General features: G+C 44.8%; 5 protein-coding genes across 7 annotated transcripts in view; 1 reads left to right on the forward strand and 4 right to left on the reverse strand.

Moving 5' to 3' along the window:
- Window positions 1-10828, forward strand: part of drd2a (dopamine receptor D2a) — a 25851-nt gene extending 15023 nt beyond the window's left edge. Inside the window, 8 exon segments of the mRNA XM_048982445.1 lie at window positions 2156-2454; window positions 5424-5533; window positions 6208-6344; window positions 6585-6766; window positions 8100-8186; window positions 8983-9132; window positions 9134-9341; window positions 9722-10828. Coding sequence (XP_048838402.1) covers window positions 2176-2454; window positions 5424-5533; window positions 6208-6344; window positions 6585-6766; window positions 8100-8186; window positions 8983-9132; window positions 9134-9341; window positions 9722-9918 — 1350 coding nt within the window. The 5' untranslated portion in view covers window positions 2156-2175 and the 3' untranslated portion in view covers window positions 9919-10828.
- A 9306-nt stretch (window positions 10829-20134) lies between these two features.
- ankk1 (ankyrin repeat and kinase domain containing 1) lies at window positions 20135-27285 on the reverse strand. The gene is made up of 8 exons (XM_048981275.1): window positions 26993-27285; window positions 26195-26477; window positions 25331-25482; window positions 25158-25207; window positions 24911-25069; window positions 24328-24449; window positions 23322-23352; window positions 20135-22983 (listed from the first exon to the last, which is right to left on the reverse strand). Exons 1-8 carry the CDS (start codon window positions 27178-27180, stop codon window positions 21719-21721), a joined length of 2250 nt encoding a protein of 749 aa, XP_048837232.1. The 5' UTR covers window positions 27181-27285; the 3' UTR covers window positions 20135-21718.
- A 2341-nt stretch (window positions 27286-29626) lies between these two features.
- Window positions 29627-33744, reverse strand: LOC125712226 (uncharacterized). Its single transcript, XM_048982028.1, has 5 exons — window positions 33185-33744; window positions 32686-32919; window positions 31273-31429; window positions 30617-30731; window positions 29627-30123 (listed from the first exon to the last, which is right to left on the reverse strand). The coding sequence occupies exons 2-5, from the start codon at window positions 32730-32732 to the stop codon at window positions 29951-29953; spliced, it is 492 nt and encodes a 163-aa protein (XP_048837985.1). The 5' UTR covers window positions 32733-32919; window positions 33185-33744; the 3' UTR covers window positions 29627-29950.
- LOC125712045 (mucin-5AC-like) lies at window positions 32991-35124 on the reverse strand. The gene is made up of 3 exons (XM_048981673.1): window positions 33751-35124; window positions 33302-33441; window positions 32991-32998 (listed from the first exon to the last, which is right to left on the reverse strand). Exons 1-3 carry the CDS (start codon window positions 35040-35042, stop codon window positions 32991-32993), a joined length of 1440 nt encoding a protein of 479 aa, XP_048837630.1. The 5' UTR covers window positions 35043-35124.
- A 2790-nt stretch (window positions 35125-37914) lies between these two features.
- On the reverse strand, window positions 37915-55395 carry ttc12 (tetratricopeptide repeat domain 12). 3 transcript variants are annotated; one of them, XM_048982030.1, is made up of 21 exons: window positions 55107-55395; window positions 54557-54723; window positions 54125-54146; window positions 53529-53606; window positions 53100-53221; window positions 51745-51804; window positions 51128-51199; window positions 50494-50554; window positions 49284-49472; window positions 45845-45914; window positions 44857-44945; window positions 44096-44264; window positions 43711-43803; window positions 43288-43351; window positions 43056-43190; window positions 42752-42844; window positions 42397-42465; window positions 40128-40229; window positions 39852-39957; window positions 39292-39517; window positions 37915-39106 (listed from the first exon to the last, which is right to left on the reverse strand). In XM_048982030.1, the coding sequence occupies exons 1-21, from the start codon at window positions 55192-55194 to the stop codon at window positions 39037-39039; spliced, it is 2145 nt and encodes a 714-aa protein (XP_048837987.1). In that variant the 5' UTR covers window positions 55195-55395; the 3' UTR covers window positions 37915-39036. The 3 variants fall into 3 exon arrangements, with proteins under 3 accessions (XP_048837987.1, XP_048837986.1, XP_048837988.1); XM_048982029.1 differs by having other exon boundaries at window positions 54536-54723; window positions 55107-55394; XM_048982031.1 differs by lacking the exon at window positions 43711-43803 and having other exon boundaries at window positions 54536-54723.
- Between the last annotated feature and the right edge of the window lie 5553 nt (window positions 55396-60948).

The following is a 60948-nucleotide window of genomic DNA, read 5'->3' on the forward strand; positions in this document are numbered from 1 at the left end:
TCTGGAGTCCTGAAGGTGTAAGATGCTGTAGTTTAAGCGACACCAGACAGCTGACACTTGACACACCAAACAGAGTCTCTTACAGTCCAAATGACTATTGGAATGTGTAGCACCTGTGGGAGAATCACCTGTTAGACCTTAAGGGCAGTGTCCCCCGCCCAGGTGACCCAGCTCTTTGGCTCTTGTACCATTCAAATAAATAACACTGGTTTCTCTGCACACTGCTTGTTTGGCGAAGACGTGCAGGACATTCACCTGCTGAAGGCCGCGGAACGTAGGCTGTGTCTCCACACGCCACTGCCCTTCTGTAAACAATACCTGTCATTATGACGCCTGTGTTTGTCTATAGTCACCACGCATGTAGCGTTTTTTTTCATGCTGAAAAGCCTTCTGTTTAGAGTGTCAGTGCCAGGATGGGTGTTAACGGCCGGGCTGAAAGCGGGATCAGATGGTAATTAGCAAAAAGCTGCACAGCATAGTAAACCACTGCTAAGCCTCGTGGAGCATGTGCGAAGATTAAAACCACCCGCAACGCGACCTGGATCTTGGTATTAACAGAGCTTTCCGCAGTGAAGCATATCTGAAAGCTGCTGTTGCTCTCTCACTAGCACCACCTGCAGGCAGGCGCGCGACATTGCTGCTCTCTGACCTGCTCTCTCCACTTCCAGCCCCCCAGGTAAGAGCAGAACAGATTTAGATCTTGTTTATCGTCAAATCCCTGGAGGCTCCGTGAGGAGTTTCGCACAGAGGCCCTATAGGGAATTCAAAGACTTTGAAGATTTTTCTCCTACCCTTCCTCTGTTTCTTTATTAGGAAACCACAGCCCTCTTTGACCTTTTCAGGCTGCTGCCCTGCACAAAGAGACAGTGCTGGCCCTTTTCCACAGCATCTATCCAGCTAAGCCTGCTCTCAGTAGCATTTCCAACAAAACCACCTCCCGGGGCCCTCCATAGCCTTTTATCGATGGGTTTAGCATTTTCCCCGCCACTTGCGGCTACCTCAGGCCAGTCCATGTCGAACCTGTACCATGGCGAGAGTGCCCACGGACGTGGGTATGCCTCCGGGTAAGGTACACGCATGGCGTTTATCAACGTGCACAGAAAAACCTCCAAAGCGAACATCAATGGGAAATTTCATTAGGCAGAGTGAGGGATCGTTTCGGTCTGCAGGGTCACAAGTTTATTGGAAAAGTAACATCAATCCGATGGGGAAGGGGCAGGGATTGACAGGAAGGGGCAGGGGAGAGGGGATCTGAGGTAATGGCGTGCAGATTAGCACTCTACGTCCTTTAAGGGTATGGTGGTAGACACCCCTCATCCCCCGAAAATCCAGGAATTGACAGCAGCTCCCTGACAAACATGCAATTTCCTGGGAATCTGTCGTTACATTATTGATCGGCGATACAATTAGCCAGCAAGAAGTTTTACCCCCACAGTCAGCACTAGAGCAGGGTTACCAACTGTCATACATCTGGCGTGACACTCGCGCTTCCTGACTCTCATTCTCACGCAAGAAATCTTTCGGCAAATCTATGTGATTCCATTTTAAACCTAAAATTAACTACACCAAAAGCGTTGGGCCAGTTTGCAAACCCTACAGACAATTCATAAGGTAATAAAACTGTTACATACATGTGAATGTGTGTGCAGACTTGTCTCCAATTGAAAATTTGATTCCTGCTAGACGACCAAAGTTCTTAGACATGGGTGATATCTAGTTTTTAATGGATATATCATGGTATATGGTATTTTGATGGTATTTTAAAAAACAACATTGCCCCGACATTCCCCAATAAAATTCATCCTGGGGGCTATACTTTTGAACAAAAATGACTGTGGTATCCTGTACTGCAGTACCACCAACACCCCCTGCCCCGGTTCTCCCCCATCTGCCTCCCTGAAATCGTAATGCCTACGATGGCAAGTCTGACGTGGTTTGACTGCACAGCACAGCACTGCCGAACACCAGCAGTCTCTCCAGTGTTTAGAACAGAGAAAGGACAGCAGGCCAAGGTGAAGCTCGGTTTGTTTTTCAAGACTGTGGTCAGATCTCGTTTGAAGCATGGGGGTGTCTGGTCACTGTGGGGCGGTAACCACTTCCTGGTTTTGGTAGCTGTTGATGTTTAAGGAGGCCCCTGTCCCGTGCTTGTCCCCAGGCCTCTCCCACACGTCCCCCATGGATTTCCTCCCCGAGTACAACGACAGCGACGCTATCCATGGCAACGGGACTGGGCTCGCCAACACGACGGGTCGCGCCCCCAGACAGCCGTACAATTACTACGCCATGCTGCTCACTCTGCTCATCTGCGTGATCGTCTTCGGCAACGTGCTGGTGTGCATGGCGGTCTCCAGGGAGAAGGCCCTGCAGACCACCACCAACTACCTGATCGTCAGCCTGGCCGTGGCCGACCTGCTGGTGGCCACGCTGGTCATGCCCTGGGTGGTCTACCTGGAGGTGAGTGGGAGCCGGCGCGTCACGAACGGGCGCGGTTACGGTTCATCTCTCTTAGTGTGGCGAGTTCCGGGTTCAACTGAAATATAGGATTCCACTAAAAAATGACAGGACTTACAGTTAATGTGCAGGTGTCAGATGTAGCCTGAAGGGTTAAAACTTGGTTAGGTTTTCTTTGTACTTATCTGTAAAGTTTCATGCGTTCGGTGTTTCTTTCTCAGCTAACATATTAGTCAGCATTTATAGAATAATGTCGCTTTACGTGGGATCACCTATAGGAAGACAGTGCCCTGGGAAAATGGGAGACCTTAAAACGGAACAGCAGCGTATTTTACATGCTAATGTGACCTGGTGACCAGTGACATTTGTGAAAGGAAGCAGCGCAGTGCTGGGGGGGACAAGACCACTGGCCCCATTTTTGCAGGTCAGGTCGGTGGGGGGGGGGGGGGGGGGTTTGTAGACAGCAAAAGCACACATTGGGCTCCTGCAGTCACATGATTCCACAGGAATTGATCATTTCAGGCAGTGTTTGATTACGTGACTTTGTGCAGCTATCCGCACACTGCAGGATTAATGGTTATCACAGTGTTTTAAGTAGTTTAGCTGAACTGTAAAGTAAAACTGCAATTCTCAAATAAAACCTTTGCGCTTATCAGTTTCTCCTTCACTGCTCAAACCCCCGATGTCAGAAAGGCTAAACGTGTGCGCAAGAATCTCGCATGCTACGGCTTTACAGAAAATTGTCAAACTGAAGATTTAAAAGATAGTCTTGCAAAATGTATTACACCATCAGCAATGCGGCCTGTGCTTTGGAACTTAAAATGGCCGAGTTATGTACATCTTTAAGAGGATAGTCATCGTTTTATTAAGGATTCTGAATAAAAAGTCATTTATTTGTCCAATAAAGCTAAAATAAAAAGTAATGTCTCTAATAGAAGGCTTGTACATGAAATGTCAATATAAAGAGTAATTGCTGCTGTATGATTTCACTGACAAAAATGAGGAGCATTAAATTACAGTAGCACAGTCAGTACATCTGAGACAGCAATGAAAATACCGGTGGAGATGTGCGAAGATGTGGGCTCAGCTTCTGTTTGTTTTGCTCAGTTAGACCCCAGGCTGGTGAAAAATAATCCTGGTTTCAATACCAAGCAATAGTCTCTAGTTTCACCCTTGGAAAATTCTGTAACAGGTGCCATGATAGAAGCGGCACGATGCTTTAGCGTGAGTTTGCTTAGCTCATCACTCTTCTTCTGCCTGGCAGGCATTATGACAATCTGGTCTTGGCCTGATGCAGTCTGAGCTCCTCCGCGTTAATGTGGTCTCACGCTGGTCCGGGGTGCTCTTAGTGGAAGCCAGCAGTGATCTACACTGAGATAAGCATAGACTGATAGAAGGGGAATGTAATTAGACACATTTCTCTGCCTACTTGTATTTTCTGTATACATTCTCGAGGTGTGCAGCACTGCTTCCGGTAGCTCTTGGCAAACAGACCGCTGCACAGTAAATAAAACTGAGGAAAGCACTGTACATGACATGTGTCCTACAGTGTGGGAACATGCTAACGCTAAGTAGTGAGGCCACCTTGCATGCCCTGTTGCTATAATGTTAAGTGTCCTATACAGTATGTTGCCCCGGGGCCTTAGAGAAATGTTGTTTCATCACACTTTGTACATGTACATGAAGCTGCTGATGACACTAAAGTAACCTTGAACCTTGAAGAAAAGCAGCCAGTCAGGAGACTGAAACTGCTGATGGATGGAAATATGGGGCTCTCTGATGAACGTGAGGAAACATGGCTACAACATGAGAGATGTTCAGTAGATAAGTCTGGGGTGTAAAACAAAGGAATAGCCGAAAGGATCCGTTTCACCATTATGGCTCAAGAGACCCACCAATGTAGCTTTTCAGGGCCAGGTTTTATGACCAAATCTAAATCCCGTCCCACCGATTGAGTCTTAGTGTGACAGACTGCCAGGAATTGGCTGCAGATTGTCGAGAGACAGACCTTGGGAAATTCAGAGAAGAAAGTCACAGAAACGTCGGCGCACTGAAAAAGGCGAGGCAGCCAAAGGGAGGGAAGGGGGAGGCGGCCAAAGGGAGGGAAGGGGGAGGCGGCCAAAGGGAGGGAAGGGGGAGGCGGCCAAAGGGAGGGAAGGGGGAGGCAGCCAAAGGGAGGGAAGGGGGAGGCGGCCAAAGGGAGGGAAGGGGGAGGCGGCCAAAGGGAGGGAAGGGGGAGGCGGCCAAAGGGAGGGAAGGGGGAGGCGGCCAAAGGGAGGGAAGGGGGAGGCAGCCAAAGGGAGGGAAGGGGGAGGCGGCCAAAGGGAGGGAAGGGGGAGGCAGCCAAAGGGAGGGAAGGGGGAGGCGGCCAAAGGGAGGGAAGGGGGAGGCGGCCAAAGGGAGGGAAGGGGGAGGCAGCCAAAGGGAGGGAAGGGGGAGGCGGCCAAAGGGAGGGAAGGGGGAGGCCAAAGGGAGGGAAGGGGGAGGCGGCCAAAGGGAGGGAAGGGGGAGGCGGCCAAAGGGAGGGAAGGGGGAGGCCGTGGCACGACACGCTGCCAGTGTACAGGATTTCTCTGAAACTCAATTAAGTGCATCTTCATGTTTGGCAAGAAACTGCTCGTCATCCTTGAGGTGTCCTCTTGTGATGGCATGAAGCTGTAGAGGACTGGGTCGCCCTCTTGTGGCTAGGCAGACCTATAGGAGTGCAGCAACACTTCTCCAAAACAAATAAAAAAGACACAGTTGGGTAAATGAGGCTGACAGGAATCCAAAACGGTGATCTTCCACCAATCTTCGTTGCAATATTGTTTACATTGTTTATTAAAATAAGTGCTTTCCTATGAAATAAACACAGTTTTATTTTTGCAGAAATAACGGTTCCTCTACACAGACCCAGTGGTTGAATGTAGCAGGTCTTGCATTGCATGGAATGGGGTGTAGCTGCTTCTATTGCTCGTTTCCGGTTTGCTCAGGTGGTCGGTGAGTGGAGGTTCAGCAAGGTGCACTGCGACATCTTCGTGACCATGGACGTGATGATGTGCACAGCCAGCATCCTGAACCTTTGCGCCATCAGCATCGACAGGTGAGTGCACATGGTTCGCTCCCTCGGTGCCTGTGGACGTCTTGGGGTCTTTAATTGTTTTCAAGCATATATAATATTCAATACATTGACTATGCAGATGGACATCAGATGGACTACAATGCTCATTTGCGGACAGAGATCCCAAAATATGAAGCTCAACGTTAAATTATTATGTATAACTACTAAAATGTTTAAATTAGCAGCATGTTCACAATTGTCATAGCAATTTCAAAGAATTGTGTAATGTAAGTTTAAATCAAAGCCTTTTAACGTTCGTAAATAACAGTGTTCTCAGTGACCTAGATGTTGCTACAGAACCTTAAGCCTAAGCCTAGCCCGGTGTTCGAGCCTCTGCGGGTCCCAAGGTGCATACCAAGAGGATGATGAGATATAATGAACATCAAGTAGGTCAATAGCAGAGGGCAGATCAAACTGGCTGGCTAGTGTGAGGGATTGAGGGCAGGCCCAAGGCAGATCGATAGGCAGCCATTACAGGGACTAATGGGGAAACTCACGGCACACCTGCAGTCATAAATGTCACCATGCTGGACTGTATCTGCTGTGAGGGCACGCATGTTCATCAAGGAAATCAGATGTTTTAGTTTCATTACAGTTTCTCAACGTCTACTTTCCTGCCCCGCCATCCCATTACCCCTTCCCCCCTCCGCCCCCAGGTACACAGCTGTTGCCATGCCGATGCTGTACAACACGCGATACAGCTCCAAGAGGCGGGTCACCATCATGATCTCCGTGGTTTGGGTCCTATCTTTTGCGATATCCTGCCCCCTACTGTTTGGCTTAAATAACACAGGTAATTTTTTATTGATATTACACAGAAAAGCCCTAACTATTTACTCATCCACTCAGACAGATAATCAATCAAAAGTCATGATCCAAGCTAATTGAACCGGAATTTGTTGAGTTGAATTTTCCTGTGAAATTCCACCCAGCAGGCTGATGAAAGCAGAACTATGTGTCGTATTGAGTATTTCACTCACGACGGTGTTGGTGTCCCCAGTAACCGTGCACTATAAGCCGCATTCACTTTCAGCCACCCGCAGCGATGCCCTATGCGTGATCGCCAACCCCGCCTTCGTGGTCTACTCCTCCATCGTCTCCTTTTACGTGCCCTTTATCATCACCCTGCTGGTCTACGTGCAGATCTACGTGGTGCTACGAAAACGGCGCAAGCGCGTTAACACCAAACGCAGCTGTCCGGCGATGGACGCTCAGGTAGACGCCGTGGTCAAGGTGTCCTCCCTACAAGGCGGCTTGGTCCCTCTGCTCCAGCTAGGTGGCACTACAAATACCATTTAGCTGAATTAAAAGCATGAATCAAGCAAGATGAAAGAGCTGCAAATAAAATTGCTTCCTTTCATCACCGTTTACAAAATGTTTTCATGAAATTCAGGCACTGTTCTTATGAATTGTGTAAATTGCGCATGTGATGCTATAGCAGGAATTAAACTTACGCTATGTGTTAATATGTATACGGATGATGCACTGATGATGCTTCGGCAGATTGACGTTCGCCCTTATAGAATAATTATGAAGACGAGACCAGGAAAAAGAGTCAGTTTTTTGTTGATGTTCTGATTTAGCATGCAATTGAAGCATGGAAAGGGACAAGCGTAGTTGCAAAAAGATAAATCAATAGCAAGTCAACAAGATACAGAATAATAGGAGACAGGGAACAGAAAGGTTATCATGTGGGTGTTCAACAAAATGCATGTTTAACGGGTGCTTACACAAACACAGTCTGGCGTGAAAACGAAAATGTTTACCCAGGAAACTAGACATGATATTTCCAAGAGTGAGGTCATCGCGATACACATCTCTATGCACTGCCAACAATCTGATACATTAAAGATACATATGAAGCGACTACTAGTACGATACTATATGATTCACCCCAATTGTGATGCACGACTTGACACGACTTGATTCAACACAATGCAATTCAACGTGATACTGTCATGACCGAAGGGTCAGCAGGGGAATTACGGATCGGGGAATCAGGGTCGGGAAGCCAAAAGGTCAGGAATATGTGGTGTATTCCGCAGAAACATCAAGGCAGGTACAGAACGGTAAACAACGTCAATGACCGGAATGGGGAAACAGACTTGAATGCGGACTTAAATACACAGGACAAATCGAAATAACAGAAGACAGCTGATAGCAATCAGGAATTCACACGAGGTTAATGAAGGGGGCGTGGCACACAGGAGGATCGGATGATTGGTCGTGACAGATACCATGCGGCACATCATCAGACATGCTTCCAACTCTCATGAGACTTGACCGAGATTGGTCACTTATTGGTCAGACTTCTAAGTAACAAAGGCATGGAGCTTCTACTAATAATTATAAATTAATTAATCAGATTTTAGCGATGCACAGATGATAGAAATGATGCATCCCAAGGTCATTCCAAATTAAAAGTGGTGAACAATTTTTTAATCAGGGCAAGAACATCGTTAATTTTTATGCTGGTGAACCGTACCATCGCGACAAGAAGCTTGTTTCTCATAACAGTGGGGATCTCCCTTGTCGCCTTGCCCCCTAGGAGAAATGCACTCACCCTGAGGATGTCAAACTTTGCACCACAGTTGTGAAGTCCAATGGCAGTTTCCCCATCAGCAAGAAGAAAGTGGTACGTCAGACTAGTCTTTGCTGATGGCATATAATGACAAAGAGTGACATTACTACCAGCACAGTAAGTCAGACCTTTTCAGCGAAGCACTTTTATTTACAACATCGTTTAAGATTGCCTCCAGTTTCTATAGGGAGATGATAGTTTCTCTACTATCATGCTCAGCAGTAAACAGGCCATAACAGACTATGCTGGATTTATAAGTGCTTTTCCAGCACGTTCGGAGAATCGGATCTCTGGTGAAATCCAAACGCTGCAAAGGGATGTGTTTATAGAATGTTCTGATTGAACACTGATAGTTGGATAGACAGTAAAACTATGTTTTTTACTAACAACAACATGTATCGTTTCACTGCTCCCATTGGACGAGAACATGTCTCAGAAGAATTGTGACCAAAACAGAGAGACTCAGAAGGCCCTTCTATCCTCAGGCCATAAGACTTCTTAACCTGGACATACCACCACAGCCTTTATCATAATACAAATTGAACTCATAAACTCATAAATCTGCTGACACTAACTCACTAGCCTCAGAACTATGGTTCAGTCCACAACACAATTGCACATGGCACTTAACCATAGATGGATTGCTGTACTTAAAATACATGCACACTGTACAGTAAGATATACTATTACTTAAACATACTGTATGCACACTGTATACCTGCTATATTTTCTGCATTTATGCACAGTGTTCGGAGTGACTAGGCATACATTTCTCTATGTTATACTTTGTATATGACAAATTAAGGAATCTTGAAATTAAATGCTGAAATTACTTTTTTGCAATTGAAAGATTTTCCTCCAGGAGGCGCTGCAGCATGCAGATGGCACCGAGCTGGAGATGGCAGCCGAAGCTGGCAGCGTGGGGGAGAGGAGGCTGGGTCAGCCTGGGAGGCCCCTCCAGCTCGCCTCGAGCGCCGCCCCCGAAGCCTGCCAGAGCTCGGCCCCCGCCCTCGTCTGGGGACAGTCCGCACGCGGTGGCCAGGAACGGGCACGCCAGCGACGACCGCGCCCCCCCCCGGGTCACCAAGGCTTTCGAGACGCTAGCCTTGACCAACGGGAAAACTCGCACCACCGTCAAGAGCCTGAGCAAGAGGAAGATCTCCCAGCAGAAGGAGAAGAAAGCCACGCAGATGCTGGCCATCGTTCTGGGTAAGACACGCCCCCCCTTCTGGCACAAGACCAGGCACCAGAAACTAGTAACTTAAAGATCCAGCAGTTATACTCCTGAGGAACTTTGCTGTATCTCCATCCCACCATCCATTCATCCATCCATCCATTCACCAGTTTGCATTCACTTGTTGGATAAAGTGAACTGTAATCGCTGCAGTAAAATATCAATATGAATAATATAATAAGGTTTCAGACCATCATAAGGACATTCAAATACTGAAATTTTATGCATATGAATAAAATTCAACAATAAAACTCTAGATAATTATGATCTATAATGAAATGAGGGCAGAAAGGAAAGGATATGAGTTTCATATTCACTGTTAATGTCTCCCTCTCTCTCTTCCTCTATCTTTCAGGGGTGTTCATAATTTGCTGGCTGCCCTTCTTCATAACGCATATCCTGAACACTCACTGCACCACCTGCAAGGTCCCGGCAGGAATGTACAGCGCTTTCACATGGCTGGGCTACGTGAACAGTGCTGTCAACCCCATCATATACACCACCTTCAACGTGGAGTTCCGCAAGGCGTTCCTCAAGATCCTGCGCTGCTAGGGCCATGTTTGAGCAAGGGTCACAGGGCCCGGGAAGGGGAGAAAGACCTGCTCCTGCCAAGACCTGGGTCTGGCTCCAGACTGTGAAATGAAGGACCTGTTCATGGGGTCTCAGTATTAACAAGGATGTAAATAGAGAGACATCTTTGCATCACCATTTTAATTGATCGTCGTCTTTGACCAACGGAACCTCTCCACGTCACTGGTAGAACAAGGAGAAATACATTCAAGCCAGATCAGGAGATCTATTTCTGGGGGCCCAAGGATTTACTTGCTTTCTACTCGCTTTCTACTCGCTTTGACAGGACACTCAGATGTGCAAAGAACAATGAGAATAAAAGAAAGGGGGGAGGGGTGTTATTGAGGGTGTAAACTGATGGGCTGTTTCCAGAATCTCTTGTGTTTCCTGGAAAGCGGCTTCTGAACTCATGAATTCAGTATTAAACGAAATAACATTTACAACTGCAAGACGAACATCTATGAGCTTTAAACACTCTGAAAAACAAACCATGCTAACAAATCATTCGCCGCACGTGAAATATAAAGAAGCAGACCGTGTTGCCATTTGGCACAAATGTATTAGACGACCCCCGAGGGTGTGTGACATCTGCATTTGCCGCGAATACTGTCATCTTTTATAGACTGTTCGTGATGTTAAACCCACTGGCCAAAACGTAATGTATATAAGGAAATGGATCCAACGATGAAACGTTTTAAATGCATGTCCTGTTTTCTCTCAAATTCCTGTCTCACCTATGTTTTGTTTACCAAAAAAGCACAAGGGTCACAGGGCACATTAAAAGCTCATGAGAGTGTTTTCGTCTTGTATTTATGTTCTTGTTTGAAAGACGGAAATAAACTGGAAGTGGTGTGAATGCTGAATGTGAATAAAAACGATAAATGTATTAGGGAAAGAAAAGTGCTGTACTGCATTTCTTCATTTGGGGAGTTTAAGATTTGTTTAGGTTACATGCTGACTTGGCCAATCACAATGAAGGGGGGGGCAGAGATTGATTCTGAATCTGCAGGCAAATTGGGAGACTCCACGCTTTGCTTAACTGAGAATCATTTTAGTGCGGCTATCCTCACACAATATTAAGCGCATCAGTCATTTCATTTGTTTGCAATCAATTAATTGATGATCAATAAAGTTGGACTTGATGGATGCATACTTAGTAGGGCTATTAGGAGTGGGTCTGAAGCGCTTGTAAAATCACCCCGAACAGCAAAGCTGCATCTGAGCTTTAATTAGGACTGCTTTGCTGGAGAAGACATGCATATTTCAGAGGCATGAGCGGCTGAGCTTCAAGGGGTTGCCGCGTGAGCCCCACAGAAGGGGGGTGCAGGGGGGTTGGGGGGGCATCTCAGCCCTCATGAACACAGTCCTCCTAATAAAGTACGCTTGTCTGAAACATCAAGCGAATCTCGGTTTCTAACAAAATAGCCCCCAGAGTGTGGAACGAAAGGCGTTCCCCTAAGATGTGGATCAGCATCTCCCTCTGGTCCCCCCTCCCCCAGGACACGACACCATCACCTTCCCTGGGCCCAGTTGTGCCACTGCAGATTTTGGGCTCCAACAAAACATGATATTGGGCCCCCAATTCAGACCAATGCAATTATGTTCCAAAATTTTAGGACCCCTGCAATGGTCCTAATTTTTCCCCCCTTTACGACATCCCTGCAAGGTACAGTGAAGGTATAAATACATATAAATGGGCAGGGACGGGGGGGGGGGGGGGGCGCAGGGAGCTGGGGCATAGCCGCATAAAAACACTTACAGAGAGCCCAGCGTGTCTGCATGGAGCAGCACTTAAGCACTGCATAGCACTGCATAGCACTGTGTAGCACTGCATAGCACTGCGTATCACTGCATAGCACTGCGTAGCACTGCATAGTATGTATGCACTTAGGAAGGACAGGCAATAAGAAATGGACATGTTGTTTAAAGAACAGTTTTGGACTGGCTCACAAACTATCACAAGTACCATGAAATGCTTTATATATGTATACAGTGTGCTCAAAAAGTATTTGTACACTGCGAAAAAATGGTCAAAAATAGAAAACTCAACTATTCCTACAAATGCTTGTGTGGAGAATGACCCACCAAGGCTCCTGTAGAAACTAAGAACGCCCAGTTACCCGCTTATTTGGAACACCTGCCGTTATAGATGTGATGAAAGGCAATAAATTACATCATTTGGGGTGGCATGGTGGTACAGTGGTTAGGACTGTTGCCTCACACCACGTTCAAGTCTCCGCCTGGCTCACATGTGTGTGGAGTTTGCATGTTCTCCCCATGTCGTTGTGGGGTTTCCTCCGGGTACTCCGGTTTCCCCCCACAGTCCAAAAACATGCTGAGGCTAATTGGAGTGCCCATAGGTATGCATGTGTGAGTGAATTGTGTGTGAATGTGCCCTGCGAAGGGCTGGCCCCCCATCCTGGGTTGTTCCCTGCCTTGTGCCCATTGCTTCCAGGATAGGCTCCGGACCCCCCGCGACCCAGCAGGACAAGCGGTTTGGAAAATGGATGGATGGATGGATGGATGAAAACAATTCCAGAATATGATTTGAATTAAAGTTTATCTTCTTTCTTTACACACATAATTGTAACATTTAAGACAGCTTTTAAAGTTTGTCCTTCAATATCCTCGATATAATTTCCATTTTTCACCATGTTTTTACAGTGTACAGGCAAGTCTCCCTAAGCTCACTCCTCTACCGCTGTGTACGAGTCTGTCTCACTTCTGTATCACTCTGGACAAAAGAGTCTGCAAAACAATGAATGGAAATAGAAACTTCAGATATTACACTGTGGAAAAACGTTGCGAAGAGCAGAAATGAACATTCCAGTAAAAGGTGGTATTTCAAGGTTTTGAGGCCGAGAGACAGGAGCCTGGTATTAAGAGCAGGTTTGTATGACGCAGGTGACTGTTTGAATGACAGCGTGAGACGCACAGACAGTGTTGTCGCCTCCCACCCCACGCTGACTGTCTGCTGGAGTAATGATGTCATATATCCACTGGACAGGAGCCCATCACTCCGGGTCAGACATGTTGAATCCGAGGTCAGGCCAGGCAGGGGAAGTGGATCTCCAAATTCAATAATGCCGTGGTGTACGTGAGGTGCAGGGGGGCATCTGGGGGGCTTCCGGCGAAGGTCCCTGAGCGCTGAGAAGGTAATCACAAGCCCCCTCTCCAAGGTCAGTCCCCCTGTCTCCCCACTCTCAGAATATAAAATGCACCAGACTCCATATTTATTTCTATAATTTATTATTAAGGATGTGTCAGTGTCAACCCCCCCCCCCCCCCCCTACGAATAACAAATCTCAACAGACTCGATCCGAGGGTGAAATGGCACCACATTATATGGACAAAATATTGGGACACACCTCTTAATCATTACATTCAGGTGTTTCATTCAGAGCCATTGCTACAGGGGTATAAAATCAAGCACCAAGCCATGCAGTTTACAAACCTGTGAAAGAATGGGTGGCAGCTATTATACGCAACTCTACATCAACGCCTATGGATCAGAAAGGAGTGTCATAAAAGTTCCTGTAAGTGTAATGATCAGGTACCCCAATATTTATGTCCATATAGTGCTGTCTGAGCAACCCTCTCATGATTAAATATGGGTGTGCTTACGCAGGAAGGCTGGTTTCATCACCATGACGTATTTTATTATCATTTTATTAGCATCGGGGTCTGTTACTAATATTTCTTTGTCATTTTTATGTGAAACATATATACTTATTAGGCACATACAGTCACTCATAATTCTCGGTATTGTTTTTATTGATTTAATTGCTGTTATCTAGAGATAACGAGATTATTCGTTATCTCAATATAACAAATCTTGTTTTCTCCAGATAACAAGATAATTTTCTCTGAATAATTACAAGGATAAACATATTGTGACAGTCCAGGGCAGTCCTGCCATACACTGCGCTGCTCATGCATGTACTGTCAATGTCACTGGAGGTGTGCATCCGCATTGTGCTGCTCATGTATGTACTGTCAGTGTCACTGGAGGTGTGCATCCGCGTTGCGCTGCTCATGTATGTACTGTCAGTGTCACTGGAGGTGTGCATCCGCGTTGCGCTGCTCATGTATGTACTGTCAGTGTCACTGGAGGTGTGCATCCGCGTTGCGCTGCTCATGTATGTACTGTCAGTGTCACTGGAGGTGTGCATCCGCGTTGCGCTGCTCATGTATGTACTGTCAGTGTCACTGGAGGTGTGCATCCACGTTGCGCTGCTCATGTATGTACTGTCAGTGTCACTGGAGGTGTGCATCCGCGTTGTGCTGCTCATGTATGTACTGTCAGTGTCACTGGAGGTGTGCATCCGCGTTGTGCTGCTCATGTGTGTACTGTCAGTGTCACTGGAGGTGTGCATCCGCATTGTGCTGCTCATGTGTGTACTGTCAGTGTCACTGGAGGTGTGCATCCGCGTTGCGCTGCTCATGTATGTACTGTCAGTGTCACTGGAGGTGTGCATCCGTGTTGCGCTGCTCATGTATGTACTGTCAGTGTCACTGGAGGTGTGCATCCGCATTGTGCTGCTCATGTGTGTACTGTCAGTGTCACTGGAGGTGTGCATCTGCGTTGTGCTGCTCATGTGTGTACTGTCAGTGTCACTGGAGGTGTGCATCCGCGTTGCGCTGCTCATGTATGTACTGTACTGTCAGTGTCACTGGAGGTGTGCATCCGCGTTGCGCTGCTCATGTATGTACTGTCAGTGTCACTGGAGGTGTGCATCCGCGTTGTGCTGCTCATGTGTGTACTGTCAGTGTCACTGGAGGTGTGCATCCACGTTGTGCTGCTCATGTGTGTACTGTCAGTGTCACTGGAGGTGTGCATCCGCGTTGTGCTGCTCATGTGTGTACTGTCAGTGTCACTGGAGGTGTGCATCCGCGTTGCGCTGCTCATGTATGTACTGTACTGTCAGTGTCACTGGAGGTGTGCATCCGCATTGCGCTGCTCATGTATGTACTGTCAGTGTCACTGGAGGTGTGCATCCGCGTTGTGCTGCTCATGTATGTACTGTCAGTGTCACTGGAGGTGTGCATCCGCGTTGTGCTGCTCATGTATGTACTGTCAGTGTCACTGGAGGTGTGCATCCGTGTTGCGCTGCTCATGTATGTACTGTACTGTCAGTGTCACTGGAGGTGTGCATCCACGTTGTGCTGCTTATGTGTGTACTGTCAATGTCACTGGAGGTGTGCATCCGCGTTGTGCTGCTCATGTGTGTACTGTCAGTGTCACTGGAGGTGTGCATCCGCGTTGCGCTGCTCATGTATGTACTGTACTGTCAGTGTCACTGGAGGTGTGCATCCGCGTTGCGCTGCTCATGTATGTACTGTACTGTCAGTGTCACTGGAGGTGTGCATCCGCGTTGCGCTGCTCATGTATGTACTGTACTGTCAGTGTCACTGGAGGTGTGCATCCGCGTTGTGCTGCTCATGTATGTACTGTCAGTGTCACTGGAGGTGTGCATCCGCGTATTTAAGGTTAAAATTAAGTGTTGCAGTCTCATAGTATAGTATTCCTCTAAAAAAAATGTGCTGTGCTTGACACTGTTCCATCTACAGAATGGGAGGCATGCAGAGCAACCCCAACCTAAACTGCATGTAAGCTGCAAGTCCTTTGAAAACATGTAGCTGATGCTGCCACAATGATAAAAAAGTATCTCATCATTTCAGATTTCTCAGCTTTCTTATCTCAAGATGACAAGACAAATGATCTTGTTCTCTCGAGATGATGGCATTTAAGAAAATGATCTGTAAGCACAGCCATTTCCAGCTTCCGTTATTGTAAGCACAACTATTCCCGTCATTGTCTAGTTATTAATTTTTCTTCCACTCCGCACTGATTATTGTGTATGAAAGGCGCTATACAGAATGCATAGACTTGTATTGATTTACACCATTTTTTTCCAGTTTCCATTTTTTTCTCTGATTGGAGTTAGAATCAAGTACCTACAGTAGCAGGTTACACTATTATTTGAAACTTTCAAGAGCACCTCTTTGGAGGTCGTTCCTGACAGCTGGCTCCCCCTTGCCCACCGGCACGCCTCTGTCAGTGAGAATGCAGCTTCTTTCTATGCCGTACTTGTCACTAATTGAGCAGAGAGCAGGGGAATGAACAGCATGTAATGCTTTACTCTGTAAATAATGAGGGCCGTTCTAGATGAACTTCAACCTTTCAGATGCTGTTCCTATCATCTGAATAAATGCATTATTCTAACTAATAATGACAGTGTGTCTAAGGTATGTATTTACAGGCATTGACATTGAGCTTATATAAAATTCCTGTTTTCACTTGTTGTCGAAATGAAGCAGGTAATTTATCGTAAGGGTGAAAAAGTGCATCCATTTCCAAAGCGCTTTTCCAATGAACGATGGCAGCAAACCGCTGAGTCTGTCCCAGGACACAAGGCAAGGGCACCTTAGGCGGGATGCCAGGTCAACACAGGGCTCACACTAAGTGAAGGAGGGAGGGCCCCAGACTGCTAGGAGGAGAATCCAGGCCGAACCCACAGCCTGGGCTATCAGTCCTGGTGATACATTTATATTTAATTTATTTAGCAAATGCTTTTATCCAAACCACTATAGACTTTATGAAAGGAAGCAGAGCAACACAGTCCCTGGAGAAATTAAGAGTTAAGGGCCTTACTCAGGGACCCAAGGGAGAAATCACTCAGACAGCTCTGGGATTTGAACCAGTGACCTTCTGATTACGAATCCAGACCAGATTGTTTCAACCACTTAAAAAACATTTAAATCATTTTTAAAAAGAACATTCTGGCAATATGGTGGCTTAACATGTAACACTGTTGTCTCATGCCTGCTCTGCCTCAGGTTTGAACTGGCGTCACTGAACTTTCCATTTTGAGCAATCTAGTACTGGGTAAGCAGTTAGAGTACAGGTGAGTAAATACCTCCATGGCCGTACATGCACATGAGTTTTTTTCCCTTGGGTCATTAAAACCTCAGCCCAGAGTTTCCCTGTGGCCTCGTGTGACATCGGCCCATTTCGTTCCCTGCATCTCGCCCCATTTTGTCACCTTAGATTACTCTGAAGCCTGGCAGGGAGATCTTCACACGGTGTTTCGATGTGTGGATTCAGAGGTGGGAAGTTGCAGCAGCTTTAAATTTATGCTTGAGAAGTTCAGCCCAACTATCCAATGACAAGGTTTCCGTTTTTTTCCGGTACATAGAGACGCCTGAAATGTCAGACTGTAGCAGCCAATCAACCTCACTACTTACATATATGACACACATGTAAACAAAATCATTATTCATATCTTTCTTGTTTTTCAAACATATTGCGCATCTAAGAATTAAATAATTAGGAAAAATCCATTTGTTGCAGTTCTAAGCATCTCCAAACCATTCCATCCCACTATGAAAGTAGAAATTATGTTCTCTCTTTTGGGGGCAATCTTTTTTTGGGTTTTCAACCATAAATAAGAAGAAAGACAAATGGGATTGGGACCAGACATGCTGTAAAAATGACAATACAATGAATGATGGACATAGAAGGGATGGCCACGTAACAAAGCCATTCTAATGACATCACTCTGAGAGCGAATGGGCTTTACACTTGGTGGTCTTCCTGAGGGTGACTGATTCTTTATCCTGTTATTTTGTTCTCTTAAACACTGACTTCTAATACACAGCCTTCTTGACATGTGAGACAGGACAGATACTCACATTGCAGGTAAGAAATGAACTTTTACACTGGAAAACTGCCGGTCCCAGAAAGAGCTCTACTCTTGTACATACCCTTGGGGTAGGTACCAAACTTAGCTGTGAAAATAGCTGTATGCAACTGTATTAATAGATTTAAAGAATGTTAGACAAGAAAATAAAAATGTGCTTTGGGTTGACTATGATATCAGTTAAGATTAAATACTTCGATTTGACTTTGGTTCTGAAAAAAATGTCATGTTTACGGTGAAAGGGGTAATTCAGGAAGAAGAAGCCGTGCACAGCAGTGAAGAGGCTCAGCTGATACTATCTCACATGCACACTGTGGTGAGCTTGAGCCTCCGGTCAGGCCTGCAGAGCTGGGATTTATTTCACGCCCGCAGTGCTCGCCGACGGAGGACAGCAGTGAGATGCGCATTCCTTACATATTTAAAATAACACATGATGCAGCATGACTCCTGAGATCAATTCTTTCTATAGAAATGCACCCTGCCGGTGTGTTCTGAAATGTAGAAGGTCATTTCAGGGTTACTCAGGAAAGCACACGGAGCTGAGAGATCTGAAGCAATAGACTGGGTCTTCCTTACAGTTCACATTGGCTGTTCATCAATATGCATACTTGATCGTATCTGTGTTCTCACGTACCCGTTTTACATCATCCTCCATTTCCAAAATACAATTCCAAAAGTCGAGGACAGGAGAAATACTCCGGATGTCATTCTTGCCCTGTTCCAAATATCAAGAATGCATTGGTTGCGTCCTTGCTAACAGGAACAATCCCATGATTCATTGCGCCACAAGTTCATTTTTGGGAGGCAAGTTAGCAAGACTGGTCTTTCCAAGTCTACAAGTACAGTGTTTGCGTTCTTGGTATTGAGAAACACCCATTATAAGCTTCAACAAGATGAGTAAGAGATTTTCACACTTTCACAGTTCATTATAAAATGTAATACAGTTAATTCAAAAGTTAAAATAACATTATTATATATCAGTAATTGTCATACTCTTGGTAAAAAGCATAGAAGGTATTATGCTGAAATGCATCTGTGCGGAGACGTTGATTAATAATGCAATTATGCAAAGTGCCACCTCTTCTTTTGTTACATGAAATAAATCCAGAAATCCTCTAAACCAGATTGTTGCCACTACATATCAGGTGTAAAAAATTATAGGTTCAGTGGTGATAATGTTCTTACTGATAACATACTGGTACCATTTTTGTAGTCCAATTCAAATTGTTTTGTTTTATAAATCAAGTAATTGAAGTACGAGTAACAGATGTATTCTCACGAAGACGCTATATTATGATTATACGGCCATGCTTTCCTTTTCGCATAGCGACACATTTTCCCAGCCCGCTGATATCCTCTCCTGTGTTGAATCACTAATCTTGCTCTCCCTCGGTGAGTGTGCATGCTGACAGCACCCGGCTAACTGCGCCTGTAACGATTCCTCAAGTCCGTTTGCCTCCCTTTACACTTCGCCATAAAAGCCCCGACTGTCACCATCGGTTTTGCAGTAGATATAAATAAACAGCTGAAAGTCAAGTTACTGCCCCCTGGTTCTGAGAAAACTGGATTAAAAAATTCTCCCAGTCCTACTAGCGTCACTGTGTCTTTTTAATCATTCCGATAACCCCCCCTCCCCCACCAAATAGCTAGACACAGATAAGAGGAAATATTTAATATATACTCATCCTGTCCGGGGTGTACACCAGGCTGGTGCCCTGTGCTGCATTTTTTTTTCATACAATAACAGACAATAACGTGCTTATGGTGGCTGCTTATGGAACTACAGCAGAAAGAAGAGGAATCTGTGTACGTTCATCCAGCTTCAAGATCTGAAGCCTGTCAAAGGTGTTGGTCAGGCGCAGACTGGCAGCTGCCCCAGGGCTCGGGGGCCCCCAGTAACAACGAGGGCCCATTTCCGACTGCAAATCTCACACATGTGCAAAACATTTGTGAGGATTAAGGCGCTGATGTCATGCATATTACACAAGCTTCTCACATGCTGCTTTTATATCTCTCATTCATGTACACAATCTCATTATGGTTGGAGTCATAACACAAAAAGCTTGGTACAATACTTAAAACAATTTAGAAATGTAATAGTTTGTAATGTTTTGCAGTCAAACTCTGTTGTCGAGGCATGTAATTAACGGCCAGGGGTGATATTTGGTTTGATTAACTAGGTGTGATATTTGGTTATTTGATTAACTATGTGTGATATTTGGTTATTTGATTAACTAGGTGTGATATTAAGTTTACTTAAGTTTCATCATCTGCAAAGGATGCAACTGCAACCTAGGCAGGCTTTAGGTGTGAATTTGGAAAGGGGGGGGGGGGGGGGCATGGTTCATTTTTGCCCCAGGGCCCAGTGTACAGTTGTTCCTCCACTGCTGTTGGCACTGGAACCGTTGCTGCAGTAGAGCTTTGCCGTTACTCCAGGGATTCCCAAAACATTCACCAGATATGTGGGAAGGGCACAGACGAGTTGGACAAGCAAGTCAGAGGTTCTGCACGCAATAAGTCCTTTAATGAAAAATTCCAGAGGTTCAACAAAGCAATGGAAATTTGCAGATCTGGTAGTGGGATTCACACAGGAGATGGGCAACATTCATCATGTTTCGACCCAAAGGGAGACCCAGGAGATGAATGTGGCAGGAGCATCTTAGGAACTTCAAATTAGAGATACTCCATGCTTCTGTCCATCTGCTCTGCCACAGATGCCTGTTGCCTGTCTGTCATAACTCTCATCACTCTCTGAACTATTTTCTAATTCCAGTCCCTGATGTCAGCCGGGTTCTGGCAGCTGGCCAAGCGCAGACAACCACTTTGTCCTGTTTTTTTTGGCTACAATATGGCTTCCATAACGTTCATCACTATGCAAAGTCTCTAACAGTCTGCACAACATCTCAGCACGAACATTATAAGTATTACAAAAATTAGACTGTACATCCAACAGGGTAACCCGACACATCAGAAACATTCTTCTCTTTAGACCTCGTCCCAGGCTTCCTCCAGCCCTTATCATAGCCCCTGTCTCTCCACTCAAATTAGCAGACCACAGCAGTCAAGGTGGTGTGATTGATTGATGGTTCTGTGACAGTGCTAGGTCTGCTTGTGAAGAGCAGCTAATGAAAATGATCCAAATCATTTTTATAACAAAAAAGATACAGGTCCAGCATCTCCAGCACAGGCTTCCGGTGAGTACATGACCCAAAACAGGGCCACCCTCTTTTGTGAACTTTGTGTTTGGGAGAGAGATTAAGGGATCTTTCAATGTCCATCGTTGTACACCACAATGACGGTGTTCCCCGGAAGGGGGATTATATTCAGTTTCTCTCTGGAACAAATTTTAATATTCAAGAAAAGAAACTGGGCTTAGCTGCAGCCCGCTAAACAGCTTTGAACATGAGCACAAAAGCACCGGAATGCAGGACTGGTGTGCCTGTCCGTCTGAGGCTGGCTTTCGGAACATACTGGAACACAAGCAGGGGCTCAGAAGCCAGGACACGATAGAATACTAGACTTTGAATCCAGTTTTGGGCTGAATGCATGCATGATTAACAGCTGTGTAAGAACACCGAGGTCATGGAAATACATACAGAAGCAGTATGGTTGGCTTTCTTTCTTACACACAGGCCCAGCTTACTGCACCAGAAATTAATTACATCTATATATTCTGATACAGTATATGCAGTCTCCCACTTTCTCATGAAAGGGTAAGGACAACGTGGTTTAATGAGGCATTTCCAGAACAGAATGTAGACTTGTGCACATATCAATCCCCTACCCTCAGTTCTAGAACTTTCTTTCATGTCCAGCTGGTCCTCTTAGACATCATATTCATGGGTCTACAAACCATTGCAAAGCTCAGAGATGCTGTGCAAACAGACTATCAGTGGAAGCTGTATCTTATAATAATATCAAACACTACAAGTTAGTAATCTAGTCTAATTATCGTATGTGTTGATAGTTCTCCTCTAGAGGTCTTTTAGTTGCTGAAAGAGAGAGGAACCTTCACCCTGTGACCTTATGGTCACCAGAGATGTTACGGTGCTTGAGCAGCCCCTGCTAGCTCTTAGCCGCTATTCCTCCAACAGCTGAATCACTTCCTCTTTCTGGTTGCTGTGGGCCAGCTCTTTGGGGGTGTATCCTTTAGCATCCCTCATGTCCCTCCTGGCCCCATTGAGCAGCAGAGCTTGCACTATGGGAACGTTGCCCACGGCAGAGGCAAGGTGCAGTGCCGTGGCCTGGCTGGCATTCTGCGCGTTGACATGGGCTTGGTGCGACAGCAGCTGCAGCACACAGGGGAAGCTGCCCCCACTGCTGGCCAGGTGCAGGGGGCTCCAGCCGCGTTTGTCCAGCAGGTTGGGGTTGGCCCCCGCGGTCAGTAATGCGGCCACCACCTCCTCGTGGCTGTAGCAGCAGGCCAAGTGCAGGGCAGTCCTGTCACTGTCTCCTTGAGCATCTAGGGAGGCCCCATGCTCCTCTAGGAGTGGGATGGGAACAGGGTGGCCCTTAAGGGCCGCCAAGTGCAGCGGTGTCCAGCCCTGGGAAGTTCTGGCGTTGGCGTGCGCTCCATTTCCCAGCAGGAGTCTGCAGATGCCCGTGTGGCCCTTGAGGGCCGCCAAGTGTAGGGCGCTAAAGCAGCGGCTGTCCGTCAGGTTGACGTCTGCCCCAGCGCCGATGAGCAGCCGGGCCACGCGGAAGTGGCCCCCATCCGCAGCTAGATACAACGCACTGCCCTGTGGCCCATCCCTGCGGTTTGGGTCGGCCCCCTGGCCCAGCAGCAGCCGCGTGATACCCATGTGGCCGTACCTGGCCGCCAGGTGCAGCGCGGTCCTGCCGTTGCCGGTGGCTCGGTCGGCGGAGGCCACGCGTGGCAGGAGGAGGCGCACCATGCTCTCGTGCCCGTTCTGCGCGGCCAGGTGCAGCGGTGTCCAGCCCTCCTTCTCGGCGGGGTCCGGCGCCGCGCCGCGGTCCAGGAGCAGCCGGGCGGTGCGGTCGTCGCCGTTCTGCGCCACGAAGTGGAGCGCCGTCCAGCCATCGGCGTCGGACAGGTTGGGGTCGGCGCCGCAGTCCAGCAACACGGAGCAGACATCAAGAGACTTGTGCAGGACGGCGATGATCAGGGGCGTGTAGCTCTGCTCGCTCCGGGTGTCCACCGCGGCACCCAGCTCCAGCACAAGCCTGACGCTTGCTGCGTCCCCGCTGGCCGCTGCGTAGTGCAGGAGGCTGTTCCCACCCGTGTACACAGCCGACACCTGCTCCTTCTGTAATACAGACTTGAACCTCTCCAAGTCCTTCCGTAAGAGGAGGCCGGCGACATCATCAGCGCCATCCGCCGTGCCTGCGGGAGAAGTTCAGCTTTGCTAATAAAAGCCCATTTTTTTAATTGTCTCTGCCTCGTGGGAGCTGAGCTGAACAGACTGCTGTACATAATGTACACTTATGCTATTTAATAACTCATATTATATTACAATGGCTATTATATTAGACAATAATACTGTAACTGGTATTTCCTGACCTTCTCTCTTCAAGTCAACCAACCAAAATTTGACAATAACTGACTTACCTACCAGCTACTGATAGGAGCCAATATATTTTAAAGACGATACACATTAGTGGTCAGCTGAAGATAATGTAACTGCACAGGAAGTGAGGCAGAGAGCTGAACTTGTCACAAACCTGCGGCCGAGGTCGATTCCGGCTTGGTTTCCTAGGGGAAGCAGGGAAAGGACGTGTAAATCACTGACTTTGATTCTTACACATACTGTAGGTAAATGCTTATTGTCCCTGAAATTAAGAACATGTATATACTCTGATATATGCAAACTCCCGCTTTCTGACAGAAGGGTCAGGACGATGTAGTTGCAAGTTGCCAGAAAGTGCTTAAAGTTAGGGGAGGGGTGGGTGATATCATCTTTGAGCACATGGAATTGAAATACGAAAAATAGGAAAATAATATATTCATGAAATATATCATGTTTGGAATGTTTAGAATGGCTGTGTAATTTATCGAATGTTTATTTGAATTTTACTCTGGTGGTACACATTGCTGATTTACTTAATGGTGCATGAATCTTGAAACTTAATTGTTTAATTGATTGATAGTCAATTGTGGTTTCAAACCGAGGAAACCGGGTGAGCCCATTATGAAAGTCAAGGAGGTATTATCTGGGAATACTACCTACAGAATCGTCTAGAAGTGCCCCACTGCATTAAAGGTTGGTTGGATCTATGCCAATGTATTATTTAAAGGTTAATCACCTTAACAAAAAGTTTACATTAAGCAGAGCCCTATGGTGTGCACTCTCTGTTTCATTTAAGCGTAATTAGGGAGCAGAGTAAACCACCGATGGGTGCAAGTTTTTGTTTGAGTTTGTCCAGTTTATTTTGAATCCTTTTATTTATGTTAGCTTCTTTTTTTACTAAACTGATCCCTGGGTTTAGTGTAACACACCTCCCTGCCTGTCATTTTCCTGCCGTCGACACCTATCAAACCCAAGACACCCTCAGTAATACAGTAACTTTTTTGTATCACATAATCAGCAAAATTCATCAGTCACAGAGGATCTCCGATGTTGGTTTTCACTTTCTGGTCTTGGCACCCTGCCTCTGTCACCTTAGAAATACTGCCCCCATCGTAATGCTCATAGTGAGAGTTTCCTGTCTGCCATGCGCTTGTGCTTACGCGATTAAAGATGGACAGAATCACGCTAGTCCGCCTGTGGGTCTTCTGCGACTCTCCACACGCCCGAATCACGTCGGAGATTTTGAGGACCTCGCTTAGGGATTCTGTGTCTCTGACGATAGCTGGAGAAAACAGAGAACATAATTAAGGGTTCCAGGATTCTATTAAAAATAATATATTCACGCAAAATATTAATAATCACAAAGTGTTTTTCCAACATAGTGCATGCTTAACTGTACTCTGAACGAGAAAATACACCAGAACTTGAACTGCTTGGACTCATTTATTAAGGAGAATCGGTTAAGAGTACTATTCCTTTAGATATAATTAATTTAAAATCTATTTAATAACCATAGTATGAGAACATTTCATGAAGACTGAAATAATTCTATGAATGTTTCAGAAGTACTTTGCTCCAGTTACATTTTACAGGTCTCACTTTTGCTCATACTGATGAGTTAAAAAAGTAGTTTATGGGGTAGAAGATCATGGAGTCAGTGATGATCATTGAGATCTTTAAGCGCCGACAGCTTTGTCGATGACTGGGGAGGTTTTTGTCATGTGGCCTTGTGGAGGTGCTTACCTGAGAAGGGTGGCCTGTCTGCGACCTCCTGCTTCCAGCAGCATCTCATGATGTCGATCATCTCCTCACACTCCTGGGGCTTGTCCTCGGGGATCACCTCCACACTCGGCCTCTTGCCTGACGTCACCTTCATGATCACCGGCATCATGTTTCCGACCCCTGGCAAAAACGACAGTAGGGACAGCATTAGTAGCATCGGTGGTCAAACAGCAAAGGCATCTCCATCAGGACCAGAGGCTCCCCATACCTGGGTAAGGCTTCTTCTGAGTCAAAATCTCCCAGATCACAATGGCAAAGCTGAAAGCAAAGAGATTCTACAGTCAGATGGAGAACTTTGTCTTTCCGCCCCAATCGATGACACATACAATCACACGCAAGCACAGAGAGTAAGCAGCATGTGGCTGGAGCCTTCAAAGTTACCTGTAAACGTCGTATTGGGGTCCAGGGGCCTCGGGACTTTGAGTGAATATTTCCGGCGGGATGTAACACGTGTTTCCCCGCATGGACATGTGCTCGATGAAGTCCATACTACTGGAAAAGTCCTCCCATTTCACTAATCCGAAGTCTGAAATCTGTTAAAGGATTCATGTTTAAATATTACGGTAATCTCATTTCAACTTTCACATCTCTTTATGTACACATATTCAATGACGTAAGGAGGGGCTAACACTTTACTTAAGGCTATGTTTTTAGTAAGTTATAAACACATTCATGACAAATTATAATGCATTCATAAAGCATTATAAATGTGGCTTTAAAAATTTATCGAAAGGCATAACACATCATAGCCACGTGTATTATGCATTATGACTGCCTTATGAAGCTCTTATGAAGCTACAATATAATGCACTATAGATACCTTCATAAGGCAGTAAAGGCATCCATAATTCCTTAATAATTGCATTATAGATGAGAGCTTCATGACGCAGTTAAAATTCATATTAAACATACTTATAATGTGTTTTACCCTTTAATAAATATTTATAGCCATGTTTATAATGCTTTATGAGTATGTTATAATGTGTTATGAATGTATTTATAAATTACATAAAACATGGCCTTAAGAAAAGCATTACCAGCCAACGTTTCTCAAACTGGTCCTCAGTAACCCACAGGTGGTTGAGGACTGGGTTGAGGAATACTGATGTAACTCACGTCTGATGAATGGAAATACAGAGGCTTGTAAATTTTTTAACTCCTCTGCATTCCCACGTCACGACCTCACCTAGAGTGATAGACACGTCAGGGCTGAGGCCCCTACCATCTCCCGGCGGCAGCGCCTACCTTGGCGTGCAGATGATCATCCAGGAGGACGTTTGAAGGCTTCAAGTTGAGGTGGAGCAGCTCAGGCTTCATGCTGTGCAGGTAATTCATGCCCATGGTCACCTCATGGATCATCTGGAACTTCTTGGGCCACATGAGGACGTGGCTGTGGAGGAGGGTGTTCAGGGAGCCATTGCTCATGAATTCCATCACTACGGCGGGGGGGTCGCTGCACACGCCGTAGATGGAGACAATATGGCTGAATTTCACTTTCTCCATTTTTGAAGCTTCCTCTACCATTCTCCTGCAGAACACGAAAGAAGAACGCTTTGTAAAATACCATAACAGGTACCAGGTCTTCACCTTGTCTCTAGTACAACATGGTTTCTGAGGTGTATACAGTCACAGAAGAATCACCATTATACTTTAGTCAGTGTTCATGGGTAACACCTCCCCAATGGGTAATAAAAAAGCAATTATGTGACATGCTTCAGTTATCATTATGTATTAATCGATATCAGTGTTTCCCAATCCAGTCCTCAGGGACCCGCTGATAGTAGCAAAAATGTGGACCGTCTGCACAAGATTGGGTAACAGATCTATGTATTTGATCTTCAAATACTTATTGATTTAAGGTCTGCATGAAGACTGCAACTTAACTGGCCATATTCAACCTGCAATATTGGTGGAAAAGCCATTTCAATTCTAACTACTTTTTTCTTTTTATGACACAAAAGTCTCACATAACGAAAGAGCTCCTGTAAGAAGTGACATAAAAACAATTCTAACCCATTTTCACCTGCTGGAACTCCACCATACCTGCAGATCCTGTTACTGGAGGTGGAATTGGAGGACTGTTTCATGGCAAACGTCTCCCTCCACAGTTTCAGTTTCACTTTGTAGACTCGCCCCAAAGTTCCGTCCGCTACCTTCGTCCAGTCGGCCTCAAAGTCGTCCGGCTGGAAGTGCTGTAACCTCTCCAGCTCCCTGTGGTCAGTGGGCTCCATCGGGTTCCAGGGCCTGACACTCTGGCAGTCACACCTGCACAGTCAGGAAACGGGATCCACAGGTGCCGAATGCCGAGGGGAAAACTGCTTTTCGGGTTTACGGTACAGCCAGGTGGGAGGAGTTGAGTGTGTCTTCAGCAATGCCACATGGCCGGTTTTCTCTGCCTGCCAAACAGGCCTGGGGAGGCTGGGAAGGGCGGGGGTGCAAAATAACTTGCTTCACTGCCTGCATGCTTCAAGTGCCAGCTGCCATCCACTTATTACAACCTTATTTGTCAAATCATAGCTGCCCCCCCCCCCAACACACACAGACACATTAACGATCAATAAAAACAAACAGAATGAGGAACATATGATCGCTGGAAACGAGCGGCTCTGGCGATCTATAAATCTTTAATGGTTATATTGTCCAGCACTAAGTGGAGGTCAGGATCCTTCTAGCCTCTCAACATATATATCTATGCTGCCCCCCAGGCTCCCGTTGCATCCATGACCCGCACTCGGCTTTCAGTAATTACGACGTGTGGCCCGGTCGTCACGGAGAAACTTATGAGTAGAAAGCAGAGCTGTCCCTACTCACTGGAAGTCCACTTTGCAGCAGACCCATTAAAACCTGGGGACAATGTAACTGAGGTTCGTAAGAGCAGCCAAAAATAATCCCCATTCTTCCATGAGTTAATCCCACTCTACTGTTTTAGCAACAAGGTTTTCAGTGACAATGAAAGAGCCTGAATTTGCGTGTTCACTTCAACAGGAGCTTGATTATAGTGCCTTTTATTCATGTGGTGAAAAGCTCATTTTCTCCTGTCAACCCAAGCAATGAGACAGACAACTGAAGGAAGAATCATACAGGATTCTCTTTGTTTCTCCTGCCCCTCATCTGACAGGCTTGTAGCCATTGCCAGTTTTCCCGAACTGCTCACAATATGTACACAAAGCACAGAGTGTTCTAGAAAAATCCCTCAGGCTGAAGCTGTCATATTCCTGTTATTGTTTACATAGGCCAAATATTCATATCATTATGCAAACATGTTTATGAACCGTCACAGTGTTCCTGCAGGATCTCTATTTCATACCTCCCTTTACAGTATTTCATTGTGAGATGTTACTAGGATTTTTGCATTGCTCATATACTTAAGACATTCAGTGCCTCTTGGAAAGAAATTTTGTCATTTTCCTGCCATGCCAAAGATCTCATGTGAACTATCCCTTAAAATTCCCTTCTAAACTATCTTGGGTGGCTTCCAACTTCCTAAATTTGTCCTGAATTAGTTTACACACTTTCCTCATTCCAAGCTCTGTTTGCGTATACAGGGACAGACATGGCCTGAGCTGTTGAGGAACAGTTAGATATCTATGCTCCACTGTATCGATCAGTGTTTCCCAACCCGGTCCTTGGGGACTCACTGATGCACATTTTTGCTCCCTCCCAGCACCCTGCCAAACTGGCCAGACTGTCTCTGGGTGCTCGAGGACCGTACTGGGAAACACTGGTATGGATCATATGCATATGCGAAGATCAACCAGGATGAACTTAAACCAGCACTGCAGATTACATAAAACTTAGAATTCCACCAGTATATCCCTGATATCAACCTTACATGTATATGTATAAGCTGTGTATAAGGTATAATGAATTTTGTGCATCAGTTTCATTTACAAATGATTACTTGCCATGGTCTTGTCTGGTCTCCAAAAGAGATTGACTTGCACACGTCTCTTGGTGGGAGCTAAGCTTACCTTGCTAGGCCAGTATGTTGGGGGCAGTCTGGACGAAAAGTGCAATTTCCAAGAGAGCTTTCTGAAATATGCATTTTCAATAAAATGACACTCGCTTATTTTATTTATGAAAAAACAATCAGAATAAGTTAATGAAAATAACCATTGGTGATTGCTGTTATTTGTGTGAGAAATAATTAATTTATGGTCAAATAATGTTAACTAATCCATCCTTTCTTCTTTTATATTTACAGCATAACTGGAAAAATTATTAGCATCTGCTATAAATTTCATAAATATAAACAAATATTATGCTAAAGTTTATCTCAGCTACCTTTAATGATCTGTGCTGCTAACACCTAAACTCCCATAACCTACAACCCAAATTTTTACTTAGCAAATGGGCAATCAGAATTTGGCTACACTTTACTTGAAGCATTATAGATACCTTCATGACACATTATAATGCATTCATAAAGTATTATAAACATGTCTATAACTATTTATTAAAAAGATGTAATACATTATAGCCATGTTTATTATGCATTATGAATGGTCTATGAAGCGCTCATCTATAATGCACTATAGATACCTTCATAATGCATTATGATAGTCAGTATAAGCTATTATAACGCATTATGAAAGTATTAATAGTGCATTACAGATAGAGAGCATCATAAAGCATTCATAATGGATAATATACTTGACTATAACGTGTTATGTCTTTTTATAGTTATGGCTGTGTCTATAATACTTTGTAAATGCATTATAATGCATTATGAAAGTATCCATAATGCATTATACATGAGTTCTTTAAGTAAAGTGTTACCCAGACCTCTTACAGGTCAACCAACAGTGAATATATGTGCAGAAGGACTCTGAGTGACACAGCAGCCGTGCTTTACAGTTGGCTTTTTGTCAGCATGTCAGTGGGGATTGATTATAGCTTCAGGGTGTAGTTGTGATTCCAGATAGTTGGGGAGGGCACAGTCGGAGACTAGGATTGAATCAGACCAAATGGCTTCTCTCTGATTGGTCCTTGGGCCAGGAGCTACACCCAGTGCTCAGGTTGTGATTGGTCAGCACTGCCTGATGACTTTATCCAAGGCCGTCCCCCCTGCCCACGCCGGCAGCCCAGGTAGAGCAGGGTGAAGGCGGCGAGCAGCAGCACACAACCCCACCCCAAGCCAAGGGCCTCCCTGGGCTGGCTCGTCTTGTCAGGGCCTGTGAGGAAGATTAAAATGCAGGCTCACAAGGAGAGAAAAATATAAAGAGGTAAATTCACAGCCAGCACATAGACAAAAACTATTTTAGTAGTTTTATATTGAAACATACTAAAGAAATAAACGTAACTTTGTGTGCAGTTCCTCACATTTATGAAACATGCAGAGGGCTCATGTGGAAGTCTAAACAGAAGAATATTTATTTATTTCTGCCTGAGTTCTTGTCTTCCTGTTTACTGGTGGGCATGTCATAGGGAAAAAAAACTGGGATTTTTATAAAAAACTGTATCAGAGATCTTATCGGCTGACGTTCGGATGCTTGAATGAAACGTAGGAACGTTAATGAGTCTCCCGGAGGCGTTATCACCAAAATCAGAAAAATACCTGCCTCTGAATCAGAAGGTGTCCAGAAATCACGAGATGTTTGTTAAAGTGAAGGCATCAAACACCTCACGGAGAGAGTACGGAGTATAAAAGGAAAGATGTCATCTCACCTCTGCTCTCAGCATCGGAGTCCACCACCTTTCCTCTCAGTACCGGACCAAAGGAAATCCAGGTCCCAGGATAGTTAACGGCGGTTCTGAGGCTCTTCTCTGAGTCGAGCTTCCCCTGTCGCAGAAGCAGCAGGAGCACACCAACGTGTGGTTAGCGGTTAGCGGTTAGCGACATACTGTAAACGCAGCACATGTGCAGTAAGGAGAAGGAAAAACAGAAAGAAATTTTTGATTGCATGTTTTATGGCTGTAACTAAGGCAAGCCTGACATCGTACCACTAGAACAGAGAAGTGTAAACCGCACTGCTGTGCTCTGTGTTACACGTGTGAGCAAGGCCAGCCTGCCCTGTAGAGGCAATCGCCTAAGGCAAGTGGAAAAAAAATCTGTAAAAATGTGTGATTACAGTTATTTACACTAGTTTTAATATTCCACTATTTTCTTGTGAAACAAGTGAGCTATCTAGTTAGCAGACAGAAACCCTGTGCTATTGAAATGTTATCAATATAAATGAACTGAAGAAATTTGTTTTCTGCTGCTCTGAGGTTAGGCGCTCTGCTGGTGCTCAGACTGTCTAGAATGCCAGCACACTCAGGGCCGGCTCTGTGTATGAGTATCGTGGCAGCGTGATAACCGTGGACTCCAGTCAATCACAAACCATCTCACAGTCCGCTTGGGTGCCGGGGCAGGTGCTGATGTTGCGGTGCAAACGCGCCACGGAGCTGTTGGCCACTCGGTAGAGATGGACGGCGAGGCTGGTGCTGTCTGACAGGTCACCTGGGAGCGGCCTGGTGACCCGTGGGTCTCTGGGTAATCTGCAGGTGGCACGGAATTTCCCACTGGAGCTGGATGAAATCCTCTTAGAAATGTGTATTTCAGAGACACACTATGAGATGCCCCTTATCTGGAAAATCATTGCTTGAAGAACATAATGGAAAAGCACTATGATGCACTTGATTATGGTGTGTAGTCCATCCATCCATTTTCCAAACCGCTTATCCTACTGGGTCACGGGGTATGGTGTGTAGTGTGAATGATATTGTTGATGGAAGCACCAGTGTAAGTTGAGGGGATTATGTGGGGCTCTGTTCCATAGAGGTCAAAATGATGCTTTCAGTGATCAGTGAGCAGCATCATCACTGGACTGAGGACAAGCCTGGATGATCTGTCACCCTCCACTGAGAAAGCATCTATCGCTTACATTGCTTACAGTTCATTAACTTCACATCCATCGTTTATATTTAACTTAATTAAATTCACATCCATCACACCAATTGAAGTTCATTCAATTCACATTCATATCCGTGACACTCACATGCATAAATATTAATAAACGAATCACGAGTAAGTACCCACGGCGTTCCTGCACCACAAATATGATCAAAACTCCCCAATGTTTAAACATAAGTGTGTACGCGAATGATTCACAGTGTCAAATTGAAGCCACCCGGTTTTCTGCCTAATTCATCAGATTACCAGCAAAAACACATTTAGTCCAGTGAGGGCTGTTTTATCTACAGAAAAAACACTGTTTTAGATTGATTGACAAAAAATAACATTTTTACCAGTGTGCTGTTCCAAGACTATTGTCTGTTTGCCCTTTGTAAGTTTGTAAAATGCTGATGATGTTCACAGAATAGCTTATCAGAAAATTACTCAGGCAAAAATATGATTGCGCTGGTTATCACTAAAATACACAAATACAAAATGGCCTGATTATGATCAGTAACTATCATTTGTTCAGAAGCACAATCAAAAGACTCCCATATGTATTTTACAGTTGTTTTGTGATCTGTGATTTCAGCCAGGTATTTTGTTTGATCACTATCTCTGGAGGGGTCATGAGACACGCCAATTCTGGGCCTTTCTGTTCGCTTGTTACCTCTGAGAAAATGGCCCAGGAAATGCTTCACAGCAACCTGCTTGTAACAAAAATCGTATAAATGTGATGCTTTGATTTATTGATTGATTTCACAAGCCTATCCCTGCCATCACACCTGACATCATGGGCTCATGGCGCCTCTGTGTGGATGTGTGTGGAATGGCACTCTCCAGAGGAAGGCTCACTGACCTTGAGAACAGGCAGCAAGTGGTGTTGAGCTGGTCGGCCCAGGGCATGGGTGAAACGCAGCAAGATGTTACGGTCAGGTTCTCCTGGCTGCTGTTGGCCTTCACACTGATGACTACTTGCAGCTTCCTGAGGGCTGGGACTGAGTCGACAGGCAGGATCTCTCTCTCCAGGTTCAGGATCACATTGGCTGTATGGTTTCCTGTCCCACAGATGTCATCAGAGACCTCTGCCAGGCTGAAAGGAAAACAGTTAGGGGAACCTACACCAAATTATAATCTGTGGCATTTTCACAGAATTGTGTTCTTTTAGCATCCTAAAACAGGAGCACAATGAAGTTTATTAATGACAGGAGAGAGTGTGTACAATTTCAGCATTGCGTGAAGTGTCTTGTGGAGTTTTCCTTTAATCTTAACATGAATGGATTACATTATGTTTGCCACAATTGCTGCTCATGTATGACTGTGCTGTGCGTCGAGAATGAAGCGGTAGAATTACCCACTGAGGAAAAGATCGAGAAGAAGTAGCAATCTTTTCGCCTCGAGAGAGGCTTCGGATCGGACTGCTTCTTCCAGTAGTTTCTTAATTAAATTTCCAGGTGGATTTCTGTCCCTCTGACCGGTTATCTGCATGGTCAGAGCCTGGAGGGTCCTCGATTCATCTTCCTTGGAGGGCGATGGCGTGCTCTGCTGCAATTGGACACTGGGGCTGGACCTTTCTGAAGCCTCAGAGGGCTCATTCTTCAGCTCAGACCCAAGACTTGAATGAGTACCAGCGAGCCACTCTGAAGGATTTGGTACCTGGCTAAAATGGACGGCGGTATTTTGTTTTCGCTTCTCGAGCATATCAGAAGTCAGAGGTGTGTGTCCTCCGGACAGAGGGAGATCAGAGGTGTCATAGGCAAATTGGTCCATAGATTTAGTTGGAGGTAGGGGCGACGTGAGTGTCCCAGAAAAGACTTCGTTCTCAGTGGACCTGTATGCCTGCCTTTCTGGTGAGCTGTGCGGTGGACCAGAATAAGCACGTTTGCTAATGTATGTTGGAGTGACCAGAGAAGCTATCAGTAACCTGTTAACTGCGGTGAAAGGAAGCACAAACAATCTCTTTTGTGGTTCACTGCCAGTAACAGTCCTGTCAATGAGCAACTTGCTTCTTTCTTCCTTAGGCTGATTTAAAACCACAGCTGGGGTCAGAATAAGATCCTTTGATGGACTAATGGGACTTTCCATTGTACCAATGAACTGAGACCGTTTACCTTGAGCAACAGAACCCGAGGATCTTGGTATTCCTTTGACTACCACATTAGTAGCGCCTTCAGTTTCACTAAAAGTTAATTTGTTCCTTTCTGTTAAATCTTTTTCCAGTGATGGAGAATCTGGGGGCATGTTTCGAGTAGCATTATAGACATCGTCCTTGAATAATGGATCTTGATTTGTATGTACATTTCCATTGTGTGTTTTAAAAGGATATTCAACTGTGGTGGACATGTCGTCACTTTGTTGCATGCTGTCGCTAAAATATGAGAAAACGCCATTATTTCGATTATGTCGTTGTTTCAACAAAGATATAAAACCTTTTTCAGATTCATTGAAAGAAAGAAATTTGATAAATGTTATTGGTCTGTCCTTCCAGTAGTTAAGATCTTCAAGAGAAGCAACAGTGTGAGTTACTCTAGGATTATTCTTAGCGGTGCTGCTCTGGCGCAAAGGTAAATTTCTTGTTGTCAGTGAAAATAATTTTTGGGGCAAAGTCAACTCCTGTCTTGCTGATGTTAGCCAGGAGGTAGGAGATTCTGTTTGAGTTGTTCTGTTTAAGTTCTGCCTTTCCAGCTTAGCAAAAGCACTAATTGTTGAAGGTGCTAACAGAGGGTGAGTTACAGGAGAGAGAAGAATCTTTGGTGGTTTAGTAGCATTTGAGTTGGCCGCCATTAGTTTTGGATGAGTGCTTTTGGACAACACAAACATAAATACATTCACATTGGGAGTGAGAGACCAGAGCGATGTAGCTTTCACAAACTTTGATGCTTCAGTGCTTTTTGCTTGAGCGTTGGTCCCTATCTCCAATTCAGTGGGACTCAGGGGTGGCACTGTAACTGGAACAACTGTTACAAAGTGGGGTTGAGAAGCAGCTGATGCTTGTGACAAATGATGAGCTGTTGACTGTGGTGAAGGCCACAGTGTAGCAGTTTTTAAAGTCGCTAAAGGCTGAGCAGGTGTTACTGATGGGGCTGAAGGCTGAGAAATAGCCAATGATGCAGCCAAAGACTGAGGAACAGCTACTGAGGATAAAGGCTGAGAAGCTGGCGTGGATGGAGCTGGAATTTGAGAAGCAGTTGTTCCTGAAGTACTAGAGGCAGCCATTGATGGATTTAAAATCTGAGAAGTTGCTCTTGGTGGAGCTAAAGATGAAGAAGCACTTATAGATGAAGTAGAAGATTGGGAAGAAGATGGTGATGGAACTAAAGGGTGAGAAGCAAATGTTGAATGAGCTAAAGACAAAGAAGCAATTTCTGTTGAAACTGTAGACTGAGGAGAGACTGTGGATAGAGCTAAATAGTGAGAAGTGGCTACTGGTGAAGCAGATGAAGCAGTTGCTAATGCCACTTTGGTTCCTATCTGCAGTTTATTGAGATTCAGGGATGGCACTTCTACTGGTACAACTGTCACCAAGAGAGGTTGAGAAGCAGCTGATGATTGTGGCAGATGTTGAGCTTCTGACTGTCTCAAAGTCTGTGTAGCAGCTTTTAATGACAATGACGGCTCAGAAGCGGCTGATGAAGCTAAAGGCTGGAAAGCTGGTGTTAATGGAGCAGAAGCATGCAAACTAACTGGTAAAGGAGCTAAACCCTGTGAAGGAGAAGCTGATGGACCGGAAGGCTGAATGTGAGACACACCTGTTGGGGAAACTGAAGGATTAGAAGCAGCAGGTGATGGAACTGAAATCTGAGAAGCAGCTCTTGGTAGAGACAAAGATTGGGAAGCAGTTATTGATGAAGTAGACGACTGGAAGGAGGTTGCTGGAGCTAAAGTCTGGAATGTAGTTTCTGGTGAAAGGAAAAGCAGAGAAGCATCTGCTGGTGGAGCTAAAGGGTGAGAAGGAAACACTGAAGAAGCTGAAGACAAAGAAGGAGCTGAAGATTGAGAGACAGATGCGGATTGAGTTAACAGCACTTTGGTCCCCATCTGTTGTTCATTGGGAGTCTGGGTTAGCATTTCGATTGGTACATCTGATACAAAGAAAGGATGAGAAGCAGCTGATGACTGTGTCAAAAGTTGAGCTGCTGACTGTATCGGAGGCCGAAAAGCTGCTTTTAACGGCGCTGATGGCTGAGCCGAAGCCACTGATGTAGCGAAAGACCGAGACGCAATTACTGAGATTACAGTCCGAGAAGCTGTTGTGGATCGAGCTGCAGTTTGGAATACAGCAGACGGTGGTGCTGAAGCCTGAGCAGGAACTGGGGATGGAGCTGCAGGCCAAGCAGATGCTGAGATAACTGAAGACTGAGGAGTGTTTGCTGATGGAGCTAAAAGCTGAAAAACAGCTACAGAAGGAGCTGAAGTCTGCTGAGCAGCTGCTCTTAGAGCATTAGTGGAAAAACTGTGATACACCAAAGCTGACATTTTACCTTGTTCTGTTGGCATAAGGTTAGAGTTCAGACTCTCAGGGCTCAGAGTCTGATTATCCATATTGCTAATGTTTGATTCATGTCTGATGTGACTCCAAAAGTCACTGCTTGATGGATCAGGTGTGCTTTTGTCCCTCTCAGACATTTTGTGACTTTCTGAAGTCACATGTAACATCCGCAAAGTGTCAGTAGTTACAAATTTTGAAACGTCAGTTGTTTTTGGGATCATTTTGGTAGACGGCTGAGTAGATTTCTCCTTTTTCATGTGAAAGAATAATTCTCTGTTTTGTTTTGGTTTAAGAACCAAATCAATGGAATGGTCCTTGACCATTATAGGAGATTTTGTAGGTGTTGTATTGAATACAGAAGCTTGTTTCCCCTTTGTTTTATGTTTTCGGGAATAAAAATTTAATACAGCTGTCTGCAAGACGGCACTGCTGGCAGTGTGTACACTTGCAGGCAATCCAGTGTCCAGCCCCATGGCTGCAGAGGGGGTCCACATATGGGGGGCTGGACTAGCATCAATGCTAACTTGCTGTCCTTGTGTGTGTCTGTCTCGCAAGGAGCTCAGGCTAACAAAAGTTTCAGTACTTGTATATTGTTTTTCATGCAGTAATGTCAAACCCTTGGGGTTCTCAGTGCTCAATCCAGTCATCGACAGCTGTAGTTTGTCATTCGTGACTAATATCCCTCCATTTGGGGAATGTATTGTTTCAAACAACTGCAAAACTCTATTCTCGGTCTTCTTCTCACCCTTTTTCTTCTCAGTGCCTTCAGTGTCTCCCGGCTTATCGGCAGCCGAAGTTTTGAAGATGGATATAATCGGCATACTCCGGCCCATATCTGTAGAGAATGGAGTAATGGACTCTGTGAGCCGTGGATTGTTCCTGTTAAGCAGAGCTTGAAGTGGAGAAGAGAATTTTTCCCCCTGATTGGACAGCGGGGCTTCAGTCATCAAAGTGTCATTCATCATCAGCTCAAAGTCCGCTGCATCTGAGGAGAAAATAGCTTTTTCATTTTAACGATTTTAACGAATTAACGATTGACGGAAAATTTGGCGCTAAGGCAAACTTCACGCCTGAGGGACCGTCTTCACTCTCAGTCAGTAAATGTGCCCCATCCCCATCCTCTAGAACATGCTTTCCAGCTTGTGACATGATAGCATGCTTATTGCCTGAACTGATGCCATTTGTCCCATAAAGGTGGGTCATTTTATCATGTTTATTGAACAAGCGGCCCTCCAACTTAGGCTCCGGCTGCTGCATTGTGCCCAGGCCACTCAGAGGGGCACTTAGAGAAAGGGGGCTCCGGGGCTGTGAGGTTGAGTTGTCCTGCATGTTTACAGCTATAACTGGAAAAAAGACACCAAGCAAATTATATACAGTAGATAAACATCTACAACTGCCACCCTCCACACTGCGACAGATGTGATCACTTGGTTGAAGTGTTGCGTTAAATTTATTTTAAAACTGACACTACATTAATACTTAATAAAATAATCTGTCACGTCTCCTCATTCACTGTAAACACATTTTTTTTGATCATAGGCCACAAAATGTTTCCAGGTTTCTTTCTAGAACAATGCACAGTAAAGACGTTACTCCAGGTGTTGTCACAAATGATTTAATAAAGAATTTTTAATCTTCTACATTCAAAAAAGAATTGCATAAATGACAATGAATTAAAAACACCACAATAAACAGTTTTAAGCTGCCTTGTTATAATACATACAGCACTAAATATTATTTTATAATGAAAAAGTAAAAAAAAAACTTACCTATTTGTCCAGAAACAAGCAACATTAAATGGAAGGTGTTTATTCTCATTTTTAGGAATTGATTCAACTTCAAGAAATGTCCGATTTCACCCTGAGATGGTGCATGCGAACCTCGTTACCCGCAGAATTTTGCGGTTCCCCAGCCCCACCTCGCGCTTTTTCAGCTCTCTGTCTCATTTATGGTGGAGTTAGATTTCCCCATCTGAGCAACGTGCGTCACACAGAACAAAAAGCCAATCGTCCATGCTTCTGTTCTGCATCCTGGGCTGCTTTTCAACGGTTTCATTTGTGTGCACTGGCTCTCTCTCTCTTTCATGGTTATGTGATTACAAAGTTGCTCATTTTTCAAAAAAAAAAAACTAATTTTCTTGTGAGAAACCTTTCGCGAACGGCTGTGGTAGTAAGCGTACAAGGAAATTATATTTTTTGTTGGAGGTAGTTAAAGCCTCCAGCCTCCAACCTCCAAGAATGATGTATGTACCACATAAATAGAGCTTGTCATATGATTCATACTGGGTCTATCATGTGGTTCATATAGGAGTCGGCATGTCATTGATATTGAACCCACTGTGTGATTTACTGTATATAGGGATCATCATGCCACCAGGTCCAATGACTGCACTCACACTCTGGGAGAACAAAAATGCCCATAATGTTTAAGTATATATATGTATGACATAGGCATACAAGTTTTTTTTTTACATTTTTCTGAAAGAATCCACGCTAACATTTTAATGTTAAAGAGACGGCCCTTTGGTTATAATTTTGTAATCAAACACCAGGAAAAAGAGCAGCCACAATAAAAATGAGGGTAAAAATGGGGATAGATGGATCGTTATGAAGCAGGGGTCACCCACGCAGCAAGAACTGACTGCATCGTCCCTGGGGGCCGGTTCTCTGAGGCACCGGGAACTGCGACATCAAACAGCGCAAACGACGAGTGAGTGAGGTCTCAGGCTACCAGCTTCATGCAGGAATGAAGTATTTCTAAACCTTGAAGCTCCCTCAGCTTGACAGTGTGCCTGGAAATGACGAATAAACACCTCAGATTAATACACCCAGTCCAAGGCACTCCATGAAACTTATTTTGATGGGACTAATATACCAAAGACTCTGAACTTAATCCCCCGTTAGTAAGTTTTTTCATAAAGATCCTGCCTGCAGAGTTAAAGGCAGGTATGGCGTTGGCCCCGTGGGTCTGACTGACCTGGGTTCAGAGATGCACAGCTTGCCCAGGGCCACAGCGGCATTCCGCTGCACTCCCTCGCCCCCCGCATCCCCCCCAGCCAAGCGGAGCAGCTGTGGCAGCACGTTGGAGTCCAGCAGGGCGCTGGCCGCCCCTCGCTCCTCCACGCAGTGCCCCAGGCACAGAGCGGCGTTTCCCGCCACCACTTCGTCACTGTTACACAGCAGCTTCCTCAGGACGTTCAGCCCTGTGCATCCAGGCACATGCACACACAGGCTTCTCAGTTTGTAGCGAGTTGCAATCAGTAATTTTTCCACGTGATTTACAAAATGACGTTCTTCATCACTGATGTTACTGATGAAAGCCTAGTGCCAAAAAGTTATTGCTGAACTAAAAAAGAACACAAGCCATCAATGTTCAGACCCCATATTCATTACTTTGATTGTACTGCACTATCTACAAACCGATGATGTCAATCATCTGAGTCGCTAGTGAGTATGTTTTAAGTCTTTGTTTCCTGTACATGCACAGAAAGTATACCTCAGAGTACTTGGTGCTCTGGGATTACAGCCGGCACTCACTCTTGTCCAGGTTCAGCAGCTCCACACGGGCCTGCAGGTTCGCTCCAGTGCACACTGCCAGGGTTTTCATGGAGCACCGAGTGCTGGTCAGACCCACGTTGGGCGCCTGTGCACACCAAAGAAACCCTGAACCCCGCATCCTGAAAGACCACTTCAACAGGCACTTCAGTAACAAATCCCATACAGACCGCTCTCTCGCGCCTGCTCCTGCCTGATCCATGATCAGTTAGGCCAGCTCTGGCACTACGATCCAAACATGTTGAGTCACAACTTTACCTTCAGTATCTTCAGCATCTTCTTTACGAGTCCCGCCTCTGTGGCTTCCTGGATGGCGACGGGGGAGCATGGAAGGAGCACACTCAGGAGGCCTACAGCCCTCTGCGTGGACAGCCAAAAGGTTCATGAGGTAGGCCAGTCATGCACCGCGGAGGAGCAGCCTGTGTAGTCACACGCTGGTGGACAAATGCATCCCTCTCAGCAATGCTGAATTAACATGAGATCATTTAAAATGTAAGATTCTCTGGTGAAAAACACTGTTTGCTACGGCTGACAGAGTCTGCCCTGCGTCTGCTCATTATTTACATCAGCCAGCATTGCTGGAATGTCCGGTGGTGTTTTGCAGTCTGCTGTGCAGGACAGAGAAATCCAATGCATTTCAATCAACAAAACAGCTTTAATATCTGTTTTATATGTGCATTTTTATAAGTTTCGTATCTGTATTTTTTCAAATGAAATGTTAAGAGTTGGGTTTAAAACGGGTTCTTTTTAAAATCATCATTGCATTTTATTGAAATAGGCACCGGAGCACCCAAGCCCGCAGTTTGATGATCGATTTTGTAATCATATCGTCAGATCTGCGTCCATATGTTTTGGAAGCTCGGGTGAAGAGAGGAGCTGAGCTGTCAACTGATCACCACCTTGTGGTGAGTTGGATCCGGTGGTGAGGGAAGATGCCTGATAGACCTCATAGATGCATAGTGAGGGTGTGCTGGGAGTGTATGGTGGAGGACCCTGTCTGGGAGATCTTCACCTCACACCTCCAGCAGAACTACTCTTCTCTCCGGAGGGAGTCAGGGGCCATGTACCGGAACTCCATTGCTGAGGTGGCGGTGTTGAGCTGTGGCGTAACATATTTGTTGCCAGTGACAGCGGTAAAGGGAGCTGACACGCTGAAGAAGGAAGCCTTCAGGGCTTGGTCAGCTTCTGGGACTCCAGAAGCAGCAGACAGGTACCAGCAGGCCAAGCGGGAAGCAGCTCGAGCAGTAAAAACTCATGTGTGGGAAGAGTTTGGCGAGGCTATGGAGAACTTCGAAAAGGTTCTGGCAAACCGTCAGGTGATTCAGGAGGGGGAACCAGGGCTTCACCAATGCTATTTACAACAGTCATGAAGAACTGTTAACCTCAACTGGGGATATAGTGGGGTGGCGGAATTTTGAGGATCTCCTAAATCCCACTGATATGGTTTCCTCGGAGGAAGTAGAGTGGGAAGACTCAGAGGAGAACTTGTCGATATCTGGGGCTGAGGGCACTGAACTTGTCAAACAACTACTTGGTGGTAGGGCTCCGGGGGGTGGATGAGATTCGCCTTGAGTTCTTGAAAGCTCTTGATGTTGTTGCACCGTCTTGACTGACACGGCTCTTTAACATTGCGTGGACACGGGGGACAGAATCTTTGGATTGGCAGACTGGGGTGGTGGTCCCAAAGTTTAAGAAAGGGGGCCGCGGGATGTGTTTCAACTTTAAGGGGATCACACTCCTCAGCCTTCCTGGGAAGGTCTATGCTGGGGTACAGGAGGAAAGTCTATCCGTTGGTCGCACCTCAGATCCGGGAGGAACAATGTGGATTCCATCCTGGTTGCGGGACACTGGACCATCTCTTCACCCTCACAAGGATACTGGAGGGTTCATGGGAGTTTGCCCAACCAGGCTACATGTGTTTCTTGGACTTGGAGAAAGCATTCGACCGTGTCCCTCAGGGGAATCTGTGGAGGGTGCTCCAGGAGTATGGGGTAAGGGGTCTGTTGTTGCGGGCCGTCATTATGTTTGCAACTTTTATGGTCAGAATTTCTAGACAGCCAAGGGGTGTAGGGGTTCCAGTTCGGTTGCTTTTTGCGGGAGATGTGGTCCTGTTGGTGTCATTGGGCTGTGACCTGCAGCAGGCACTGGGGCGGTTTGCAGCTGACTGTGAGGTGGCTGGCATGAAGATCAGCACCTCCATGTCTGAGGCCATGGTTCTCGACCGGTGGTTTGCACTCTCCTGGTGGGGGGTGAGTCATTGTCTCTCGACTGGCCTGGGAATGCCTTGGGATTCCCTCGATGGAGCTGGAGGAGTTGGCTGGTGACAGGGAGGTCTGGGCATCCCTGCTTAAACTGCTGTCCCCGTGACCCGACCCCAGATAATAGATAGATGGATGTCTATGATGGATTTCTCTAAAATACTATCATCTATATTAGAAATAGGCATAGAAATAGAAATATATTTATTTCTATATCAGCTCTGCGATTTGCAGCCACAAGATGATGGCTAAGCACCCCCCCAACTCACCGTGATAATACTGCCTTCAGGATCATTCAACAGACGCATGCACACACGTCCTGCACGGACGGCAAACTCCTGCAGAATAGGGGGAAAAGAGCACAGGCCTGGTTTGGATATGTGAGTGTCCAAGCAGAGTAGAAAAGAGAATTCTGTCACCCGGAGAAGGGAGGAAGGAACGGGGGCTGTATTTGGGGGCGGGGCTGGAGATGGATTCAGCAGTAGGGAGGAAATAAAGGATGGACATTCTGGTGTCAGGACAAGGAAATGTGTTAATGGTCTATTTCAGTTCTGAGCCAGACACTGAAGGGGAACAATGGGTGTGCTCAAAGTGGCTGACCGTTGTGTGCCGAACTGGTGCTACCTGCATGACTGAGGATGCACTGGCAGAGAGCTTCATTATCAGAAGTGACAGTGTACAGAGAGTTTCTCTGTGTTCAGCACCACCGGCTTGCTCCTAAAACAAAACATTGTTTGTTGAGCTTGCAGTGAAACAGAGAAAAGTGCGCTGCTCACGTGTCAGCTTCATGCCACGAATGCGAAATGTCAGCTGCAAAATATGATCACCCTTCTACCGATTTCCTTCCGGAAAATGGGTGTGCTTATTTTAAAGTTCACAGTGGCAAATGATTCCTTCAGAACGCAGCTGTTAATTAGAGCCGGATTACCATGGCAACAGCAAAGGCATCCCAGCATTCCTGGCGACCAGCAGTCTCCTTACAAATGACATCATCAGCTGCCATACTTCCAACAATCGATATGACGCGAGCAAGGCTGTTCTGGCTGGTTGTATTAATATTTCTCTGAAAGTCGATAAGAACAAAACGATGGTATTGTCAATAACAAAGGGTGTAATAAAACAAGTATTTTCAAGTCAAAAACAACATAAAAATATCTTACCAGTTGGTAAACTAAAGTTGGCACAAATAATTTTGTAAAATTCTCTCTCATCTGAATTTGAAATCTAAAAAAGTAGTGAGAACATCAATACGTTAATTGCACATACTATAGACAGATTGCACAGATTAACAGTAATTTATTGAAACAAATAATAATGCAGGGATGTCTATTAAAACAATGCTTACGTATATAAAACTCATTGGGTAGTGACACAAAGGCAAGAAAATCCAATATTGGTCTCAGACACTTCATGATGGCAGATGTCTGGAGACATTCTAACAAAGAGGACTCCATCACCGTCATTCTGAGATATTGCGTTCCTAGGGTCTGTGTTTAAAAGCTCAATCCACAGTAAGGACCCAAGATATAAGCACAAAGTGAACGTCAGTACTGCTCATGCCCAGACCTTGGGGGCACGCCCACCTGCGCTCCACTGCTAGGCCCTGCAGCACCCCGAGAGCCTTGTCTTCCAAGCTGGAGGGGGCTGACAGGCATGCCCACAAGCTCTCCACCAACCTGCCATCAACCATAACATCTCGTCATATCTGATTCTGGGTCAGCATAAGACAGATCACTGTATCAGTCAGAGTAACCCTGACATCTCATCATATCTGATTCTGAGTCAGTGTAAACACAGGGGCTGATGTTAGAGTCAGAGTAACTGTTCAGATATCAAAATTAGAGTCAGTCTAAAGCTCATTATAATCGAGTCACTGTCAGGGCCACAGTTCTTATCAGAGTCGGTGTCTCTATGCAGAACCTGCTGTTAAGGCTGCCATAAGGCTGTCTAATATGAGCTCTCCCTTACTTGTGCAGATTGAGGTGTGCGATGGACAAATGCCTCCCATGCCGAGTCTGAATGTACAGCTGAAGCAGAGCCAGGCACTCTGTCTGAACTGTAGCATTTCCTGATGCTAACAGGTCCACAAAGTACCTCCCGCTGCTTGGACGCTCTATTAACACTTGTTGGTTTTCTTCTAAAAAAGGGAAAAAAATCAAGGAGTTCTGAAGAGACAGAAAGCAACGGCTAGAGTGGAAAGGTTATTCTGTCCAAGTAGATGCAGAAAGGATTCAATGATGACATATATGTGTGGGCTGTAATGCATGTCATTTTGTGGACAAGAGAATTACAAATTATTCAGTCCCTGTTCATGCGTATTTCACAAAAAACATGGAAATGGAAACTGAATTTGTTTTACGCTGCATACGATGTGTCCGGGACGCTGATTTCTGCCTGATTCTTTGTCAGAGTTAGCAGTCAGTCAGACTGCTCCTGGCAAGTGCGTTGGGATTACATTTCCTAGGTAACAGGAGTCCCGAACGTTACCATGGAGGAGGTCGCCTTGAGGCATGCACGTCAGTGAGATGCACCAAACAGGCCGAGGGAAGCGGACCGACCTGACAGACAGGTGCGACTGATATGCAATGAAGCACAGCGAGACTTGTAGGGGTTTTTATGCCTCATTGATGCCCTAATCCTTAAGGCCTCACATGGGCAAGGGGGGGTTGGGAAATAGTGTAAAACGAGGGGACCAGCGACCATAATCAGAAATGCGGGTTTATACTCACCATTGTCCCGGCAGACCCTCCCCCACAGCCTCAGCACGGAAGCGCGTAGCCGAGCAGTGAAAGCCCCCTCTGCATCCTGAGAGAGACAGCTGAGGGGGCAAGACTCATTACTTCACACAAGAGTAGGGGTCTATTAAATCCCTCCCCCGCCGTAAGAGCACAAAATCCACCAAAACGCTCTGATAAAAAGCAGCAGGAAAATTGCACCACATTAAAATGACAGAAGTACAAAATAAACGCATGGTTGTTTAGATACCATATAATGTATACTGGTATGGAGTGAACCTCCATCTAAGTAAGGTTAGAACCAGCCAGGCCGAGGACATTGAATGGTCGTATAACTCCTGTCCTATCTCTATAGAAACAAACACCCAGATGAAAAAAAACATTTAAAATCATATTTCAGGACACAAGTTAAATGTTCCAATTTTTTTTACAATGACTGGCCTTCCTGGATTTATACCTGAGTCAAAATGTAAGTCAATAAAATAACGTTGCTCCAGTTTCCTGGTTTAATCTTTAAAATAAACTGATGTCATTAGTTCCTCCTTCGAGGAGGACTTCAGCAAGCACATTTCACAGCTTATAGAGAGCTTTTTCTGTTTCGTTTTTATGGGACTAACATTGAGGGAGAGAGCACTACTGGCGGTTTTAAACCACTCAGACCCGCATTTGACGACCAGAAGTAAGAGGTCCATACACATATCTCTGAAAGAAGTACTGCTACCTTATGAGGAAAAATAATTGGGGACAGGAGTATTAATTAAAATAAGCAAAAACAACCAAGTTCATGACAAGCTGCTTTAAATTCAGATTTGATTGTGGTTTTATTCACTCAGTTCTGGTACGAAATTCCAGGTTGCTAGATGGTTTCTGACACAGACTCTCCCTCTGCTAAGAACGGTACATTGTTCGCATGTTTTATTCGTCTGACTGTCAGGATTGGACTTATCTGGGCCTGTCAAGGCGCTCTCAGTGGTCTCCTTACCTCCTCACAGTGCCGTTGCCGTCGACAACACTGAAGCCATTGTAAAGCCGGAACAGTGTCTGCCCAGTGCCTGTGAGGGACATGAATATGGGGATTAGGCGTCGACAAACGCGCATCACCACTGGGAAGATGGCAGTGGCTCGCCGAGGCCGCATCTGCTGTCAAGGTCAACTGGAGAGAGCGCGCCCAATGAGTCATCACTGCCGTGGTGCCCTCCACGTGATAGGACGGCATTCTGCGAGACACCGAGTCAGTCAACAACAGGACCCAGAAGCAGGTCCGACTCTTCTTTCTGGTTTTGTTTGACCTTTCAGTCATCAGTCTGACTCAGTTAAGCTCCCAACTACAGAGACAAGTGAACTCCTGTGTTCCCATTCGCAGTCCAGAGCCCCCCCATGCACCCCCAGTATTTCTTGCTTAGCGTTCTGCCGCCACGTCTGTTTCTGAAAGACACTTTCAGGCCAGTTCCATGAGCTACAAAATGAAAGCCCAGTGACACGGGGCAGCCCAGCCTAGGTATGCTTGGCGTGTTCCAGACACAAGAGGACAGAGGCCAAATAACATGGACAAATTGATTCTATGACCCAGCGGCTGACCCACCCCTGCAGGGGCATATGCTTAGGACAGTAATTGACAAATTCTTCTAATTAATTCTGCCTACATCAATTTTTTATGGAGTACTCTCATTAATGCAATAGACATGGGGATTCTCAGTGAGTGGGCTAATGAATACAGGAGAGAATATGAAAGCCCATAAACCCAATGCAAAAACGCATTAATAAAGCAAAACAGAGACACGAAAACAATACCGAGAGAGAATGCAGTCTGCTACTGTGCATGCTATAAAAGTATGGCCAATCATAACCAGGACATAAGCCAAAACAAACGAATGCACTTACACCCCTATCACTTATGAATGTACGATGTGAATACTTCTAAAAGACAGGTCAGATGTTCTGAGACATCACGGGCTGCAGCCCTGTTTCCAGAAAAGTTGGGAATATGTGTAAAATGTTAATGAAACAGAATGCAATGATTTACAAATCATATAAACCCATGGGTAATTGAAAACAGAACAAAGACAACATATCAAATGTTGAAACAGAAATTTTATTGTTTTGTGACAAATATCTGCCCAAAAGTTGGGACAGGGGAATGTTTACCACCATGTTGCATCACCTCTTCTTTTAATAACACTGTAAACATTTGGGAAATGAGGAAACCAGTTGCTGACAGTGAAATGTTGTCCCATTTTTGCCTGATATGGAATTTCACCTGCTCAACCGTTCGGGCTCTCCTTTCTTGTATTTATAATGTGCCGAATGCTTTCAATGGCTCACAGCTCTGGACAGCAGGCAGTCCAGACTAGTGCCTGCACCATTGTACTACGGAACTATCTCTGAAAAAGATGTTGTCTGAATAGCAGCATATGTTGCTCCAAAACATGTATACAGTATATTGTTCAGCATTAATGGTGCCTTCCCAGAAGTGCAAGCTACCCAAGCCATGGGCACTAATGTACCCACATACCATCACGGATGCTGGCTTTTGAACGGCCCTCTGATAAGATGGATGGTCCTTCTCCTCTTTAGCCACCATGATTTCCAAAAAGAAATTTTCATTTATCAGATTTTTGTTATAAAACAAAATATTTGTCATAAAACAATACAGTATTTTAGTTTCAACATTTGATATGTTTTCTTTGTTATATTTCCAATGAAATATGGGTTTATATGATTTGCAAATCATTGCATTCTGTTTTTTTTTTTACATTTTCCACAGCGTCCCAACTTTTTTAGAAGGGAGTTCTATTTCCCAAGCAGTAAAACACATGATGATGCGTGAGCCCCACGCTCCATCCACACCTACATCCCCACTCACTTTCAGCCACACCCTCCATCCACACCTACATCCCCACTCACTGTCAGCCACACCCTCCATCCACACCTACATCCCCACTCACTGTCAGCCACCCCCTCCATCCACACCTACATCCCCACTCACTGTCAGCCACCCCCTCCATCCACACCTACATCCCCACTCACTGTCAGCCACACCCTCCATCCACACCTACATCCCCACTCACTGTCAGCCACACCCTCCATCCACACCTACATCCCCACTCACTGTCAGCCACCCCCTCCATCCACACCTACATCCCCACTCACTGTCAGCCACAGCCTCCATCCACACCTACATCCCCACTCACTGTCAGCCACCCCCTCCATCCACACCTACATCCCCACTCACTGTCAGCCACCCCCTCCATCCACACCTACATCCCCACTCACTGTCGGCCACCCCCTCCATCCACACCTACATCCCCACTCACTGTCAGCCACAGCCTCCATCCACACCTACATCCCCACTCACTGTCAGCCACCCCCTCCATCCACACCTACATCCCCACTCACTGTCGGCCACCCCCTCCATCCACACCTACATCCCCACTCACTGTCAGCCACCCCCTCCATCCACACCTACATCCCCACTCACTGTCAGCCACCCCCTCCATCCACACCTACATCCCCACTCACTGTCGGCCACCCCCTCCATCCACACCTACATCCCCACTCACTGTCAGCCACCCCCTCCATCCACACCTACATCCCCACTCACTGTCAGCCACCCCCTCCATCCACACCTACATCCCCACTCACTGTCAGCCACAGCCTCCATCCACACCTACATCCCCACTCACTGTCGGCCACCCCCTCCATCCACACCTACATCCCCACTCACTGTCGGCCACCCCCTCCATCCACACCTACATCCCCACTCACTGTCAGCCACACCCTCCATCCACACCTACATCCCCACTCACTGTTAGCCACCCCTTCCATCCACACCTACATCCCCACTCACTGTCAGCCACAGCCTCCATCCACACCTACATCCCCACTCACTGTCGGCCACCCCCTCCATCCACACCTACATCCCCACTCACTGTCGGCCACCCCCTCCATCCACACCTACATCCCCACTCACTGTCAGCCACCCCCTCCATCCACACCTACATCCCCACTCACTGTCAGCCACACCCTCCATCCACACCTACATCCCCACTCACTGTCAGCCACCCCCTCCATCCACACCTACATCCCCACTCACTGTCAGCCACCCCCTCCATCCACACCTACATCCCCACTCACTGTCAGCCACCCCCTCCATCCACACCTACATCCCCACTCACTGTCAGCCACCCCCTCCATCCACACCTACATCCCCACTCACTGTCAGCCACCCCCTCCATCCACACCTACATCCCCACTCACTGTCAGCCACCCCCTCCATCCACACCTACATCCCCACTCACTGTCAGCCACCCCCTCCATCCACACCTACATCCCCACTCACTGTCAGCCACCCCCTCCATCCACACCTACATCCCCACTCACTGTCAGCCACCTCCTCCATCCACACCTACATCCCCACTCACTGTCAACCACAGCCTCTGTCAGAACCTCCAGTCCTCCACAGTAGTACAGGGCAGGCTTGTCTGGCTTCTCCAGCTTTTTCAGCAGCTCTCTCACCGCAGAGGCCCTTTCCGTCCCCAGGCCCATCTCCACTCGGGCCTCCCTCTCCTGGCCGTCTGTTTTCTCCTGCAGGTCCACGCGAGTCAAATACTCTAGGAGAGCAGAATATAGTCAGGAGCCCCCCTGGTCGGGATACCATGGAAACCCTCACATGAACCCATCCTAGGGGTATCAGAAGACCCCGGGACAGGTACGTCCCTACAGAGGTTTCGTTAGGATCCCAGTAAACTGAATATTCATATTCAGGCCGTCCCCAGGTTACGATCAAGTTCCGTTCCCCGATGTTTAAGTTGAATTTGTTGTTAAGTCGGAAGAATAATAATGCAGCACATAATAATAGTGATAATAGAGTAATAATATAAGTAACTACATATCATACTGAACCTTGAACCGACAAACTGCTGAAGTCACGGAATGTTTTCACAAGAGTCACAAAGCAGTGTGTGCATACTTTGTTATGAACCATCGTTTGAATATGATAGTCTTTATGGCAGTCCGTTCGTAAGCACGAGTTGTCCGTAAGTCACACATTCTTAACCCGGGGACTTAAGTGTATTCATATAAACTGACAGTCCATTGTGCATTGCTTCAGTTAACTGTAATATGACAGGTGCTTGGTGAAGCTTTTCAACTTATTTTTTGCTGGCAAATTAAAATATCAATAATAATACAATTGCCATCAGATTATGTAAAGGAAGGTGCGATGGTGTAAAGCAGCAGAGCATCTCTAAAAATGAAAGAATCGTAACATTCAGGTTATAGGGTTTTACCGCTTTGGAATTTGGATAATGTGTTTTCTAGGGTACTCTGTCGAGTATTCAGGGACAAGGTCAAATATCCCCAAAAATAATGATTTACACAAAGTGAATCCAATACTGTGACCAGTGACAAGGGAATAACCAATCCACACACGTACCTTCCTACCTTTTACCTTTGTACTGTAAGTAGGCGAATGACCCCAGAACAGTCAACAGTTATACAGCACGTTTAAGGTAATACAAGTTCAGGCTGGTCTAAGGATTGTTAAGGTGATCTGTCACAAAAGCACAACCTGCTTGTCAGGTGGTCAGCCGTCTCCTGTGGAGCATTTCTAAAAGAAATACCGCCGTTCACCTTTTATCATGGCGGCCCTGCCAGGTTCCATGTCCAGGACACGTTGATAGCAAAGCCGCGCCTGAAAAGGTTCGAAGCTCTTGTAAGAAAGGGAAGCTGAAACAAGCTGTCTGATAGGAGCTGGGGGAGCTTTGCGGCTGGTGATGTTACACTCATAGAAAAAAAAGCCCTGAAGACGTCAGTACTTCCGAAGGCAAGCAAACTTCAGTGAATCAGGGCACAGATCCATACAGTGTCACCAAGAGTATTAGGGGGCATGCTGGAAAATTCAGGGTGAATTCTAGAACACAAACAAAATGTTGTTAACGCAAGGGCCTTCCTGAGAGGGTAATTATATGCATGACTGCGTCGAATGGAAGAAAAGGTGAGAGCCTTTAAGCATGCAGCCAGACACTGGAAAATTTCAACGGGGTTAGAAGAGGCGAGTCAGCAAAATGGGCTTTCTGAGAGGTAGGATAGAAAAAAAGGCTTTCTTGAGAAATGCAAAAAATTTATTTTGGACAAAACAGATGTGCCACGTGCTGTGCTCACGTCTTGCGCCCCACCTTTGATGGTGTTCTGAAAGATGTCATCACCTGCTTTATGGTGAGCAGAGAAGGAGGTTCTGAGGAGAGGGAGACAGGGGGAGCCTCACCTCTGTGTATTCCTGCAGCGCTGTGTGTGCTCCTGCCATGAGCACAAAGGCCTTTATGCTCTTCTCATTGCACTGCAGGGAAGAGAAGGCCGAACGTAAGCTGGGTGTGACCTGCAAGGCCAGCAGCTTTGTGTCCTTTGCACTCTTTCCTTCTTTACTCACTGGGCAGCTTCAAACTATACTACAATTTAACAAAGTAAACTCAAATGCTTGCAAAAAGAGAGTTAGTTGCTTCTTTGACTAGGAGTTTGCTAAAGACCACTGTAACAGAAGAAATCAAAACATCCACCCAACAATCAATCCATCCATCCATCCATCCATTCAAACTGCATATCCAATGTAAACTAGTTATTCCAGGAAGCAAAGGGCACAAGGCAGAGGACAGCCTGAATGAGATTCACCTAACAGCATATTTTTGTACTTCTGTTCCTTTCAAAAAACAAAGGGGTAGCCTTTTCTTGGTAGATGTCCTAATACGTGAGTCACATAGCGTAATCATAGTGTTTTGCCCATCTTGGCTTTGAGTCTGCACTCCTGCGGTAGGAAGCATTAACTTGCACAAGCGCATGCAGAACGATGGCGTGAGAAATTGACCCTTCTCTCCTAGGGTGACGTACCTTGAGTGCCCACTCAGAGTCATTAATGACCTCTTTGTACTTCTTCATTTTCATAAAGGCCTGGCAGAGGAAAACCAAATTTTCATACAGTTTAAGTTCTTAATGTTCCTCCTCTCAGAACCGAATCTTTATGTGTTCATTAAAGGTATTGTATTATTCATTAAAGACATGATATTAACGGGGAACTCTATAGCCTCCTGCATGTGAAATTCAACATCAGAAGATGAAACACCAACAGAAGACTACCCATCGTCAGCATGTACAGTGTTTACTTGTGCTTATCCTGTGCCATCCAACTGCACAATGTTTACCCGGGTTTGACTTATATCTGAACAGTGTTTACCTGCTCTTCACAGGTGCTCTACTTCTGTAGTGTTTACTTGTGCTGACGTTGTGCCCTATATCCGTACAATTTGTTCCTATGCTTAATTTATGCCCTGTTATCTCTACAGTGCTTACCTATGCGTATACATCTGTACAGTGTTTCACTGTGTCTGACCTGTGTTTTACATTTGTACAGTGTTTACCAGTGCATGTCCTGTGCCGTACATCTGTACAGAATTTAACTGTGCTTAACCTGTGCCATACATCTGTCCAGTGTTTACTTGCGCTTAGCCTGTGCCCTACACCTGTACATTATTTACCTCTGCTTAACCTGTGACCTACATCTGTACATTGTTAACCTGTGCTTAACTCCTAGTCTACATCTATACAGTATTTAAATGTGCTTAACCTGTAGCCTACATCTGTACAGTGTTTACCTGTGCTTGACCTGTGCCCTTCATTGTGTGATGTTTACATGTGCATGACCTGTGCCCTGCATCTGTACAGTGTTTACTAGTGCATGTCCTGCGCCGTACATCTTTACAGAGTTTAACTGTGCTTAACCTGTGCCATTCATCTGTCCAGTGTTTACTTGCGCTTAGCCTTTGCCCTACACCTGTACATTATTTACCTGTGCTTAACCTGCGACCTACATCTGTACATTGTTAACCTGTGCTTAACTCCTAGTCTACATCTGTAAAGTATTTACCTGTGCGTAACCTGTAGCCTACATATGTACAGTGTTTACCTGTGCTTGACCTGTGCCCTACATCTGTACAGTGTTTACTAGTGCTTAACCTGTGCCCTACATCTGTACAGTGTTTACCTCTGCTTGACCTGTGCCCTTCATTGTGTGATGTTTACATGTGCATGACCTGTGCCCTACATCTGTGCAGTGTTTACCTGTGCTTGACCTGTGCCCTACATCTTTACAGTGTTTACCTGTGCTTGACCTGTGCCCTACATCTTTACAGTGTTTACTAGTGCTTGACCTGTGCCCCACCTATTCAGTGTTTGTGTACATCGTGTACCTGTGCCCTGTTGGTATACAGGACCTCCATGTCTCGAAGGGCATTGAGCCCAGCAGTGTACTGCTGTATAGCGGCCTCATAGTCTCCCTGGGCAAAGGCCTCGTTCCCCTTCACCTTCAAGGCTGATACACACAGACAAGAACTTTCATACATACAGTATGGACATATGGACACATAGACATATGAGATAAATATTTATAATCAAATATATAGACTTAACACCATATATATATATATATATATATATATATATATATATATATATATATATATATGTGTGTGTGTGTGTGTGTGTGTGTGTGTGTGCGTGTGTGCGTGTAATGACATGCATTTATAATCAGATATGCATGTCATTACATACAAACATACATAAATAAATACAGTACATATAAACGTGTGCATGTGTGCATATATTAGCTTTGTACACACCGTTTGCTATCTTTTCATTCTCCTTCCTCCTTTGTTTCCTGTCCTCTGAATCCATTTCTAACACCTTCATAAAACTCTCTGAAGAAAACACACATAAACACACAAACACACACACACACACACACACACATGCCCAAGAAGTCATTAAAATTACTCTACACAATTTACAAATATGCTCAGATAGTTTCACAAGGACTTGTGCTGCCAGACTGGACAACAGACGGCAGGGACATAAAAAAAATCTTCAGAGGAAATCATAAAACGTGAAATTGTATCTAAAAGAGCCCATTTTACAAAAGTAGTTGCTCAGAAATAAAAGGGAGAGCAGCACTTCAAGGTGCGGCTTTTATTATAGCATGATGCACATTAACATTAATTCGTACACTTTCTACCGACTGATAGAGCAGGGATAGTAAACCTGTCTGTACGTGGACAAAAGTGTCAGAGACAAAATGCTGTGATTGAGGGGGAAAAAACTATGTAGGCTATATTTTTAATACCATGTCTGGCGCAAAAATTACATTTTGATAACATGTTCATCAGAATTTATCATGGTCTTGGCTCCTGATTTAGATTTTGAAATAAATTAAACTCACCTGAAGTTAAATCAGTATATTTCTGAAAATTAGACAAAAAAAAAATTATGACTTATTATTATCATTTTGCAATAACCTATTCAAATACTTGAATATGCATGGAGACACTGAAATAGAAGTATTGCAATATTCAGGAAACCTTTCAGTTGAAAAGATGGTAACACTTTACTTGAGGGGACGCAAATATTGCAGTAGTACACTCTTACGAAATGCATTAATTAACCAGAAATTTTAAGTACAGTATGTGTTACGTACTGATTGTTAATCGGTCATAACGGCTCATGAGTTTCATGCAGTTACTATTTTTGTTCATGATTTGCACTTCAGTAGTAACAGAATTAATACGTTGCTTGCCCCCCTCAAGTAAAGTGATACTTAAAAGATTAAACGTAATACAAAAATAATTATTACTGATGGGTGTTTTTGAGTGACCTCTGCCGCGGTCGAATTCGGAGAGGAACTGCTGTTGATGACGGTGCGGTTAAGCCGTGTCCTGCATGGATCGCTGTCCTCCCAGTTGGACATGAGGCGGTCTGCCTTTTGCACCGCTTTCTCCTGCCTCTCCACATCGGAGGAGCTCAGCTCCTTCATCAGATCGCCTTCATTGTGGTTAGAGAAGGCAAACGCCATGAATGACACACTACATATAGACACCATGAGAAGGTTATACGCGACAGGGGAACAATGTGGCAGACATGCGTACGTAACATATGAAACATTTGAAAGACAAGCAAATAAACAACAAATAACAAAACGTTATTCTAATCTGCAGACGGTAAAAATATTAGCAATAACCCGTAATTAGAGTTTATAAAAAATAGCATTTCGTTTGTATGTCTTACGACTAAGCATTTCCTTAATTTTAAATGTGATAAATGATTTTACTCGGTAAAGGTGATAGACAAGTGATATCTCACTAGTGACACAAAAAATACACCGAAAAAAAATAAAAAAACAACGTAGGCCTATTACAGGCACGTACTTATCTCATCAACATTTTTGAGAAATTGCTTCATATCTTCACTCTTTTTCAGCATATCTGTTCCGCCCAGATGTGTTGTGAAATTCATATAACTGCAGCCACTACGACTTCAGCTTGAGTAAAAAGAACAAAGTTAGCGGGGCAAACAAAAGTACGCTGTCGCCATCTCCATGGTAACTACGAATTCCGCTTGCGCATTTGGCGCATTCTCACTTTGCCATAAAGTTTAAAACCTTTAAATCTCGTCTCTTATAGTTTTAATAACACATTGGACAGTCACCATAATTTGTGTTCGACTCATTTGTTTAGATGCGTATATTATATTGGATAAATGTGGTTTGTTGATAGTTGTTACAATCGTGCCCCCTGGTGGTTAATTTTGGGTACTTAATAATTTGTATATTTGTTTTTAGACAGTGCGGTAATTAGGCGATCATATGGCAAGCCCTTTTAACATTTAATCAAGTCACGCTCCTATTCGTAATTACATTTTAGATATTCACAATAGCTTTTCTCTTAGTCAAAACTGTATTCTTCGTAGTCAAAAATAACACTTCAGAATGGCATTCTACCTATTCACAATTGCCATATTCGAAATTACATTATGGATATCTAAAATGGTGGTATCCTTTCGGATATCTGAAATTAAAATTATGACTAGCAAATTTGGATTGTACTGTAGATGTCTGAAATGGTAGTTTTTCCTAGTAAGAATTCGATTGCAGATATCTGGATATCCGAAATGCTCTTTTTGACTAGGAAGAATTGAATTAGAGATATCTGCAACACATATCCAGTCTAGCAATTAAATGCTAAAACGGCTTGCCATACGATCAACAGGTTCAAGATTCAAGATGATGTATATGCATCGTGTACGTCAGTACATAGGAATCCTTACTCATATCAACCAAAGACTAACATGTAGCATATAACAGTGGGAGCAGGGATACCCTGGCAGATTTAGGGGGCTGAGAACTTTACAAAGGATCCTGAGTATGTAAAATTATCAAATTTAATATGAGGGTAAGCAAGCTGACATTTTTAGGGGGTCCCGAAATTCCAGTTTTGCTCCTGTTCAAAGTAGATATGTTATTAAGAACTGCAGAGGTCGACTCATGAGTGTAACTTTGGGTAGAATGGTCTGGCCATTTCCTGTTTTATTTGGGGGTGGGGGAGGTCAAATTGGTGAGTGCATTACCTCTAAAAAGACACAAATGGTTTGGTATGTTAGCTGAATGTCCAGAAAACCTATTCTTATAAAAGCAAGATATACAGATGCCTTCATAATAACATCCTTGACAAAATTCTAGATGCCTTTTGACATGCTGTGTTGAGTTAGTGACTGCCTTAGACTGTTGGATTGTTGGCCGCAGTTGTTTTTGACTCATTAACAATTAATGTTTTACTGCACTGCAAATTGTAGCGATGAGATTACACAAAAATACATAGTGTTGTATATTCCTGTTGCAATACTAAATTGTAACATAAGGAAGTTACAACATGCCGGGATATTTGTCCAGCATCAGACTTATGTAGCAATGGTAATTTTTAAACGAAATCACAATGGGTAATGGTCATTTTAAAATAAAATCACAATGGGCAATAAGCATTTTTAAACAAAATTACAATGGGCAATGGTCATTTTTAAACGAAATCACAATGGGCAATAGGTATTTTTAAACAAAATCACAATAGGCAATGGGCATTTTGAAAAGTCACAGGAGGAGATCATTCAAACAGAATACATATAAATCTTTGCTCAATTAAACTGCAATGCATATGGATGGCGGATCTGTGAAATTCATTCAAATCTGGATAGTCTAGGTAGATACTACCATTTTGGGTTCTTGCACACATTTGTGATTTATCTAGCTCAATGGCAGATATTGGATTAAATACAATAATTGATCCTGCGCATATGCTTCTAATGCTTCATACTTGCTTCATACTTGCTGTCCAAGTTGTCACAACAGAAGTGAGTTATTTCGGTGGTTTTCATTAAAATGTACTGGGTGAGTTTGTTAGGTGGTCTGAACTCTTTTCCCAGAAAATAGACATTATTTATTTCTGGAGTTAAGAGGAGTGATACATAAAATTATTATTTTTCTCATTAAGGAGTGGCACAGAGGCACAGTGTTTTGCAAGGTTCCACACAAAGTCTCTGCCCTGGAGTGTGTGCCCCTCCTCCCCATGTCATCACGAGGCATCCATAGTTTTCTGGATAGGCTCTGAACCGGCATGACCGTGTGTAGGACAAGTGGATATAGGAAATAGATGGATGGATGGATGGATGGATGGATGGATGGATGGACTATTTTTACTGAAGCACATGAAAAGTTGGAGTAACATCTTGCTTGATAACAACAAGGACTGAAATTCATGTACTGCATTTACTGAAAGTGTGTTTCTATAGGTCTATTGTAAAAACTCTGTTTATGAATGTTAACGAGGATGAAATGGACCAATGGCCTCAGCTCCAGGAGGAGGATGGTATTTTTTTTACAGACACTATTCTTTCATTGAATAAAATTTGTCACTTTCTGAGGAAACAAACCTCCCAGAATAAATATAATCTGCCACAATCAGGGAATTTAAAACACAACCTAAGATTTGAACAGACAGTTTTGAACGTAATCCTAACCAGATATAAATTACTCATTAGTTAATAGGCAAGATAAAAACATATGCCAAATATACTGCCTAGTACTGTACTAATCAGAACTGCATGAGTAACCACAGCGATCCACATGTGACAATTTCAAAACATAAGGTCCTGATCTATCATTGTACTCAGTGTATATCAGTAATTGTGTTATTGTCTTACTTGAAAACTCTATTATGAAACATTCTAGGAATGTTTCAGTCTCCATTGGCCAATGTTTAACCCAAATCTTTGTTGAATGTTGTAACATCCCCCTCCCCCCCTTCAGTGTGTCCACAGCTTGCACATCACCCCATGTTGCATGAGTTTCCTTAGCTACTTCTATTTGCCCCAACAGTCAAGAACATGAAGTTATGGAAATGGCATGGATAGTCTGGCCATAGTGTGTGTGCCCTGTGCAGAGCGACGTCCCTGCTAACGTGCTGTGTGTTACCTACAATATGGCTCAGGATCACTGTACCACTGCACTGCATAAGCACTCAGTAGATGGATAGATGGATTCTGATGGGTGCCAGGACATCAAAGAGATTAAGCTTTTTTCTTCAGTTGAATTTTCTTTTTTTCCAACTTTATGGGTCACTACACATTACTAGAGATGATAAAATATTTTTTTGACATCATTTATCTAAAACATCTAAATCCACTCAGTCCCAAAATATTGACTAAACGGGCAATACATTGTTGTATATAAAATATTAATAATTTTTTAACAAATTCTATAGAATTCTGTCTCATATACAGTAGTGTGCAAAAGTCTTAAGCAGTCCAAAGAAATGTTTAAAGCTGTTTATCTGGGTAGCAAGTGCACTTTGGCTTAGAACAAAAAAACACAATTTAACATTAGAACATGTGCAAATTAAGAGTAACACAATAAAAACTAGTAATAATTTCTTTTGCTTTCTAAAAAGTTACTGATATCTAGTTGGACGGCTAGATGAACACCGCTTCAGTTCCTAAACTTCTCCTCAGGGGAACCTCAGCCGTTCCGTGATTTTGTTAAATTTCACCAACAGCTCAATTAAATAATAAAATATATTGGTTTAAAAAGTCAGTGGCCAAGTCAAAAAATACATGGCTGCACTGAACGATCGCTGAAATACTAGGATGATTTTAGCAGAGGTTCTGAAATGGCTAAGCTGACACACTTTGACAGGCATAATATCATAATTTTACACCAACACGAGGATAATCTGAACATCATTTTCTTTGCCTGCCTAATTTCTTTGCACAGTACTATCTATCTATCTATCTATCTATCTATCTATCTATCTATCTATCTATCTATCTATCTATCTATCTATCTATCTATCTATCTATATATATATATATAGGGGCGGCATGGTGGTGCAGTGGTTAGCACTGTTGCTTCACACCTCTGGGACCCGGGTTCGAGTCTCCGCCTGGGTCACATGTGTGTGGAGTTTGCATGTTCTCCCCATGTCATCGTGGGGTTTCCTCCAGGTACTCCGGTTTCCCCCCGCAGTCCAAAAACATGCTAAGGCTAAATTGCCCATAGGTGTGCATGTGTGAGTGAATGGTGTGTGAGTGTGCCCTGCGATGGGCTGGCCCCCCATCCTGGGTTGTTCCCTGCCTCATGCCCATTGCTTCCGGGATAGGCTCCGGACCCCCCGCGACCCAATAGGATAAGCGGTTTGGAAAATGGATGGATATATATATATATCCACACACACACACAGAAAGAGAGAGAGAGTTGCAATTAGAAATATTTAACCCTCCGAATATTTTAACGATTTATCAATTAAAGTTGTGTCAAAAAGCAAGATCCTGCTTTGGATGAAATCTTCATGAGTTGAGTGAAACATAAAATTAAAATAAAATGAATGATGTAGTATTTGTGTGTATAAGTATATTTTGTTACGATCGCCATGTCACAATTACTCAACCCCATAAAATACTGCTGCTTTACAAAGCTTTCTGCAGGTTTTTATGGCTCAAAGTGGAGTTGAAACATAATTAAGTCTTTGGGAACTCTATACTGATCCTTCATTTGCTTCAGCTGTGATGCATATATAAACCCCACCCATGAAGGTATTCAAGATGATCTGCAATCATGGGAAAGACAATGAAATTTCCACAAAAGCTGGGAGAGGAGATTATTTCATCACAGCTGAAGGGCCTTGGGTATAAGGAGATTTCCAAAATATTTAACAATCTAAGAGACTCCACTGGGAGCATTATAAGGAAGTTTAAAACGCATGGAACAGCTGCAAACCTGCCTGGCCGTGGAAGAAAGCCCAACATTTCATCAAGGGCCCTTAGCAACGTAGTCAGGACAACTAAGAGAAACCCCCATGTGACTGCAAGACACCTACAGCATGACCTGATGAAGGCTGGTACAAGTGCTTCATTGGCAACCATAAGACGTGCACTGAGTAAACAAGGACTTCAAGGCTGGACTCCAAGACACACTCCACTATTGACCTCAAGGAATGTCAAAAGTTGCCTTGAATATGCCAGGAGGAATTTGGATAAGACTCCAGAGTTTTGGGAGACAGTTCTATGGACTGATGAAACCAAACTGGAACTGTTGGGACATATGGACCGACGGTATGTCTGGCGTGCGAAAGGCCAGGCTTTTGACCAGAAGAACACCATCCTCACGGTCAGGCATGGAGGTGGGTCATTGATGATTTGGGGTTGGGGCAAGAACTGGGGACCTTGATCGTGTACCTGGCATCATGGATTCCCAGAAATACCAGACCATTTTAAAGAGAAATGTGATGCCTTCTGTTGATAAATTGCACCTTGGTGATCATTGGTCTTTTCAGCAAGACAAAGATCCCAAGCAAACTTCCAAATCAACCAAGGCCTGGTTGAGAAAAAGGTCCTGGAACATCCTGGAGTGACCTTCTCAGTCACCAGATTTAAATCCGATTGAAAATCTTTGGTAGGATTTAAAGGCAGTTGCAGAACGGAGGCCATCAAACATCACTGAGCTAGAGGCCTTTGCACGTAAAGAATGGGCCAAGATTCCGATTGAGCGATGTAAGAAGCTTGTTGGCACTTACCGAAAACGTTTGTTGCAGGTTATAAAAGCTAAAGGATGCCCCACAAAGTACTGAAGCTGGGGGCTGAATAATACTACACATGCACACGTGTTATAAGAGTCAAATTTTTCTTTTGATCTTCAAAGTTAAGTTCTGTTGTCAAATTAACTCA

This window comes from Brienomyrus brachyistius, chromosome 17, assembly GCF_023856365.1.
Source record: "Brienomyrus brachyistius isolate T26 chromosome 17, BBRACH_0.4, whole genome shotgun sequence".
NCBI lineage: Eukaryota > Metazoa > Chordata > Actinopteri > Osteoglossiformes > Mormyridae > Brienomyrus > Brienomyrus brachyistius.

Excerpts from the sequence above, each read along its gene's own strand:
- ankk1 (XM_048981275.1), bottom strand. The coding sequence starts at position 27,180 with ATGGAGCCCACTGACCACAGGGAGCTGGAGAGGTTACAGCACTTCCAG. Across the intron at positions 26,478-26,992 it reads TCCAGTAACAGGATCTGCAG|GAGAATGGTAGAGGAAGCTT; the intron begins GTATGGTGGAGT and ends CGTGTTCTGCAG. Across the intron at positions 24,450-24,910 it reads AGACAGGCCACCCTTCTCAG|CTATCGTCAGAGACACAGAA; the intron begins GTAAGCACCTCC and ends TGTTTTCTCCAG.
- LOC125712045 (XM_048981673.1), bottom strand. The coding sequence starts at position 35,042 with ATGGCTGCCTCTAGTACTTCAGGAACAACTGCTTCTCAAATTCCAGCT. Across the intron at positions 33,442-33,750 it reads CCTTTCACCGCAGTTAACAG|TCTTGGGTCTGAGCTGAAGA; the intron begins GTTACTGATAGC and ends TACTCATTCAAG.
- LOC125712226 (XM_048982028.1), bottom strand. The coding sequence starts at position 32,732 with ATGCCCTGGGCCGACCAGCTCAACACCACTTGCTGCCTGTTCTCAAG. Across the intron at positions 31,430-32,685 it reads ACTTGCTGCCTGTTCTCAAG|ATTACCCAGAGACCCACGGG; the intron begins GTCAGTGAGCCT and ends TGCCACCTGCAG. Across the intron at positions 30,124-30,616 it reads CTCCGATGCTGAGAGCAGAG|GCCCTGACAAGACGAGCCAG; the intron begins GTGAGATGACAT and ends TCTTCCTCACAG.
- ttc12 (XM_048982029.1), bottom strand. The coding sequence starts at position 55,194 with ATGAATTTCACAACACATCTGGGCGGAACAGATATGCTGAAAAAGAGT. Across the intron at positions 42,466-42,751 it reads GTGCATCCTCAGTCATGCAG|GAGTTTGCCGTCCGTGCAGG; the intron begins GTAGCACCAGTT and ends CCTATTCTGCAG. Across the intron at positions 40,230-42,396 it reads CTGAAGGCAGTATTATCACG|AGGGCTGTAGGCCTCCTGAG; the intron begins GTGAGTTGGGGG and ends CTGTCCACGCAG.